At 49.1% G+C, this 60948-nt stretch overlaps 2 protein-coding genes across 5 annotated transcripts; one reads left to right on the forward strand and one right to left on the reverse strand.

Moving 5' to 3' along the window:
- Window positions 1-30548: 30548 nt before the first annotated feature.
- Window positions 30549-42732, forward strand: GTF3A (general transcription factor IIIA). The gene is made up of 10 exons (XM_053223889.1): window positions 30549-30654; window positions 30756-30955; window positions 33173-33273; window positions 37089-37185; window positions 37578-37666; window positions 38975-39048; window positions 40268-40348; window positions 40867-41096; window positions 42179-42238; window positions 42470-42732. Exons 1-10 carry the CDS (start codon window positions 30549-30551, stop codon window positions 42632-42634), a joined length of 1203 nt encoding a protein of 400 aa, XP_053079864.1. The 3' UTR covers window positions 42635-42732.
- MTIF3 (mitochondrial translational initiation factor 3) lies at window positions 42064-59923 on the reverse strand. 4 transcript variants are annotated; one of them, XM_015083733.3, is made up of 7 exons: window positions 59797-59899; window positions 51623-51698; window positions 50418-50518; window positions 46915-47375; window positions 43884-44038; window positions 42625-42935; window positions 42064-42527 (listed from the first exon to the last, which is right to left on the reverse strand). In XM_015083733.3, exons 3-6 carry the CDS (start codon window positions 50477-50479, stop codon window positions 42717-42719), a joined length of 897 nt encoding a protein of 298 aa, XP_014939219.1. In that variant the 5' UTR covers window positions 50480-50518; window positions 51623-51698; window positions 59797-59899; the 3' UTR covers window positions 42064-42527; window positions 42625-42716. The 4 variants fall into 4 exon arrangements, with proteins under 4 accessions (XP_014939219.1, XP_014939218.1, XP_014939221.1 ...); XM_015083732.3 differs by having other exon boundaries at window positions 50418-50530; XM_015083735.3 differs by lacking the exon at window positions 50418-50518.
- Window positions 59924-60948: the final 1025 nt, after the last annotated feature.

Here is a 60948-nt window from a genome sequence, read left to right on the forward strand (position 1 = left end):
CATAATTCCATCAACCAATCTCCCGCTGGCGGACATTTGGGTCATTTTTAGATTGCTGCTGTTACAAACAGTGCATATACATTTTCGTTTTTTTGGCCGGTCTGCTCTTGGGATAGATTCGTAGAAGGGACATTGCTGGGTCAAAGGTAAACGCGTGTCATTTTTTCCCCACACATTTCCCGAGCCCCTCCCGCCATGAGTGTAGGAGAAGCTGTTTCCTCACAGCCTTGTTAGCATTGCATAGTGGCAAATGAACTTCTGCTAACCTGCTGGCCGAGAGATCATATCTCAGCACCACTCAACTTTGAGGTTCTCTGCGTACGAGGGAGGTTGGGGGCCGCTGGATGACTGAGAGCCTCTTGAGGCTCTTGGGAAACGAGTTCTAATTTCCCCTCCATTTTCCCACAGACTTGTTGGCCTCTAAACCCTCTGGGATATGGGTGTAAATGTTTTTCCTTTTGTCTTCTTACTTTATGACAGGGTTTCATGCGACGTAAAAAGTATTTTGTTACTGCTGTTATTTTGTATAAGCAAATTTACCAATCCTCTAGTACTTCTGGGTTTAAATCAGAGTGAGGGAACTTTCTCCCCTTTCTGGTTTATGGATGTGAGATGTCTCCGTCACAGTTGGCTAAGTTCTCATATGCAGTTGGATCCGTGTCTGAATTTTCTTTCCTACTTCTTTGGTCTGCCCACCTATTCTTGGCCCCAAGTTAAAACTGTTTTATGATAGAGGCTTTATCATATACCCTACTATATGGTCAGGCTACCCTTGTCTTCTCCCTAGTGTGGATCTTTTCCAGCGTTTTCCCAGTTATTACTGCCTGTGTACAACCATATTTTTAAAAGTTTTAACAAGGATTTGCATTATTGCAATACACGGATCTTGGTTAGACCCTCACTCAAACAAAAAAATTATTAAAAAAAAAAGGTTTGTATCAAAACCAGGGGAACGCCCATGCTGTGCATTTAAGTTAAGGAGTGTGTGTGTGTGTGTGTGTGTGTGTGTGTGTGAGTGTGTGTGTGTGTATGTGTTTGATAATGGTACTGAGAAGCTATTTTTTTTTTTTTTAGTTCTTTTCCTGTGATGACAGATTAAATCATGATTTACATTGGCTTCCAAGTAATCCTGGTGGTGGTGGGAAGGGAGATACATGAATTAAGATGGCCATAAACTGATGCTTATTGAAGCTGAGTGATGGGTACTTGGAGCTCACTTTATCATTCTATTAACGTTTATGTTTGTTTAAAATTTCCCATTAAAAAAGCTTTAAAAAGAGAAAGGGGTTTTAAGTTCTGAATTTTTTGAAGCGTGGAAGAGTGTAAGACTTTTTTAGGGGCGCCTGGGTGGCTCAGTCGGTTAAGCATCCAACTCTTGGTTTTGGCTCGGGTCGTGATCTCATGGTTCGTGAGTTCGAGCCCCACATGGGGCTCTGGGCTGACAGTGCGGAGCCTGCTTAGGATTCTCTCTCCCTCTCTCTGCCCCTCCCCTGCTCATGCTCGCTCTCTCTCTGTCTCTGTCTCTCTCAACATAAATAAATAAACTTAAAAAATATATATGACTTACAAAAATCAGATTTAGCAAAGAGTGGGCACTTTGTCTAAGGAAATTTGCGGTCAGAAGTGGGTACGACAGAAGTCGCAAGAAGAGAGGAAATGCTTTGTAGTGGGCAGAGTACTAACATGGCCCAGGGTCAGGTACATTTGCTAGTCGTTCTTGCCATTAAACATTTACCTGTAACTGAACTACATCCTCTCCTGGGACTTAAAGGTCCAATACAGGCCTGCCAGATGCACACACTCAATGAGCTCCCGAAAAGCTGGGTCTAAATATTCTGTTAGCCTAGCATGTGGCCCAGACGTTTGCTTTGGGTGGTCCTTGAAGTTTGTAAGTGTTTCAAAAGGACAGAACAAATAAGATGTCATAAGTGTCACTTTTATGGAACTCCTTTTACTTTTCAGTGACATATTTTTTCAAAACAAAGAGCTATCATAGGCTGTAGACCGTATACCTCCTAATTTATCCTTTCCACACTTCAGCACTTAGGTGATTTTTGTTCAATGGGTTTTTTTAATGCTTATTTATTTTTGAGAGAGAGAGACAGAGTGCAAGCAGGGAAGGGGCACAAAGAGAGGGAGACGCAGACTCTGAAGCAGGCTCCAGGCTCCGAGCTGTCAGCACAGAGCCCGACATGGGGCTTGAACTCAAGAACTGTGAGATCATGACCTGAGCCGAAGTCGGACGCTCAGCCGACTGAGCCACCCAGGCGCCCCAATTTTTGTTCAATGCTTAAAACCAGCATTTAATCCCACTGATTGGTACCCTCTGTCCATTGCATAGTCTGAGGACTGGGAGATTGAGGTCTTAGCTCGCCAGAAGTTAGCACTCGGCCAGTCCTTTTCAAAACTTAAGAGATTGTGTGAGGAAAAAAAAAATACAGATGGAACTGGATAGCTGGAATTAGGGAGGAGGGAAATAAATACATTCCCTTTGATTCCTTTTTAAATGTAATCCTGGCTACATATATTACCTGTTAAACAGGAATAGATATAACTACTTTGAGAAATAGCTCTGTATTGCCTGATAGTAAAGACAGAGATACGATGACCCACAAACCCAGCTCCGGAAACACACTTTGAAGATGCAATATAAATGCAACGAAAAGGATAAATACATACTTGAATATTGATGCATTGGATAAACACGCAGCAATGAGGATGAATAAGCCACGGCTACACTCGGTAACACGGATCAATAGTACAAAAGTGATGTTGGGGGAGGAAGCGAGACAAACAAGAATATAGTTGAATTATTTCTGGACCGAGTTGCTGGCGGATCACGCAGAGATGTTACAGTAGGGAAAACAGTGATCAGAATACCGAAAAATAGAAATGTGTTAAACTCTATAAGTAACTACAAAGGATGTGATCATCATAGAAGACAGGATAGTGGTTGTCTTGTGGGGAGGGGGAGAGAAACCAGAAAGGACACATAGACACATCTGGGGTTCTGGAAAGGTCCAACTGATCATCCTGGTTGGTAAATGCATGGCTCTGCAATGTAAAGAGACTTATTAAACTGAACATTTATTTATATGCACCTTTGTGGATATGGTTTGCCTCTCTCAATTAAAAAGTTAAAATAGGCAGTAGGGGCGCCTGGGTGGCTCAGTCGGTGAAGCGTCCCACTTCGGTTCAGGTCATGATCTCACATTTCACAAGTTCGAGCCCCGCATCGGGCTCTGGGCTGACAGCTCGGAGCCTGGAGCCTGCTTCGGATTCTGTGTCTCCCTCTCTCTCTGCCCCTCCCCTGCTTGCACTCTGTCTCTCTCTCTCTCTCAAAAATAAACATTAAAAAATTAAAAAAAAAATAGAAGATGAAAAAGCCAGCTACAAAGTGGGAGAAAATATTTACAAACCCTAGATCTAAACAAAAGACTACTATCTATAATACATAAAGAGCCCCTACTACTCACCAGTGAAAAAAGCAAACAATCTCCTTGAAATGTGGGCAAAAGACATTGCACTGAGGGCGTACAGATGGCAAACAGGCCCATGGGAAGATGCTCAACGTCATTAGCAGTTAGGGAAGTGCAAAGTATAATCGCAGTGAGATCCCACGCTGCATTTGCCGGGATGGTAAAAACGAAACGCAGTGCCAACACCCAATGCCGATGAAGTTGCAGAGAAACTGGATCATTCACCCACTGCTGGCGGGAACGTAGAATAGTACCACCACTCTGGAAACAGTTTGGCTTAAGAACTAAACGTGTAACTCACCTGTGACCCAGCACTTGCACTCCTGGAAATCTATCCCGGTGCAATAAAGACTTAACGTTCACGCAATACCCCGTACGCCAACGTCTATCTGTGATAGTCCCGAACTGCAACCGACTTGGATGTCCTTCAATAAGCGAACAGGCAAACCAGGTACATCCGTATCGTGGAATTCTACTCGGCAATAAAAAAGGAATACACCACGGAGACACACAGCAACTTGGATGGAGCCCCAGAGATTCATCTTTTTTGGTCAATGACCTACCCGGCTTTTTGCCATTTCCCCGGGCTCACTGGACTTCTCCAGTCCTTCCTTCTCTGTACGTCATGTGTCTCTGATTTCAGGCTTATTTTAAGGCTTTGGCTGTCGGGAGCCTGAGGAGAAGTTTGAGGAAACGTGCTACCGTTCCGTCCACCGTCTTAAAAATGGAGATTTAGAGCAATGAGCCATGTTTACAGTGAAATGCTCTCGAGTCTTTTTCGTGCGCAGTGCTGAAACTATTTGGTCTCGGGACCCCTTTAGATCCCTATAGGTTACTGAGGACCCCAAAGAAGTTTTCTCTATATTGGGTTCTGCTTACTCATATTTACCATATTCAAACAAAAACCAAGGCATTTAAAAAATATTGTATTAATGCGCTTAAAAATAACAGGCATCAATCCCTTACAATTTAGCGTAAGTATCTTTTACCGAAAAGAGTTCCATTTTCTGAAACAACCTAACATTTAGTGAAAAGAGTAGCTCTGCTTTCCATTTTTTTTCCATTTTCCATTTTTCCATTTTTCCAAGTCTCCTTAAATGTCTCGCTTTCTAGTTTGCAAATCTCTTTTAACAGCTGGGTTCTCGTGTCTGCGTCAATCTCTTCTAATCTGTTGGTTGGGTTGATATACGTAAGGAAACCCAACCTCCCACTGCCACGCCGTTGGAAAAGGGGGGACACCCGGAGGACTCCCTGGAAGTGAGGGCTCCCCCAAGGATCTGTGGACCTCACTTTGAGAACCACGGATCTAGTGGCTTTCCTCACGTCTCATTTATGTTCTTCTTTCCTCCAAGTTGCAAGAGCGCACGAAAAGCTTGACTTTTCGTCCAGGTCTTTAGAGGGCTCTGTCCTCTTAGGCAGCGCAGGGGATAGCACACCGAAAATATGGTAATGAAGGAAAATGGCACCTCCTTAAGGCTTTTTTGGTGGGGAGAGGGGGTGATGTCTGTTTTTTCTTAAAAAGAATACTCTGAAGACGAGGTCTGAGTGAGCCCAGGAGGCCCCAGCATTTGGCCGAACTGAACAATGCCACGAAACCAGCCCGAGCCCCCGACGGTGCACAGGTGACCCAGTCCTGGGAAAACGGGGCGTTTTAAGCAGCTATGTAAAAGCAGCGTCTATCTTAGCTTTCCTTTTAACGAGATTAGTCTTGCTTTTCCCCTCCTCTTTATTTCACTGTCGGCAGGCCACCTCTTGGCTCTCATGGTAATGTGATTAGCTGGCCTGTGGCCCACACCCGGACCACTGTCACAAAGATCTCTGCTTACTTGAGTGCACCTCTTTCCCGAATGCAACATCTTGTGTTTATAGTCACAGGGGTATTGTTAACTCTTGGATTCCAATAGAATGGGATATTTACGACCTCCTCTTACCTCCCCCACCCCCATAAAAGTCGATTCAGGGAGACATTTCGGGAAGAAACAGACAGAAGACAGATGTGTTTCCTTCCCCAGATGCTGAAGAGCCTCAACTGTTCTGCATACGTAATGACTTTTTATGGCTCCTTGCAAATGCCTCTTCTGACTTTTAAAAAGGTGCCAAAGTCAAAGTCAGATATAGGTGGTTACTGAGAACATTTTAGCCATCTCACCGGACGCTCCAGCTGGCTAGAACCCCTCTGGCTGAGGATGTATAATAAGCGTGCGTGCCTTTCACATTTTTCCAAGGTTAACTGTGATTTCTTCGCGTTTATATTTAAGACTGGGCACGTCCCAGACGAAACGGTACGGCGTCTTATTCGGCCACCAGCTCTCTTTCGTAAACGTATCATGGGTTCCGTAGTTGTTTTAAAAGCAGTTTATGTAAGTAAAGCAAAAAGGAAAGGAAATTAATGAAGAATGTGGACCCTCACGTTTGTTTGCTTTCACAAATATGTTATTATCGTGGTTCTGATTTTGTATGGCGCTTTACAAGTTGTAACTCTCTTTGACGTACGGTCAGCTCACGCGATCTTTGCAACAGCACTGTTTTGAAGACGCTTCTTTTCTTTTAATGCAAATCGTTAAATCCGATCATCTCTGAAGGGAGAGTGTGGTTTTAGTGATTTTGGTAATTTGGGTTGAACTGAACGGAAAATGTCCAGGAGCGGGAGAATTTTTTCCGTCCGGAGCGCTGCATTTTTTATCAGCTCTTTGCTGTGTTCCTCTCACCTTCGAGACGGTCCGCTCATAGTTTAAAGCACTTTGATCCCAGCGCACAGGGTCTTCAATAAGCACTTCTGGCTTGATTTCAGAGGGATACATACAAGAGTTTTGGGTGCTCCAAGATCTGTTCCTACTAGCATTTCTCCTTCAGAGCCGAATCAATCAAATCCATCATGGATAAAAAAAAAAAAAAAATGGCAAGAGAGAGCAGAGTCCATGAGTAGGTTTCACCAAGAACACGTATCATTCTGCTACAAGATGCAGTTCAAATATCCTGTCCTCGGTGAAAGTCCTCGATATCCCCCAGTCCAAAAATGCTCTTTTCTGGGCTCTTCAATTACGTGTGCTCACTGGTAGGCTGACAAATGTCTAACAACCAGATCTTGGCAGCAGTGGGGGGGGGGGGGGGGGGGGGGAGGGGGGGGATGGGCAGAGAATGAGCCCTGATTTGTAGTGTTTGTGATTCTCGTGGAATAAACACTCTGGCTGACTTCAAACCACCACTGAGACGTCACCGAACCCAGAGTTGATAAGATGGGCTGTTGCCCACCCAGGCCCTTGTTCCAGCACATTTCGGCGTGTCCTTGTGTTTCTTCTGCTTAAATTATGAGTTAGATGCCCACAAGTTTGTCTCTCCGGGGAGATTTATAGTTAGGGAGAAGGCGAAGAGAGTGCCCTATGTTTTTACATGATCCATTGTGCCTGGCACAGTGCCCCACAATAAAAACTCCCTGTAAATTGTCCCTTAATTGCGTCTTTTCTGTTTTTAGTGTTGCTGTTGTTATTGTGAGTTCATATGTATCGACTTTAAATTTACTCTTAGGAGACCTTCATTCGTGTTATCTCATTTGCTGCCGACGAATATAAGGATGTGTGAGAGACTACGAAAAGCGGTATGGTCGTTTCTCAAAAAATTAGAGACAGATTAACGCTGACCTGTATACTTAGAAGTTGTTAAGTGATAAATTCTATGTTATGTGGGTTTCTTTTTTTTAACCACCTTTAAAAATTTTTTAAATAGAATTACCCTATGATCCAGGAATTGTACTTCAGGGTATATCCCAGAAGAATCGAAAACATGGACTTGAACGGATATTTATACACCCATGTTCATAGCAGCATTATTCATAATAGCCAAAAAGTGGACATAAGTCAGTTGTCCGTTGGCAGATGAATGAATAGACAAAATGTGGCACATATCCAATGGAATATTTATTATTTGGCCTTAAAAAGAGCATTCTGACACACGGACCTCATGGATGAACCTTGAGGGCATTATGCTCAGTAAAATAAGCCGGTCACAAAACAGCAAATTCTGTATGATTCCACCTCTATAAGTACCTGTATACTTTTTAAATGTTTATGTATTTTTGGGAGAGAGAGAGAGACAGAGCGAGAGTAGGGGAGGAGCAGAGAGAGAGGGAGACACAGAATCCACAGCAGGCTCCAGGATCCGAGCTGTCAGCCCAGAGCCCAATGCAGGGCTCGAACCCACAAACCGTGAGATCGTGACCTGAGCCGAAGTCAGACCCTTAGCTGATTGAGCCACCCAGGCGCAATCTATATAGGTGTCTAAAGTAGTCAGAAAGGAGAATGGTGATTGCCGGGGGCTGGAAGGAGGAGAGAACGGGGGACTTCGTGTTCACTAGACGCGGGGTTTCAGTTTTGCAAGATGAGAACGTTCTGGAGGTGGTTGGTGGTGATTGCTGCCCACGATGTCTGGAGCCCAGCGCGTGGTGTGAATTTCCTAATCTCTCCTTCTCTTGCTCTTTCCCACTCCACAGAACATCTCTCCCCCCCGCCCCCCTCGTCTTCCGCGGCCGTCACTCTCCTCCGTTCCTTGTTATGTGTGTGCGCACGCAATCCCCGGCAAATACTTCTCAGTCACCAGGGTGATAAAATGCATCATCTCAACTACAGTGATCGATGGCTTCCTTCTGCAAAAACCCATATTTTGTGGGTCCCGTTTTCAAGGAGTCGGGGGTAACCCCTGTAACTGTCTCTGGTGAAATCCATTGCCCTCCTGGCTTGGACTCCCAAGGACAGCGGACACAGGATGAGTCAGAGGGGGTGCGGGGAGGGCCACATCTCTTTCGGGCCCCCACCTGCCTGCGAGGGATCTCGGGGGAGTGCTTTTGAAGCACCCCTGAGGCAGAGTGGGCAGTTCAGCGAACCGGAAGCCGGGAGATGTGGGTTATCATTTCGGCTCAACCACAGAATTGTGTGGCTCCCGGCAAATCATTTCCCCTACATTCATTCAACATTTAAGAAAACCTTCCGTATCTGAACTTATTTATCTATAAACCGGGAATCATACAGGTTCTCTAGTTTGGTTGTCTTTTTTTTTTTGTATAAAGTGCAAATGTATGGGGTTGTGCATTAAAAGCACAAAGTGTGATATATGCCCACATATGTAGAGAGTGTGAGAGCCCTATAGTATATCTTGTAGACACATCGATGTGAAGTATTATATTTCTTTGCACCTTAAACTGGTGATCTCGTGGCGGCTAGAGACCTATAGGTACTTTACCATGCTGATCCAAATGTAGAAACACTTATTGTTAGCATTAGCATGAAAAATGCGTGTCAAATATTTATTAAACTTCCATTTTTGTTGTGTGCTGGTCCTTGTAGTCCGGGTGGTTATTTGTCTTTGAAAACAGGGTGGCTCAGTCGGCTAAGCGTCTGACTCTTGATTTGGGCTCGGGCCATGATCTACCTACTCCTAATGTCTTAGGAAAGGCTCTCAATTCCAGGTCCTGGAGGTGATGTCTCATCTAACATCTCCCACATTTCTGAGTTCCGAAAAGTTACAGAAATCTCCGGTGACCATTCAAGTTTTCTCCCCCATTTTTATCCATCCAGGCCGTTGTGGGTATAATACATCGTCTTATCCTCAGAGATGAAGTCTGGCTAAAATGTAGATGGGAACATTTCAGTAAGAATTTTCTTCCAACTACTTTAGCCATTTGATCTATAATTATTGAGGGCGTATGTTCAGAGGACAGGTTTCTACCTCAGGTTAAGGATTATCGAGTCAGCAACTTCTTTCTTTCTTTCTTTCTTTCTTTCTTTCTTTCTTTCTTTCTTTCTAATGTTTATTTGCTTTTTAGAGAGAGAGAGGGCGAGCAGGGGAGAGGCAGAAAGAGCGGGGGACAGAGGATCCAAAGCAGGCTCTGTGCTGTCGGCAGAGATCCTGATTCGGGCTTGAACTCAGGAACCATGAGATCACGACCTGGGCAGAAGTCCAACGCTTGACCAACTGAGCCTCCCAGCCGATGAGTCAGCAACTTGTCGTTAAACAAATGATGTTTTAGGATTCACAGCTAGTCCCCCCAAGGTGCTGTTAGTAGACTGTTTCACTCAGTTCCACAGCTGGGGAAGGAGTTCCAGCTTCCCCCTCCTCCTCCTTACCCACCAGCCTCCGAAGGGAACTTGACTTCTGGTGTTTAAAGACAAACATACTGGGCGCCTGGGTGGCTCAGTTGGTTAAGCATCTGACTTCGACTCAGGTCATGATCTCGCGGTGGTCGGTTAGTTCGAGCCCCGCATCAAGCCCTGTGCTGACAGCTCAGAGCCTGGAGCCTGCTTTGGATTCCGTCTGTCTGTCGGTCTGTCTCTCTCTCTCTCTCTCTCTCTCTCTGTCCCTCCCCAACTCGTGCTCTCTCTCTGAAAAATAGATAAACATTAAAAAATAATAAAATAAACACATAAAATGATAAAAATAAAAATGAAAAAATAAAGACAAAATACCAACTGGGGCCCAACACTAGACAACTGCATAAGCTCACGAGTCCTTGTTCAACTAGCTAGTTTTCCGTTCTTGGCCAGTTGTAGAACGCCGCCCCCGCCTGGGCTGGGGCTGCAGGAAATCCGAGAAAGAATGGAAGCCATAGTTTGTTTCAGATGATGCATGCCCACACACCCTCTCCTACGGGTCTCTCACAGCCTCTCCAGGAACAGGAGGGAAGTGACTGCTATGTTCGGGTTCCCATCAAACAGATGGTACAGAGGGGGCAGACCCAAGTGGGTCAAGACAGGGAGGCCCAGGGAGATGTGCGCCCTACAGAACCCCTCACTGCCTGTCCCCTGCACCCTGCACGCTGGCCACTAACAATAGGACACGAGTTGAGAGCTAGATGTACTAGGAAAAAAGGGGACATTTAAACCTCATCAATTAAGCCCAACGAGGAACGCTTCTTCCTTCTAAAACGAAAATGCTTTTGTCGTCAAAAGACCTTTTCGTGAAAGCGGTTATGTCAATACGCCATCTGGGCACAAAGAAACGAGTTCATCCGAATGTACGTAAATGCTATTCGTGTTACAGTTATTCAAACTGCAGGTGACAGTTGTGTTCAGCCAGTACTGCCTGCATTCCAACCTCTCTGGGTGCCTCTTGGAAACCAGATCATTCTATCTCAACATTGCCGTTTCCCCTAATAAAAAAAGGAAGTTTTGAGGCTGCCTACTTTTCTCCGGGTTCTTGGGTCAAGTAGAGTTTGTTCTTATTTTCATTTTGTCCCACCTGTTACGAAATATCACTTCTGGGTAGAAGGTGCTTATAGCATAGAATTACTTACTAGCACGAGTATCTCAATATATTTTTCCCATCGTGCCTTTCAAAGGGCAGAGTTTAGTGCTCAAAACTCTACGATGGCTTCCAAATCAATAATTTGTTTCTTTGAACTTTTTTCTCCCAAGAAGGTCAGGGTGAGGGTTCTTCTGAGAAGAGAATAGTTTCAAAGTCTAGAATACTTCCTTACCGGACTGGGGGTAGGAAGGGAGACTGGGAGCAGATCTAAAACGGTCCCAGATGGGAGGAGGGCAGGGATGTAGCCTCCGCTGGGATCCCCAGAATCCTTGTTTGTTTCAACAAAAAAGCAGGGGCGGGGGGGGGGGGTGGAGAAATGCTTTTGTCTTGTTATCTTTTTAAGCGAATGGACCCTTTTCGAAAGGCATTTAAGGTCATCACTGAGAATTAGATATTGTGAACAATGAAAAGCAACAAATTCCACACTTGACCGATGAAAGCATTAAAAAAAAACAAAAACAAAAGAAGGACATGTTTGGTGATTTGATAAAGCCTTACAAAACGTAGAAGTCATTTGTGTGACTTCCGTCATATGTAGAAGACATATCCTCAGACATGTCCCCCGACACTGGAATTTGGGGTTTTACGATCTGCCTGTAATTGAAGTTTTGGGTTCAGGTTTTAAGGGAAAGAAAATTAAACACTTTAAAAGCCAACACCTTGTTTCTCAAGACATAACCCGGGGCAGATTTTTATGGCTGCTCTAGGCTCTTAGTCACTGGCTGGCACTCTCTTCCTAATTCTCAAACTGCTTCTAACACTTCCTCTTTATGGTGGGGGGCTGGGCTTCCGGCAGGGCGCCAGTGCGGACCTGCCTGGGCCCATGTCCCTGCAGAAGGGTTGGCTGCAGCCCTCGGGGAGGGGGGGGCCCAGGGCCTCCAGGTGGGGGGCTGACGCTGAGGGGCGGGGTGAGCCCAGGCCTAGCTGCTGGCCAGATTACAAACTGAGGGAAGCGAGAACGAAAAATACAATCACTGTGTCTGAAAACAATAACTAACCTTCCTTAAGTCACAGCCGTCTTCGCGCAGGACATTCCCTGGTGCACCAGGACGGCTGGTGCACGCTCGCAGGAACCTTCCAGCTATCAAACCGGTTATTGAACATAACCGTTACTGGGAACTAAATTACGTACAGACAAAGGACAAACAACACTCAAAGATCATCACTTCCTGGTTGGCTTTTACTACATTTTACTATCATCTGCGTCCCCCAGGTTGTTTGGGTCGCTGTGGCTGTACCGTAGACACCTTCTGAGGGTGTATAAGTGGGTATCTTCCCACCCGCTCGTTCAGTGACGTCACGGCACCGTCGATCGAAATCAGCCACGACGGGAGCGTTTTCGCCATAGAAGTCGGCTAAATGCTGTAAATCAGAGCTTGGTTTATTGTTTCTTTGATCGTCTAGGCTTAAGAAGCTGACGGAGAAAGCGCCAATGACGCGGATTAAACTTAAAAGTGTGTCAATGGGTTAGCCGCGCAGCTGCGGATAGCTGAAAAATTAAAAATCTGTTCTTCCGGTATTCGAAAACGTTACCTGATGCAGCAGTCACACGCATCCTTGGTAAATGACTGATGCTCTGACAGAGTCTTTGTTGTTTTACTCCCGTCTTACCCTTAAAACCTATCAACCAACATGTGTGTTGGAACCGCATTTGTTCGGTGGCGACTACAGTTTGGCCCCGGGTATAAGAGTTCAAGAAACATCCACTGAAAGCTTTCTGTGAGAACCCACCGGCTCTGTGGAATTTCCGATGGGGAGTGCTGTGTGTTTCCTTATTTGTACGTTGGGGTTGTGTACCACACGTCTTCTACATCGGTACCGTTTGTGATAAAGCCATATGTTGAACATAGGACGCACACCCATGCACGCACACACACACACACACACACACACACATGCACACTGGTGCATTGTGACTCCAGACTCCCAGGACAGTGGCTTGAGAAATTTTTGGACAGCAGCCCACTTTGACAAGCGAAAGAACGCGGCCTGCCCACTTCAAACAGTTTCCGCACGGTATAGAAAAAGATCTCCTCGAGTGCAGTCAGCAGAATTATGCGCATTTTTGATTTAGCAATCGGGACATGGGTGGTTTACATTTGACCCTCAGTGCATTGACGTGTGTGCGTGTAACTACTGGGAAAGTAGAGAAGGATGCTGAAATACGCCCACCCCACACAGCCCGGCTCATCAAACAACCCACAACAAGCCAAGCTGACGGTAAGGAGGCGAAACCAACAGTGGGTTATAATTTAAGAGCAAGAAAAGCGCTGCACTTGTAAAGCCTGACCAACTCAAGACGGTGCTGATAACAAAGCCTGCGTCCCCCAAACTGCAGGAATCCCAGCTATGTGGCACATGCTAATCCCTGCTGGGCAGCCAGAGCCCTGGGGAGGAGCCGAGGGGACCTGTCAGTATATTCCAGTCCTGTGCTAATTTTGGTTCGTGAATGACAAACGATGCTCGCTCCTCGTGACCCGTGGCTTAGATCACAAATAATTAGGCGTTAGTCATCTATAAAAATGTAAGTGTCTTGGGGCGCCTGGGTGGCTCTGTCGATTAGCCACCCGACTTCGACTCAGGTCATGATCTCGCGGTCCGTGAGTTCGAGCCCCGCGTCGGGCTCTGGACGGACAGCTCGGGGCCTGGAGCCTGCTTCCGATTCTGTGTCTCCCTCTCTCTCTCTGTCCCTCTCCCGCTCATGCTCTGTCTCTGTCTCTCTCAAAAATGAATAAACGTTAAAAAAAAAAAAAAACCCAAACTGTAAGTGCCTGTCATTTACAAGTGAGAAAGGAAGGGAGAAAGGAACTGACTGGTCACCTCAGTTCCTGGCTTAGCACAAGGGCCACGTGACAAGGTGAGCCCAGACGTCCCGCATCCTAGGGAGCCCTGTGGCGTCCGAGATCATGCTCTGTCCACCAAGGGCGACTCAGACTTTGGAGTCCTCCTGCTCTGTTAGGATCCTTGCTGGTAGTTACTGGCAGGGCGTGGGGATCTCTGTGGAAACATCAACTCTGTCAGGCCATCAGAGAGTCAGCTGGTTCTGGGGCCAAGTCCGAGAGGCCACCCTCTTCCCCAGGCAGGCGGAAGGGGACCCTCCCTCCGGTCACCACAAAGGCCCGGGTCCGTGCCAGGCGCTTGGGCAGACAGGCCCCTATCAGATGAGGGCCCAGCAGACGGTTATCTCCTCTTGGGAAATTCTGGGTCTGCTTCATTCATGGTGCGTTTTAAAGAGCTTATCTTTCTGTTTATTTGTTCTCCTGATGGAAGGAGCATCAGCCCAGTGACAGACGGCACCCGGAACTGACCCAGCGGCCCAATCTCCTCAGCCTCGGTCCCGGGTTGATTTGGGGGTTAAAGGTTATACTTTTTGAGAAAGGTAGTAAAACATTAATGGTGAGTAAAGTTCTTTCTCTTTCGCCCCGTAAGTTAACTGGGTGATCCTGTTTGCTCTATAAAGTGAACCATATTTGCCAAGGGTGATGTGAACTCTGAAGCAGAAATGACCTTGATTTCCTCCCGCCGCTGGGCTGCTGGGTCGAGGTGAGCGCCGCAAGGTGTTATCCGGCAGCCGGAAACAGCCCTGTCATGCCCAGGACCACTCTCATCACGTCCCTCGGGTAGGACGTTTGTGAGCGCCACTGGATTTGAGACCAGAGGACCTAACACGTCAGCAAGGCACTGACTTCCCAGAGCCCATCCCTCGCTGCCAACGGGCTGATGCGTGTACATCATGCACAGTGGTGGTGCCCGCTGAGGTTGAAGGCTGACTCGCTTTCATCATTTGGAGGCTCTGGCGCTGTTCCCGTTGTCTGGCCCCTGGACTCTCGGGTGCCCTTGGACTGCGCCTCGGGTTCTACATCGTGGTTCGTCGTCTTCCCACTGGAACGGAAACTCCGTGAGAGCGGGACGTTGGCCTGTTTTGTTCATCACGGCCATCCCAGCGCTTAGAGCGCGCCTGGCACAGAGCGGGCGCTCGGTGAGGACTTGGCAAATGACCAGATGAATCCTCTCACCCGTTTCACACTTGTTGCCCCCCTGTCTTTGCGGCACTCACCACTCCCCCGCCCCTTTCCCAGGCAGCCACGGGTGTTCCGGGGCACTCGTGAAACAATGAGACGGCAGGATGAGACCAGCAGAGCAGGGAGCTAACACATGGGCTGGGCTGGCACGCCTTGGCAGGAAGTCCTCGGGCTCAGAGGCCCTCGAGGGCCAAGGGCTGAGGTCAGGCAGGCGCCTGCGTGTCTGCTGGGCAAAGATCAGGTCGGTTCGGGGTGGCGGCTGGATGAGCTCAGATGAGCAGAAAATCCATCCCAGGTTGCCCTGAGGACATGGGGAAAAGTGCCGGTTTTAAGGATCGCGCCGAATTCTGTCTTCGCTGACTTCAAGAGCGCGGCCGAAGTCATTTCTAGAAGATCATCCCCCCTCTGGTCGGGGGCTGTTCCATAGCGCCTGGAAATGTCTCTCACCATGCTGAGGCTCTTACGGTGCTGCTGTGTGTGGTCCTGAGTCTTGGCTTTCCTAAACACAGCCCAGAAGCTGTCTTTTTCCCAACGCTGGGCAGGCTGCCGAGACATCGCCCAAATTGGCGGAAGCACGTAAGCAAGTTGAGGCAGACCCTCATCGGTCATCGCATTAAAAAAAAAAAGTCTCTCTCTCTCTGTCTCTCTGTCTCTCTCTGTCTCATTGAGCATCCAAGATGGGAGCATCCCCCCGAGCTCGGGCAGGAGGCTGGTTGCTTCCACGGGGCCTGAGGTTTGAAGGCGGAAAAGCACACGTGCGTCCGCAGTCACAGCTGATGACCGGGCGAGGAAGCCCTTTGTCGCCGTCCTGGCCTGTTCGCAACAGCCCTGGAGACGCAGGTGAGACTTGCAGCCGCGGGTGGCCGGGCTCAGGAAGCACCTGCTTGGCCGCCCACACTCCGAAAGCCCGTCCCGGCTGCCGGATGTTGCGCTCCACGCGCTCTCAGAAGGCAGCCACGCGTCGCTGCTGTTTGCAACGTGACAAAAGGCCCGCATGAGATGACCGGGGCGTCCGGAAGAGGCAACAGGAATCCAGGCAGCCTGCAAACGGACACCCGTGCCGTGCAGCCTCTGACAGATTAGGCTTATCCTTGGCACAGAGGGGTGGCTGCAGGGCGTTTGGCAGGAATCGGACTAACCTCTTATTTCCTAACAATATCAAAATCAAAACCGCATGGCTGAGGCAGATAGCCAACCTTTCAGGACCGCGATGACGCGATTTGGCTGTTGACTCTAATCAAGGCACAAACTAGTGATCAACTTTGGATTCGATGATGTGCCTGTAAAGATAACCAAGGAGCCGTCACAAGTGACGGTCAAAGGCTTTTCGGACAATAGCTGGCATTACAGCATGCCAATTACGTTTTTATCAGGTAGTTAAGATAATTACCTGTGGTCACTGTGCTAGCGGGACAAGTACAGATTGCTGCAAACATCTGCTGACCGCGTTAAAACGCTGCCTGCCCGCCTGGGAGGGATCAAGGGTACACGACTATGCAGGTGTATTCCCACCAGCTGATGTCATAAAATCCAGTGGTTTTTCACCAGGAGCGTGTGTGTCTTTTCTCCACCACCAGGCGGCTCTGTACCATTTCTCCTTAGGAGCAACGCGGGCTCCAGGGCAAAGTCAGGGGGGCAAAGAGGGTGAGCCCTGGGCGGTGAGGGCGGGGTGGGGGTGGGGGTGGGCGGGTACCATTATCAAAGCTGGACACGCAACTCGAGCCAGTGAGTGACCCCAGCCCCCCTCCTGGGCGAGTGAAGCCCCATCAGAAATCCCTCACTCCAGTCCCCGATGCCCTGGGCTTCCCTCCATGTGCTGGATCCGTGTTGATTCCATGTGGCGTCAGCCTCCAGACCGGAGGTGCACTGCCTGAAATCCTCCCCCCATGTACAACGGTGGTGAAACTTTATATATAATTTTGAATATACAACTTACTCCCTTTGGCTGTTTGTATGAAGATGGTCCTTTCCCCAACCCCTCCCCCCAACTTGACGTGATTCACAACGTGCTTTCCATTAGGAATGTTAGCCTACCCCCTCACTCCTCCACCCAACCCCCCCTCCCCGTTCCTAGACGGTGCCCACTGGTACTCGTCTTTTTTTTAAGGAGGTCTGGATTTATCTCATGATCGCCCAAGTATTTCCTTTCTCTCTCAGCCTAAGAGCCTCCAAAATGGTTTCACTGCCTGTGACCGTTCTGAGTACTTACCCTGCATTAACCCACCTAATTTTCCCTTTGGCTTCTTGACTCTGCCGAATCAGTCACCAGCCAAATTTCTTGCCTCGCAGCGTCCCAAATTTTGCGGCCGCAATCTTGTCTCTTGTTCTGTTGTCCTTCTGGGGTAATGTGCTTTTGGGGAAGATGTCCGTTCAGTCTGTTTATTAGGGTTTCAGAAGCGAGCGGGAAATGCTCACACTTCGTCTACCCTCTTTATTAAGAAGCCCAAAGTGAGCCCCCTCTGCATGTAGGGGCTCATGTACTCATCACCATAACCCTGTACTGTTAATGCTCCCACTTCTCAGATGAGGAAACTGAGGCATAGAAAAGTTGAATAACTTCCTCAAGGCCACACAGCTAGAAGTGGAAATGGAGCCCGAATCAATTCCAGGCTGACTTTACAGCATTTCTGTCTACCTGTGGAAGAAACAGAAGAACTGACTGATGGTCTGTTTAAGAAGCAGTCAGGGGGCGCCTGGGTGGCTCAGTCGGTTGAGCGTCGAACTTCGGCTACGGTCATGATCTCACGGTCCGTGAGTTCGAGCCCCGCGTCGGGCTCTGGGCTGACGGCTCGGAGCCTGGAGCCTGTTTCAGATTTTGCACCCCATTGGTGAGGGAGGGATGCGAACACCGTGTGATGGCCGAGCACGTGACACTTGACCCCGGACAGGGTGGGTGACAGTAGTCTGTTAGTCACATACGCTCACTGCTCGGGAGAGGCGAACACAGCCTGCCACGAAGGGCCATACAAAGCTTGTGTCAGGGGCAGAGTGAACCAGTAGAGACAGCCTGTGCGGTAACAAGGGGCGGGGTGCCCCCCGCTTCCCATGGGAGGGTATGATTGGTTTGTTTAAGTCACGGGCTGGCAAGGAGGTGAAGTCAGGTTGAGAAATGGGTAAAATGTGGCTGGTCTGGCCGGCAGGGGATCTCGTCGAGGTGGGGGGGGGGTGCCCTTCTTGGTTGGTGGGGGGAACATGCCTGGTCAGAGTAGGGAAACTTGCGGTTAGAGCTTTGGGGCCCCATGAGGCTCTAAGATGTCAAGGCAGCATATGAAATTTTAGGTCTTACAACACACACGTGCACACACACACACACACACACACACACACAGAGTCGTCGCTTTAGGCAATTTCCCCTTGCCCCCTGCTCCATCAGAAGTGTGGAGTTACAGCCAATGAAGGAGGAAACATAAGGTCTCTGGATTAATGGGGATCTAGCACAGAGGAGGGTAAGGGAGACTGAGAGAAAATCTGTCTAATGAACAGGGAGATTCCCAGTCTTGTCCTCCACAAAGCCTCTGGGATTCTAGCAGCCGGAAGCACCCTGTCTGCAGATATCTGGGGCACGTGACCAGCCTGAGCACAGAGCCTTCCAAACACCGGGCTTCCCCAGTTCCCCGTCATCATCCAGGCGCACAGGGATTCAACTGGCTTTGAGTTGAATCGGAGAGGGCAGCCAAGGATCGCCAGGCAGCTGAAGAAACTCCGTAATGTAAGACAAAGACCGACACAAGCAGAAAAAAGTAGAGTGGAGAAGACAGGATCTAGACAGGGAGATGAATATCCTCAAATAGGTAAGAGAAGATACCTTATGCCTGAAATAAGAACAGGATGCTATTTTTTAATAAACCCAGAGGACACATTAAAAAAATCTTAAGGGCACCTGGGTGGCTCGGTCGGTTGGGCGTTCGACTCCGGCTCAGGTCATGATCTCACAGCTCGTGAGTTCGAGCCCCGCGTGGGGCTCTGTGCCGACAGCTCGGAGCCTGGAGCCTGCTTCGGATTCTGTGTCTCCCCCTCTCCTCCCCTCCCCCACTCTCAAAAATAAATAAACATTATGAAAAATTAAAAAACATAGCAGCAGAAAGTATAAACACATAAAAATAGTGTAGAAAAATTTAAAAACCCGGTAGATAGTTTAGAAGATAGAGGTGGGGAAATCTTCCAGGAAAGAGAGCAAAAAGAAAAAGAAATGAAAAATAGGAAAGAAAAGGTGAGAACACGAAGGCACTCAAGGGCATCATTTAAGAAACAATTAGAGACGAAGACTTCTGACTGCAGATCATGGGTTTCCAGAATATGTGAGCCCACTCCGCCTGGTCCAGTGGTAAAACAGGCCACAGCAAGACACAGCGCTACATATCCCTAGAAAATTCCAGAACACTAGGGGGAAGAAGAAGATCCTAAAAGTTTTGGAGCCCTTGGGGATTACAAAATCCACGCCTAAAGGATATATATGTATATGTTTATTGCCTGATGCAGGATTTGAACTCATGAACCGTGAGATCATGACCTGAGCCGAAAGCAAGAGTCGAGGCTTAACCAACCGAACCACCCATTAATAAGTTCTATAGAAGAGTAACCTAGTATTGTCAGTTTATAACCGTTTAGGAGAACGGAAGAAGTGTGTGTGCACGTGTGCGTGTAGGTGTTAATCTTCATATTCGGTTTGGGAAAATCAAGAGAAAAGGAAACAGCGCTGTAAGACCATGATTTAGAGATGTCATGTAAATGAACACACCAAAAAAAAAAAAAAAAAAAAGCAAAAAAAAAAAAGCTAAGATGAATGTAACATAGTTGCTTCTGGAATACCAGAAATTGAAGGGAGCCTGGGGGTGGGGTAGGGTTCTCCATGCCATTCAGAGGCATGTTGCTTTGTTAAATGCAAGAAGCCTTGTTAAACGATTAGCTCTCGGTTCCCCAGAAACAGACCCTGAGACTCGGACTTGTCCCAGAAACAGACCCTGAGACTCGGACTTGTGCGCAGGATTTAACAAGGAGACACTCCCAGGGGAACCAGCAGGGCAGGGGAAAGTCAGGGCCAGACTCAGCCTGACCCTGCGGCAGGCAAGATCCCTGAGCTGGTCTGTCCCGAACCGCTGGCTGGGGGCCAGGGTCTCCCACGGGCCCACGGTGGGGGAGGCTCCTGAGGCCCCAGGGCGCTCCCCTGGGGAGTCCTGGCGGCCAGCACCCAGAAGGATGGTGTCAGGCCTCAGAAATGTAAAAGGACCTGGGTGGTGGCCTTTAGATAGCTAGAGGTCCTAAAAATAGAGTTCAAAACTCTCCAAGTTGTATCTCCAGCCAGACTTTTCCAGACTTCGCTGGGATGGGCAATAAACCCACTTGTTCAATTATAGGGGCTCTGGAGGGTGCTGAGACAGCCTTCCAGGGAATATTTGCCGTTGTTGTTTTTTCGGGTACCCCGATACCTCAGTGTGTACTTTTAAGCCCGGGGTGGGGTTCTTCCTCGAACCCCTGAAATCACTCCACGGAGACGGCTATGCCTTCCCAGCTGGTCTCAGCACCATGAGCGGGCCGCCGCTGAAGAAATTTACCCTTATTATTTTTATTTTTATTCTTTCTTTTCTTTATTTTTATTTTTAAAAGATGTATTTATTTGGGGGAGAGCGCAGGTGGGGGAGGGGCGGAGAGAGGGGGACAGAGGATCCGCTGCTAACAGCAGCGGGGCTCGAACTCGCGAACCGCGAGATCATGACCTGAGGTGCAGCCGGACGTGCAACCACCTGAGCCACCCAGGCGCCCCAGTTTATCCTTACTATTTATTGTCGTCTCCCTGAAGCAGTTTAAATAGAAACAACAGTGCTTACGTAATTCGTCGTCCAATTATAATATTCAAACAGCACTTTTTGGCAAAGACAACCAGCCACCAAAGGTTCTTAATGTCTCAAGGTGATTTGAAAGAAAAAAAAAAAGTTCTTCCACTTTCTCCAGAGGACACTGAGGCCCTTTCTTCCGGATTTACATACTTTCGTTGCTTGCTATATAGAAGCTTAATAAAAAGTATGTGTGTGATGATGATGGGATTGAAACTCACGGAGAGCCTTTTTTCCCGCAACCCGGCTGTAAGCAAGGGGAAATCTCACGCCGATGTTTTTGTGCCTTTTACCACTAAAATGGCACTGGCCCAGGTGGCCCGACTGTGGCTGCCACGGCATCTCACACAGAGATCCCCAATAAATATCTGAAAGAACCAACCTGAAGCCATTACGAGCAGGCTCACTCCCATGATCACAGATACTATAAACACGTGAGGCTCTGTGGCGATTATTCGGTGCCAGATGGTAAATCTGGGTAGGAGGGAAGTAAGCAAGCCACGCGTCTATGGTCAAGATTTATTGTCACACGCGATCGCACAGGAGAACGTGCTCCCTTCTGAGACGACGGTGCTTCCTTTCCTGGGCTGCCCGCCCTTTGGGATGTTGGAGGACACCACTGAGCTGGAGGCAAGCCATTCGAAATAGTCGCTGACTCCAGGACTTAAAACGATGGCGACGACAACAACAAAAAACAAGGGAAAGATCGAAAATTCTAAACCAAGTTGCTGGCTCTGTTTAGTGTCAGCTGCCCTAAACATCACTTGCGAAAAATCTTTTTCTATTCAACCTCTGGAGCAAGAAATTCTTTTTTTTTTTTTTTTAAGTTTTTTTAGTTATTTTGAGAGAGAGAGAGAAAGAGAGAGCATGAAGCGGCGGGGGTGGGGCTGCGTGGGAGCAGAGAGAGAGAATCTCAAGCAGTCTCCGTGCTGTCAGCCAAGAGCCCGATGTGGGGCTCAAACTCACGAACCGTGAGTTCATGACCCGAGCCGAAACCAAGCGTTGGACGCTTAGGCGTCTGAGCCACCCAGGCGCCCCCAGAACAGGAATTCTTAACGTGGGCTCCAACTCCGTGACTCCATGAGATTGTTGGACAATTTTTTTCTGCTCAGATGTGTATTTACTTGGGAGAGGACCCTGGGGACGACCTCCCGGTGGTAGTGGTGGGCAGGAAGGCGACAAAGGGAGAGTTTTTGGTGAGCAGTGGAATATGTTTTTTGTACATTTGGTGGAGGAAATACCCGTATAAATCAGCTCCCTTAACCTCATCTCCAGTGGGGGAAAGAATGACAAAAGGCTGGAAAAGCCAAGCAGAACCATCATTTCATCCATTCTAGCTGCAAACAGATGAAGGCATTTCTCTTTATATAGGAGCAGGGACCTAGGCAGGAGAGGCGACAGCTGTCCCTACCTGTGCTCAAATCCCTATGCCTCCCGAACGCAGGGGACAGATAAGTGAGATCGTGCATGTAGAGTGCTATAGAATTGGGCCAAAAATTGACCTCAGTGATTGAGAAGAAGAGGGGGGAATGGTATTTCAAAGTCAACGTACAGGACACAGGGAGCCCATGAAGCACATGAGGGAAAGGTAGAAGATGAAAACGTCATCAGCATGCTAGAAAAGCGATAGTTTCATCTTTTAAAAGTTCAAGGCAAAAATTAATGTTTCCTATGAACTGCTTTCGGGACCAAGAGACGTTCCACCGAGCGAAATGTCACAACACGTCCCGCTGTTGTTTCTGCTGCTTCTTGGCATTAGTGGGAAACACACTGACTTAGCTCGGAAGTACCTGTTGGCATCTACGACGTGCCAGGCCGCGTGCCGGATGGCAAGAAATAAGGCTGGGAGGCTTCTCTTGCAAGGCTTGAGGCGTTGGGACTCTGTCCTGAAGCTAAGGGACACCGCGGCAATCCCTGGCACGCGGGAAGGACCCGTTGGCAGTCATGCGGAGGAAGGATTGGAAAGAGTGAGCCTGGGTGCAGGGCGCACCTGGAGATCGGGTGAGACGATGGTGGGCTGGACCTCGAGGCTGGCCGTGGCGGTGAAGGGAGCGTGAGGAATTCTGCCCCTAATGTAAACCCCAAACCCCTGAATGTGTGCCTCCTCACCTCTGCCACAGGTGTGTCTGGTGGGGCAGGGCACAGAGCTGGTGGAAGGATTTATCAAACGCAAAAACCTTGCATTGGGCTGTGGGTGGAAACCACACTGCTCAAGCACCTGTCCCCGTGGGTAATCAGAGGGCAATTAGGCGTCTCTTGTCAGATGGAATCTGGCCACTCCAGACTAAAAAGGATTTGAAGTGAGAGGCAGTGATTAAGCCTGGCCTGTGGCGGTACCCCGGTGGGCCAGTCACAGCTGCGGGAACACTGATGGTCAGACAGAAGCTGGAGGAGGGCGAATTAGAGAAGCCAGCTTGGAACGGCATGGTGAGCACCCAACCAGGGAGGAGAAGGTACTGGGTTTAAGCCCTGAACACTGGATCGCTCCGGGGGGACACGCAAAGAACGGGTGCCGAGAGAGGGCAAGGAATCTGTTGCCACAGCACAGCTGGGAGCAAGGACGAAGCTACAGGTGACAGCCCGGGGGGACCTCTTTGAACTGGCCAATTAGACAATCAGTGACTCCTCAAGGCTCCTTGGGAGATGGCCAGTAGGGCGAGAACGTGGCCGAGGGGTGGAATCTCTCTTGCTCAATCCGAAGGCAAAGCGGAGGGACCTTTACCTAACCATTGACTTCCAGCTCACTTTGGGTTGACCTTGGCCAATGTAATGGTGGCCAGCCATCCATTCATTTTTTCTTTGAGCCAATATTTGAGAACCCAGTGTCAGGTTACGGACGTGTAGCGCTTCGTGGTGTTCACACGGATCGCAGGAATGATGGCGATAAGAGCTAACATTCCCTCCGAGCCATGAGTTTGGCCACATGCTTTATATGCGTTTTCTTGTTTAATCCTCACAACCTGTGAGGTAGGTACTGTGGTCCTTAACTGACTGGTGAAGAAACTGAGGTACGGAGAGGTTAATTAACCTGCCGAGTTCTCCTTACAACGGCCCCGTGAGGGAGGTAGGGCAGGGTCTCCTCTGTGTTATAGATGAGGCAAATTCTTCTTTGGGAAGAGTTTTCCAAAGTCAGACTTGAGTGGTTAGTGGTGATTGGGGCCCAACCCAAAGGTCTTTCTCACCACAAGCCTAGAAAAAGAAGAAAGAGAATGTGGTTCTACTTCTTTAAGTTAAAGGTATGTTTCAGGCAGGATGTTCTGGTTCCTTGCCTGAGCCAAAGGGCAGTGGCTCTAGCTAACCACCTTGGCCGTGCTGGACGGGTCCAAGAGAACTCAACCCTGGAGATAAGGGTAAAACTGGGATAAAAAGAACCACACGTTGAAGGTCTTCCAGAGCGGGACACATTTGGGCTATTTTGCCCAGCTATCACCACAACTACATCGATTCTTGTCACACCGTGCATCTGGCTTGGTTAAGAAGAGACTTGTACAATGGCTGGATGCCGTGTCAAGGTCCCCTCTCCGGTCAGGACCCTCTTTGTTCAGATGCTCTCTCCTTGTGTCAGTTCGGGACCACCAAGCCTAGAGTAGTCTTGTGCAGTGCAAGATTCCGACTCTATGTGTCGGTTATACTGCATCACAAATTACCCCCAGACTCAATGGATTAAACCAACACATATTGATTACCTTACAATTTCTGTGGGTCGGGAATCTAGGCATAGCTTTACTAGGTTGCCTGCTGCGGGGGCCTCTCCCAGGGTTAGGGTCTCATCTGAAGGTCTGACCAGAGAAGGATCTGCTTCTATGCCCATATGGTTGTTGGCAAGATTCAGTTCCTCTTCAGTCCTGTTGGACTGAGGGCTTCAGCTCCTACTCGGCTGTTGGCCAGAGGTCACCCTCAACTGTTTGCCGTAGGCTTCTCCAACATGGCAGTGTGTTTCGTCAAAGTGTACAGGCCAAGAAAAGGAGGAGAGCCTGCTGGGAAGACGGGAGTCCCAATATTTTGTAACCTCATCCTATCCCATCACCTTTGTTTTATTCTTTGAGTTAGAAGCAACCCACAAGGTCCAGTCCGCACTCGAGGAGAAGGGTAATTACCCAAGGACATGAATACCAGGAAGCAGTGATTATTGGGGGCTATCACAGAGGCCTGCCAACCACAGGTGTATCTTGAGGGTGAAAGGCAGAAGTCAGCAGCAAATGGGGGAAAAAATTAAAGACTGCTATTTTTGGATGACCTATTATGTGCTGAGCCCTGTGCTGAGCACCACACGAGAATTAACTGCCTCACATAATTCTCACAACAACCCCGTGGCATATATATATAATTATTCCCATTGTACAGAGCACACAAAGTCCAGAGGGATTCAACAACTATCTTAAGGTCAAAGAGGAAATGGTAGAGCCAGGATTCAAAGTTGGATCTGCCAAACTACAAAGCCCATCCATCACGGAGTTTCCTTTTTGCCTGTGCATTCAGATGTCTCCTACTTGTCTCCTTGTCTCTGGTCTCATGGCCACCCCCTTGAGCCCGGACCTCCCGCTCTGTTGACAATAATACACCATAGGGTGTGCCTTTCTGACTCCAGGACTCTCCCTTCTAATCCTACTCTCTTTTGCTTTAGTACCATATTTGTTAGTGGTAGAAGGTCTGAGTATTGTTGCAGGAACTGAAGGAGAACTAGGGAGATCTGGAGGAGTTTGGGGGAAGAAAGCTCTGAGCAGAATTCTCTCCCCGTGGTTGGGGCGTGGCCCAATTTGATCCCCAAATACTCTTCTTCTGATGGGATCGTAGCTGACCATGGCAACTAGAAGGATCAGGGCCTTCGTTGGCCGTAACTGAAGATGGGAAGGTAAAATCAACGTTGATGGGCCATTTGATAAGTGCAGGGGGTGAGAGAAGGGAAGAAGCCATGGGTTCAGTCAGCTGGGGGGATGGCAGTCCCATTCCTTGGGACCAGAAGACCCTGGAGGAGGGGCGGGGGAAGAGGAGAGAAGTTGTGAATATGCTGAGTTTGAGGGTCTGTGGGTGTTAGACGGTTTTAAGGGTCTACTGTTCATTTTGCTGGGTATGATAATAGAATGAAGATATAATTACAAAATTATAATAAGCAGGGTGCCTGGGTGGCTCAGTCGGTTAAGTGACTGACTTTTGATTTTGGCTCAGGTCGTGATCTCACGGTTGTGAGACTGAGCCCCACGTGGGGATCTGTGCTAACCCTGTGGAGCCTGCTTGGGCTTCTCTCTCTTACCCTCTCTCTCTGCCCCTCCCCTGCTCTCTCTCTCTCTCTCAAAATAAATGAATACACTTAAAAAAATACTCCAGCAGACTCTTAAATACAGAGAACAAACTGAGGGATGCTGGAGGGGTTGTGGGTGGGGGGGATGGGCTAAATGGGTAAGGGGCATTAGGGAGGATGCTTTTTGGGATGAGCACTGGGTGTTATACATAGGGCCCGAATCACTGGAATCTACTCCTGAGATCATTATAGCACTATATGCTAACTAACTTGGATGTAACTTAAAAAATAAACACACACATAAAAATAAAAAAATAAAGAGAAAGTAAAAAAAATACTCTAGCCAAAAAAAAAAAAGCAGGGGGGTGGTTGGGGCTGGGGGCAGTTAGCATGGCAACAAATGAGGTCCATTGGGGTTCTCTGTACTCTTCACTCTATTTTTATGTAGGCTTGTAATTTTGATGATGATGAAGAAAATGATGATGGTGGTGATGGTCAGGGAAAGAGGAGGAAAGGCACAGACTCTTCCTTTAACTTGGCTGTGAAGGGAAAAAGTGAAATCATGCAATGGTTAGGAGAGGCATAAGGACATAAAGGAATTTTGTTCGGTTGGTTGGTTTTGTTGTTTTAAAAAAAATTTTTTTTTAGTGTTTTATTTAATTTTAAGGGAGAGAGAGAGAGAGAGAGAGAGAGAGACAGAGTGTGGGCAGGGGAGGGGCAGAGAGAGCCAGAGACACAGAATTGGACGCAGGCTCCAGGCTCCGAGCTGTCAGCCCAGAGCCCGACACGGGGCTCGAACCCACAAACCGCAAGATCATGACCTGAGCCGAAGTCGGACACCTAACCGACTGAGCCACCCAGGAGCCCTGGTTTTGGTTTCAAAGACGAGATACTGGAGCATGTTGATTGGCGGAGGGAAAGCACTCGTGAAGAGAATGTACAACTCAGCCATTGCCGCAAAATTGCTACCTAATAACTCATCCCACGACCCAATGGCTCGCAATCATTTACGGCCAAGATGCATAGACCGGCGGAGGGCCAGCTGATGTAGGCTGATCCACGCTGGGTTCAGCTGGGATGACTCAGCTTTGTTCCTCACGTCTCCCTTCTCCCTTGTCAGGCTCAAGCAGAAACGTCCTTTGTGGCAATGGCAGAAGCCTGAGACAGCCACACACATGTTCTCTTGTGGCCCAAGCTTGGAACCCGCACGCTGTCACTCTCAGAAGGCCAAAGCAAGTCTCCCAGCTGAGCTTAGCGTCGAGGAGAGAGAAAATGTCTCCAGTCCCCTTCATGGGAGGAGCAAAGCCACGTGGCAAAGAGTGGCGAAAAAGCTGGGGCCAGTGAATGCAATCATCTAGCTAAAACAGGTATATCAGAATTCTGTCTCTGTTACCCTTTTGGCTTGACCTACAAGAGGCATAGTCTCATCCCTTCCAGGCTGACGCCGTTTGGGCTTGGGGAAGAGAGCCTGAACGTCAGGTGGGCCTGAGCTTCTCTTTCGGGAATGAGTAGCCGTGGGGAGAGAAGGGGCCAGACCACGTAAGGTCGGGGCTGCTTGGGTTGCGCCAAAGCCTTTGGAAAACCCCAGTTACAGGGGCAGAAACTCAGAGTCTCATCGAAGAGCTGATCTGCAGAGAAGAGTGAAGAGGCATGCAGCCCAGAGACGTGGGGCTGTGAGGGCATGAAGCCTCGGAGAGAAAGGGGGCAGGAAAAAACATGCACACACGGGCACACTTATACATAGGTGCACACGCAGGCACCCACGTCCACGGGAAACCAGTAGTTTCCCGGAGTAGTCTAACAGATGCCCGGAGAGAGGCTAAGGAGGACAGCAGACCCAAGGAGCGACAGACTGAGAAACAGACTGCAGATGACTGTGATTCTTAGGCCTTTTTCTGCAGTCAGTGCAGAGAGATTCCCTCGAACGCTTTCCCTAAATCTCTTTTCACGTAGATTAGTTTGAGTGGGATTATGCTCCTTGTGCACAAAGATTCCTTGGTGAAGACGTTCATGCCGGACCTTTAAGATCTCACTTTGGGGCGCCTGAATGGCTCCGTCGGTTGAGCGTCCAGCTTCAGCTCAGGTCATGATCTTAAGGTTCCTGGGTTCGAGCCCCGCGTCGGGCTCTGGGCTGACAGCTCAGAGCCTGGAGCCTGCTTCGGATTCTGTGTCTCCTTCTCTCTCTGCCTCTCCCCTACCCATGCTCTGTCTATTTCAAAAATAAATAAGCATTAAAAAAATTAAAAAAAATGATTTCATACAATGGTTCATGGCTGTGCCCATTTAACTAACAAATAATGTTAGCACCCAGGGCACACAAGTCACCTTGCCACTGGATATTCAAAATATGATTCGGACTCTGCCCTTATGGAGATTAAATCAAGATGGGGTAACAGGAAATTATATGCCTGAATAGTTAAAGATAACCCAGCACATTCGAGAACCGTCTACTCAGTGCTACAGAAGGAAAGGGTTGTAGAAGTTCAAAGGCAGAAAATATGGGTGGGGGCTTGAGTTATTAAATAAGGCTTATCTAGAGGAAGTAGGATCTTATCTGGGCTGAGAATTGTGTCCAAGGGAGGAAGGAGCCTGCCGGGGGGGCGGGGGGCTGAGCTCAGGGCCCCCATTTCCCACCTGAGTGCTGTTACTTGAACTACAGGCATAATAGCTAAGAGGACTCAAAATGCTTTGCAATTACCAGTCTTGCACACTGAAACCCATAAAATCTTAGATGTTTTAGGGAGGTGATGCTGGCAGCCTCATGAGAAGGGGTTTAAGGTGCCTAGGTCCAGAGCACAGAAAAGCTAGACAGAGCATGAGAAGGGGAATGGACAGGACAGGTGTATAAGTCAGCCAGGCCAGTGATGGGCGGAGAAAGGAGGACGACCTGGGACTCTGATTTCACAAGCGTGGGTGGAGACCCCAGCTGTCATCATTTCCAAAAGCTCCTGGGTGACTCTAACGTGCAGCCAGGGTTGAGAACCACTGTTCTAAAAAACATATTTTTTTATGTTTATTTATTTTTGAAAGAGAGAGAGAGAAAGGGGTGGGGGGCAGAGAGAGAGAGAGGAAGAGACAGAATCCGAAGCAGCTCCAGGCTCTGAGCTGTCAGCACAGAGCCCGACACGGGGCTCGAATGCGTGAACCGTGAGATCATGACTGGAGCCGAAGTCAGACACGTAACTGACTAAGCCACTCAGGCACCCCGAGAACCACTGTTCTAAGATTTCATGAGTGGGAGACAGAATTCTACTACTGTTTCCTGGGAGAGAGAGAGGGAAGGAGGTGTAAACAGAAGGAGATGGTAAGATTGTTTGCTTGGTGTTAAAATAAAAAAAAAAAAGGTGCATTTGTCACTTAGAAATGTGGGACCTTGGAAAAAACGCATTGGGGAGCAAACTGCAGAGAGCCCAAGCTGGAGCAAAGGATCTGTTCACAGGAAAGAAAGAGACAGAAGAAACAAAGGCATGGCCTGGATCCTGGCAGCTGCTTAACATGCAGTGTGTTGGGAGAACTGAAAGTTGGTGGTAAACGGGGCTAGCACAGGGGCATGTGACAAATGCAACTGTCGGTTCATATAATGCCATTCATTCCCCAAACGGCGGTAATTAACAGTCCACTTGAAAGGCGAGAAAAGATTCAAAGAGCTCAGGGAGGTACCCTGCCACGCCCATGCACAGTAGGAGCAGAAAGCCAGATCCAACACAAAGGAAACCATTTGAGACTCTGGGAGTTGTCAGACCGAGGGATGTGTGTGACCCTGTCCCATGGAGCGGGGCTAGAGCGGCAATCAAGAAAAGCAACAGGTGCACCCACTTCCCGGACGCCCTGGTACAGTCCTCATGACGTTCTGAGACAGGCGTTATGATCATCATCTTCACTGTACAGATGACGCGACTGAGCTCAGGAGCGAGTACGATGTGAGGATCCCAGATCAGGGCTGGGCGGCAAGCCCCGGGCTTGTTTTCAAAACTGCGCTTCTCTGCAGAGACCTGTTCATCACCTTCTGATAAGGACCCGCTTAACGATTTGGAATGATGCAAGATGTGAACAAGCCACACCCGGTGGATCATCAGACAATCCATCCTGTCATTGTTACCCTCATCCAAGGACATCCTTAAACAAGTGATCCTGCTAAAACCAAGACACCTCCATTCACTCAAGCCTCTGAAACGGCGCTTCTCAAATTTGAACGTGCACCACACGCCCTGGAGATTGCGCTGATTCAAGTAGGTCTGTGGTTCTGATTTCTCATGATGCTGCCCGTCCGCAAACCACACTCGGAGCAGCAAGGTCTCAGGGCACTGGTTCCCCAAATTTCCTGCACACCGGAATCCCTAGGGAGTTTCCAAAAATTGTGGCTCAGTTGGTCCGGGGTATGTTCTGGGCTCACAATTTGTAAGAGATTCTAAACGTGCCGACAACTTTTGGAACTTTTGGAAAGCATGCCAGGAAATCTATCCATAAAAAAGACAAACTAATAATGTAATTTAAGTTATGCTTTATAGAGAGTGGTGGCGGGCGGAAAACAGGTCACAAATCAGGGGCGCTGGGGAAGCGGGCCCCTTAGAGCCCATCAGGGAAAAGCGCCTCTCGCTGGGGAAGAGGAAGCCGCGGCCGCAGGCACCGCGAGCAAGCTCCACCCAAAGTGGGTGGGCGCGGCCGGCGAGCGGCTCCCTGGAGCATGCGCAAATGCGGCGCCGGCGCGGGGCGGGGCCTGTTGTGCGCGCGCGCGCCGGCGCTCCAGTTCCGCCTCTCCGGGGTCGTGCTCCCGGAAGTCCGGCGGCGTCGCGCGTGGGAGCCTCCGGGAGTGGAAGGAGCGGGGTCCGGCGGCGGCCGCGCGCAGCCGTTCGTCGCCCGTGGCTCGGCACGTGGCTGAGCGCCCGCTGAGGCGTCCTGGAGCCGCAGGCCTCGGTCGCCGAGGCGGTGTCATCCCTGACCATCGCCGACGCCTTCACCGCGGCGGGCGAGAGCCCCGCCCCGCCGCCCTCCGCGCTCAGTAGGAGGTTCATCTGTTCCTTCCCCGATTGCGACGCCAATTACAACAAGGCGTGGAAGCTAGACGCGCACCTGTGCAAGCACACGGGGGAGGTAACGGGGCCGCCGGCCCGGCCACGGAGGGGTGTGGCGTCCGGGCCCGGGGACTCGGGATGGGGTGGCCCGCCAGCTGGGCTGTGTCCCAGAGGCCCCGGGGCAGCGTGTGGCTGCACAAGCCTGTGCGAGACCTATGCAGTCTTGGCAGCCTGGATCACAGAGGCGAACCAGCTCTGCCTTAGGTTAGGGAGCAGCCGAGGAGAGATAGACAAGTTCTGAGAACCAAAGACAGCCTTGCCATGGGCTCCAAGCACCCTGAGCCGCTGCTTCTCCTTTGATCTTGAGGCTTGGTCCGTCACCGTCTCCTGATAATCTGTAAATAGGTGCAGAGGAAGGATTCATTTACTCGCATGCTTTCTACGCCCTCGACCCCCAGCAGACACCTGCCTTAATCCCTGGCCTCCTGGAACTGGAGTTGGAACGGGGGGGGGGGGGGGCGGGGGGCTAACGTCTTAGTACTGGCGGTTGTGCAAGCAGCATGCGTTCATTCCTTCACAATTCAGTACCTTTTTAGCTCTGATGGGAGTAGTCGACAAAACAAAAGGCTCCTGCTGTCACCGACCTTGTCCTTGAATGGGGACAAAGGAGTAAGTAGGGATGAGACGCAGTAAATTGAGGGCTCCTGGAGGATGGTCAGGAAAGGTCTCTTTTGACCTGAATGAGAAGGAAGGGATCCAACCGGGAAGACACAAGGGAAGACAGTCCCGGTGGAAAGAAACTGCAAAAGGACCTGTGATTGTGATCGAGTTGGGGGCCGTATAAGAGGAGGTCGGAGAAGCAGGTGTGGTGGGATCATTTGTAGGCCAGGGTGCAAATAGGGTTTGGAGTTTGGGTTTTCTTTTGAGGGCAGTAGGAAGCCTTTGGAAGATGGCAGTTGGGGAAAGGGAAGCTCATGGAGGCCAGGGAACCTGCCCAGTTTCCCAGTGTCAGTTCCCAGCTGACACTGCCTCAGCTATAAAGCCCTTTACTTCTTAATCCAGGGACCCGCAGCCCCCGCCTTTGCTCCCAAACCTACCTAACTTCCGGGCCGTGCCTTCGTGTGACCTCATGGCTCCCTACCCTCTCTGCCATTGGAAGGTTGACCATTTCCTCCAGCTCTTTTCTACGCGGACCGTTTGCCCTGCACCTTTCTGTCCCGGACTTTACCCGTGCCACCAGCTGTCCTGGCAGTCTTGCCCAGTGACTGGCTCCCCTCGGAGCAGCCGTTGTGTTCCTCTTCCTGTCCTTTCTCTTGCCCATTCCGCCCCTCAGCTTCTGGGTTCTGAAACCAGTATGTCCAGGGAGAGAAGCACGTGGTCACTTCTATGTCCCTCTCTGAGAAACCCTGGGGCAGCGTGAGCCTCCTGTCCCCTCTGTGGATTGCCCCCAGAGCCATGGCCCAGGGGAAGGACAGATTGTGACCTCGGGGCATGGGAGCGGTAGCCCTGCACCCCCCTCCCTCAGCTGCGCCTCTCTCAATGAATTGCACTTTCTTTAAAACAAAAACGACGACAACAAAAATAATGGCAGATATTGTGCAAAATTCTGTGGATCTTCCCCTGGTAGTTCAGTTCTTCTGTCTTCCAGTCTACTTGCTTTGTTACTAGCACTGACATTTGAGGCCTCGGTACCTCCCCCCTGGACTGCCATGGGGCTATGTTTTTCATAGGTAAATAAACCACACTGGTTATTTGGGGGATGTGTTTCGACTTTTCCTGTAGGTTCAGAATGGAGACCCCCTCCTCCCACCTCCTGGGTCCCAAGCGGTGGTCGCAGTGAGGCTGCGAGCGTTTTCCTATGGGTGTGTCAGGCCTTCTCTTAGCACAGACCCTGGGATTGTCCGGGATGAGAGGGAACCCGCACCTTCCTCTGCCGTAGGCTTTCAGCGGATAAAAGCATGCAGTGGTGGCGATCTGTGCACATCGGCCAATGCTAACAGCACACAAGTCATCTGTAAGGGGCTTGCTCTGGACGCTTGCTGTCGGGTTGGGAGCACGTGAACGGTGCTGTTACCGTGAAGGCCACCCGCTAAGTTCGCGTGTGACTGACAGGGCAGGATCTGCTGCACCGACTTCGGGAGGCAGTTGTGGCCTTTGTGTAACTCAGTGGAAACCATCCCTGGAGGCAGAGTCCCTGCCTGGCTAAAATGTCCCCTGCACGTTTTAGGTCTTTAAATGGTACCAGAGATACTGACTGGGGCAGGAGTGACATATTTTTTTCTTTCCTTCCTGCTAGAGACCGTTTGTTTGTGACCGTGAAGGGTGTGGCAAAGCCTTCGTCAGGGACTACCATCTGACCCGCCACGTCCTGATTCACACTGGGGAAAAGCCATTTGTGTAAGTAGAGAACAGTCTTACGGCCTTTAAAGAGGTTGCTTTTGGCATACAGACCTGGTAAGAAAGTAGATTGTTAACTCGTGAGGCCAGGGATGTGCAGTGTCCTTCATTTGCACTTCCTGGTACAAGAGGAGCCTGGGTTTCGAACGTGTGGAAGAGAGGAGGGGTGTGTGGGTCACTCGTGAGAACTTCAGGAATGAGTCTGTCTGAAGTCCTCTTAAGTTGGCATCCTCTCTCCTCCCTTTAACGTGTGTACTAAGTGGGACACCCTCCTCGAGAAACACTCCGCTCAGACTAGATGGGGTCATGGTTCCCTGGCAGATTCTTGGCCCTGCATTGAACAGGGTCTTTATGAACCAATACGCTGCTGGGAGAAGAGACAGAAGCATAAAGGAGTAGAGCTTTTAATAGCTGATCTTGTATTTCTTCAGATCGAGCCGCTTCACCTCTCCCATACCAGGCTTAATTGTATTTTCCTTGGAGTTGCTGATTATCTCTGAAAAGGGTGGAGGTGTTGCTTGTCTTTTAAATCGGCTTCTTTAAAGTAGCGGGTCTCAAATATAGGGAGCGTGAGAATCACCTGGAGAGCTTGTTAAGAAAAAACACAGAGTGTTGGATCCCACCCCGGAATTTCTGATTCAGTAGACATGGGGTGGGGCCTGAGACTTCGCATTTCTAGCAAAGGCTCAGGTGATGTTGATGCCGTTGGTCTGGCATCCACACTTTGAGAACCACTGGACAAAATGTTCCGTGAAAACACGGAGTTTTCACTGGAAAAAGAGTAACGACTTTATAGATTCCCAGAGCTACATCCAGGAGACCACGTCGAAAAATAGCTGTTTGGCACGTCCTGCAGATGTTAGAATTTGGTATCCCAAGTGTGTTCTATGAGACAGCTCCTTGAGCAGTGAGGTTTTCTAATGATCTGAGTTCACTTCTTCCAGTTTTAAGAGGATGACGAATGTGAAGTGTCTCACGTCTCACTAAGGTCCAAACAGTCTGAGGAAGGGGAGCTGTCAGCTGTTGGCACGGGATCGTCTTCACTGCCCTTGTCCATGTGGAGAGCCACCTCCATCTGACCAGTGTGCTGGCCAGCGGGAACGGGACAAAGTCCTGAGGGGGCAGACGTGTTCAGTTCAAGCACACGGCGTATCACCGAAACAGATGACCCTAAGTGAAGCTTAACGTATTTCAGAATGTGGTTCGACCAGCCCAGCAAAGAGTAACGAAGCGTGGTCTGGAAAATGGGGCCGGGAGAGTCTTTGGCCTAGAAGTTTCCCTTCGGGGAATTTATTCTACAGATACACTTGTGGCTGAATTAAATGCCGCTATGAGGTTCTGTGCACAGCATTGGAATCAACCCGTGTGCTCATCAGGAGGGACTGAAAAGTGTATCAACACGGTAGAATCCTAGACAGCCGGAAAAACAAATGCAGGTACCGTCTGTGAAGCCGTGAGTGAGTGTCCAACGGCATATTCATCAAAAGACCACAGTTCAGAAGAGTGGACAGAGGGCTGCCTTTTTGTGCATAAAAAGGAGGGAGAAGAACGCGGGAAGAATCTGCATTTATATCTGCTTCTATCTGTATAAAGCCGAACAGGTCGCCTGTCCTGGCTGGGAGTAGTGGGGAGTCCCGGGGGGGAGGAGGCAAGGGTGAGGGGTGGAAGGAAACCTGCAGCTGTGTCCCTTTTCATGCTTCCTGGTTTCTGAATTAAGCTACTGTATGCTCCTTAAAAAACTGGATCTTCAAGAAGAACTGGGGCTGGACAGATTCCCAGGGTGAATTGGAAAGGGAGGGTTCCCTCTGGAACAGGGCAGCTCGGTGTTACTCCCTTCCGGCTCTCTCTCTGGCCTCTTAATTCCACGTGGCCCAAGTCTCTTGAAGTGCAGCCTGAGCTCTGCTTCCTTCGGCCTTCCTGTCCCTCGTTCTTGCTGGTGGCATCCCTGTCCACCCGATGGCCCTCAGCGAAGGCGAGGCAGCTTCCCTGGACGCCCCGTCCTCGCGGCTGTCCTCTGCAGCTGGCGGGTCGTCAGGTTCTGTCCCTTCTGGTCAGACCCCTGCCCCTCCCCCCGTGGCCGCGGTCATATTTCAGGCTTTGACTCCGACCTGAATGGTGTTGTCTCTGCTCTAGACGGCTTCCCTTCTTAAAGCTGTGCAGGGTTTAAGTGTTGCTTTCATAACGAAGTCCAGGGTCTTAGCATATTGTGCAAATGACCTTTGCGATCTGGCCTTTTTGTGATCTTGCCCCATCTGCTTGACTCTCAGACATAAAACCCGGTCCGTGCACCACCCTGCAACTTTGTCCGCGTCTTCTGTGCCCCTGCGCCTGCTCTTTGCTCCCGGTCGGGACATTTCTGGGCCCTGTCCTCTTGCCCCACACTGGTGTTGGGTTAAATGCCTGTGTCAGGATTGAAGTCAAGAGTGACAGAAAACCCAGCACAACAGAGACGCAAACACCGTCTCTGTTTCTCTTGTGTAACAGAAACGCTGACATGGACAGTTGGGGGTGTTCCACAGTCAGTAGGACCTGGGCTCCTTGGAACTTGTCACTGCCGTCCTCATCTTGGGGCTTCGACGTCGCGGTCCAAGGTGACCTTTGGAGTTCCAGCCATCATAGGCGTTCCAGCCACCAGGATGGGCGAAGGCGCAAAAGAGGCGTGCCCCCTTTTAGACACTTTGTGGTCGTTGAGCCGGATGGGCCAGAAACAGCCGTGTGGCCACCCGATTGCAGGGCAGGCTGGAAAAAGTTCTATTTCTGTTGACCGTGTACCCAGCTAAAAGTCAGCCTTCCGTCCCTGGGGTCAAAACCACCACCCGTTGGTGTCCGTCGTGTTCTCTGCCGCAGCCTCCCGCACGCTTCCAGTGGGATCTCCCGCTGCCCCCGCTCACGGTCAGCCCCCTGTAGACGGCACAGCGCCCGGCAGTGTCACCCCGTGTTTACTGGTCCGTGATGGCTGAGATTAGGGCCGTCCTAGAAGTCCTGCTTCGTCCCTCAGGCTGAGGACTCACAAGAAGAGCACACGTTTAAAACACAACTTCACAAAGAATTTGGATAATTCAAGGGCAAGATATAGAAACACTCATTAAGGGGAACTAGGATGGCTTGGTGATATGCCAGAGGGCATTATGGTTGGTGGTTTTGCTCTAAATACCCATTTCTACCTCTGAACAGAAGCTAAAAGTCGTGTTTTTGAGGGGTTTTTTTTTTTCCCTTTGGAAATGCAATTTACTTTGACATTTCAAGCAAAATGAAGGTTTTGAGATTCTAAATTAAAAAACAATTTCGCTTAAACATGGAGTTAAGCCTGAGCAGGTTTGGGTTTTGGAAGTAATGTCTTGCACCTTCTGTGTGCCCGGCTCATAAAGGACGTGTGATGAACGTGCTTGGTTTCAGAAGCCTGGGTGAAGACGCATCTCGTTCCCTGGTAATCCCGTCAGAGTGAGGCTGACGCTTCAGCTTTAATGCTTTGGAGTTGGTTAAAGTCTGTTTTATACTGTACTTTGGACAGTAGTTTCTTTAAATTTTTTTAATGTTTGTTTATTTTTGAGAGAGAGACCGAGCACAAGTGGGGGGCGGGGAGAGGGAGACACAGAATCCAAGGGAGGCTCCAGGCTCCGGGCTGTTGGTGCAGAGCCCGACATGGGGCCCGAACCCATGAACCATGAGATCGTGACCTGAGCCGAAGTCAGATGCTCAACCGACAGCCACCCAGGCCCCCTGGACAGTACTTCTATAAAGGAGGAGGATGTATACATCTTAAAACTTCTCTTCCCTCGGTTTGTTAATATTTTGATTTATGCAATTTCTTACAGTTGTACAGCTAGTGGCTGTGATCAGAAATTCAACACAAAATCAAACTTGAAGAAACATTTTGAACGCAAACATGAAAATCAGCAAAAACAATATGTAGTAAGTATGAATGATTTTCTATGCTTAAACTCTCTGCATATTTTTAGGCTTATTGTCTAACGTTCCTAAAGGGCTCATCAACCAGATTTTGTCTGGCAGATACCTGAATTTAGCCCAACTACTAGCTATCATAATAATGGCTTATTTTGAAAGCATCCTTTTTTTTTTTTTTTTTGGCTAATGAAGTTTATTATGGTAGACTGCCCCAAATGAAACCGTTTTGCTGTTTCCAGTGTGTTAAATCTTTAAAGCTTCCTGGCATGGGATTTGACGGTAACTCGGGGGGAGCAGGCAGCAAGTATAAAATCTTCACGGTGTGTTTCTCCTGAGGGAATTCTCTTGTGAACCACTCTTTGATTTTTTCCAAAGTCTAACGAACCTTTATCAAACAGTGCACTTTTGAAGGGTGTGAGAAGGCCTTTAAGAAACACCAGCAGCTCAGGACCCATCAGTGCCAGCACACCAGTGAGCCACTGTTCAAGTAGGTTCTCCACATGGGTGAGGTCTCTTGCATTTCAGGTGGCAGGATGATTGACACACAGGGGCGCCTGGGGGCTCAGTCCGACTCTTGGTTTCAGCTCGGATCATGATCTCACGGTTCAGGAGTCTGAGCCCTGGGACAGGCTCCGTGCCGAGAGCGCAGAGCCTGCTGGGGATTCTCTCTCTCTCTCTCTCTCTCTCTCTCTCTCTCTCTCTCTCTCCCTCCCTCCCTCCCTCCCTCCCTCCCTCCCCCTCTCTCCCTCCCTCTCCCCCTCCCTCTCTCCCTCTCTCCCCCTCCCTCTCCCCCCCTCCCCCCTCTCTCTGTCTCCCCCTCTCTCTCCCCGCCCCTCCTCAGCTCATGCATGTGCTCTCGCTCTTTCTCAAAATAGATAAAAAGTAAAAAAAAAAAAAAAAAAGATTGAAATGCACAGGTGGGATACAAGCGTTCTAAAGCCACGTCTTAACATTTTTCTGTGCAGCGAACGCCCACGTCTATATCGGGGGCACGTCAAAAGTTTAATTTGGCTTTTATTTGCTAAAAGAAATAGCTAACGTGTTCCAGAATAATTTGTGAGATCAGTACAGTTGTGGTTAAGCTTGAAGGGAGCGCTGAGAAGTGGCTTTATTCAGTCGTATGAAATGTCACGGTGCAGACACGAAGCGGTCCCTTCCGACAGAGCCACAGCGATCGGGCCTGTCGGCCTTGCATGCGAGGGGCCTTCAGGAGGGACAGGAACGGCGACGGGACACACGGGGGTGGACTCGGGGAGGGTGCGAAGGAGCACCCGGTGAGGTCTTGAGGAGCACGGGCTGGCGGTGCTCCTGGCCCACGCGGGGCCGGTGGGCGGCCACCGAGGGCTGTTGCACGGAGCTGGGACGTGCCTCTGCACCGGTCACCAGACGGGTGCACCTGACGCTGCCTGCTCGCCACGCCGGCCCTCGGCCGCGGTGTTAAAACTCGCAGAGACCATGCCCAGTGCCTTAGGGGTTCACCCAACCCGTGTTTTTGTAGCCAGGAAAACAGTGTATCTTTTCAGAAGCATAAAGATGAAAACTATTTAATTTGATCACATCCTTAAAAAAAAAAAAAAAAAAGGTGCTGGCACTTGTCTCTAAGTTTATTTTGTCTCCAGGCTGGCCAGTCACCTGAATTTCACCTGTGATTCGGTCTCAGTTTTAAATCTCCTTTTTATGATTGGTTTGGTCGTGGGGAGAGACTCTGGAGCGGAAAAGGACGAAGTTCACGTCGACCCTGAGGGGCTGCCCCCCAGAAACGGATTGGCTCACGCCTCGTGTGTCGTTCGCCCAGGTGTGCCCATGAGGGATGTGGGAAACACTTCGCCTCCCGCAGCAGGCTGAAGAGACACGGGAAGGTCCACGAGGGTGCGTACGGGGGCCCCTGTGGCACCAGCTTTGAGTAGACACTAACCGCGACGCGTGCCGGCTGGCCTAACGCTTTGAGCGGAAAGCGCCTTCTCTTCTGTTCCACGGCCACGCTGAGAAACTCGGCACTGTCCAGGCGGGGGCGGCACGCCACAGCTCGAGGTGTTAGGCACTCGACCGGAGGCCCGCCTGTCGCCTGTTCACGCACCGCTCTTGTCGCCGTTGGCAGTGAACGCTTCATGCCCGGCGCGAGTGCCTGGCGGTGCGTTACACTTCTGAGAGTGGCGCTCCAGCCGAGGTTGGCTTCGCCACCACCATTTACACGTCTTCACGACCTGTGTCATTCTTTTCCTTACTGGCACTCGCAGGGCTTGGGTAACAGTTCGAGGTTCCGGAGGAATCAGGTCGTAACTTCTTTCAGAAAGACTGGATTACGTTACCTGAATCTGTTCTCTGTTTCCACGAGGGATGCTTTTGTATCTGTATTCCGATTTTCTGAGTATAGAATATGTTTTTGGGTGGTTGTTTTTTTTAAAACGAGAGAGTAGTAGGTGAAGCCTGAGAGGTGGCCTCGCTCCTTTTGGTTTCACTCTGGTATCTCGTGGGTGAAACACGGGCTGGCTGTTACCCGGACTGATTCTTCCAGCTGCGGTGCTTTACACAATGTCCGCTGTCGTCCGCAGCGTTTCCTCCAGGGTCTTATTTCCTCCCTTAGTCGCAGCCCGAGTCTTTTCTGCAGTGCAGAAGCCACCAGGTGGTAAGACTTGAGGCGGCCAGGGATGGGCACACAACCACCGAGACTCAGTGTTGGTGGTCTGGCGAACGCAGAGGACCCCAGAGCTCTGAGGAAAACAAGAGGCAAGCACAGAGCAGGGAGGGAAGGGACCGTGAGCCAGCGGCCGGGGAGTGACGGCAGCCGGGAGCCCACGCGCGGTCTACCCAGCTCACTGACCACAGCGGGAGAGGGCACGGCATCCTTCCGTGGAGTCTGCTGAGGTGAAACCCTACGTGCAGTGAACGCCTTGCTGTGCGATCGTAGGGTTTTACTGTAAAACACGCCTTAGTTTTTATTCCCACCTCCAACGGCTGACGGAACAGAATGGTATTGGGAGGTAGGAGGGCAACTGTATAGGCTTGTAAGTTTCCTTTCCGATGACGAGCGGTGTTCACGCTGAATATTCACAGAAGGCGATGCGCCCGTCTGCTTTTTCCTACACAGGCTACGTGTGCAAAAAAGAATGTTCCTTCGTGGCAAAAACGTGGACAGAGCTTCTAAAACACAGGAGGGAAGCCCATAGAGGTGAGGCAGATGTGCGTGGCGCAGTGTGACATTTGCCCCTACGGTTTTGGAGCGTGAAGTGCTAGGCATGTGCCTTAAGACAAAGGCGTTCCCGTGACGTTTGTGAAGCTGGTACCTCGGTGGCCTGGCAGACGCACGGGAGCCGGGGTCCTGGGTCGGGGAGGAGCCGCCGTGCAGTTAGCGGCCGGAAAGTCTCCGGCGGGGGGGCGGTCTGGGAGGCGGTGCCTTCTGTACTGGAGGCCGAGGAAGGACACGGGTCTACTTCATCTTGTCCCCTGCCCACGGCCACCAGGCTGAGAACCCCTGCTCCCTGGTAAGGGAATGGAGTGACTCCACGTGATACCCGCACGTGGGAGCATCGAGACCGGCTTCCAAGCAACAGACACTGCAGCCGGTGTTCGGATTTATGATCATCGTGACCTTTTTGGCCCCAAATACCTGCCTTACAAGCTCAGCGTTCATTTTCCCCGAGTGGCGATACCTGGGGAAATGGGTTAAGTGTGTGTCTGCTCCACCAGAGGCCATAAGATGTGAAGTCTGCCAGAAAACCTTTAAACGCAAGGATTACCTGAAGCAACATATGAAGACTCACGCCCCGGAGAGGGAGGTGTGCCGGTGTCCCAGGGAAGGCTGTGGTAGGACCTACACGACGGTCTTTAACCTCCAGAGCCACATTCTCTCTTTTCACGAGGAAAGGCGCCCATTCACCTGTGAGCACGCCGGCTGTGGCAAAACGTTCGCAATGAAAGTAAGTACTCTCCCTCACAAACGCGGTCCTCTAGACGGGTGGCCTCCCGGCGGGGTTCCTGGGAGCCCTGGGTCCCAAGACGGTGTCCCGGGGCCTGCCGATGGGGAAAGCTGGGTGACCCGGACCTTCCCCTCTCGCCTCAGCAGGGGTGGTTCTGAAGTCCGCACAACAACCGGATTCACCCGTGCCAGTGGTTCTCAAAAGTGTGGCCCTTGACCGGGAGCTTCCGCATCACCGGAGAACTTGCTAGAAATGCATATCCTTACCACCCCCCCACCCCCCGCCCCCGAATCAGAAACTGGGGATGGGACCTGGTAATTTGTGTTTTAACAAACCTCCCAGGTGATTCTTACGTACCTACGTTTGAGAACCAGTGGCCTGTGGTACCACATGCCTATTAGGTGTCCTTTTAGACTCACCATCTAGGGATTGAGAAGTGGGCATCAGGACATGAGGGACCGTAGGACTGGAGTCTAGTCTAGATCTGGGTGAGATGTGAACAGGTGAGCACGTGACACTCACTGGAGGGCCTGTGCGGTTCGGCAGGCTCTCTGGACGGTACTCTTCCAAGCGTGTGCCGTGCGCCATGGTTAAGACGGAACACCCAAGTGAGGCAGGCCCAGCGTGGGTGCAAACCGACAGGAGCTCGGAGCTGATCGCAGTCAGCATCATTATCAAGGGCAGGGAGACCGGTCAGGTGTTCCGTTGGTGTTTGGGAATGCTGCTGCCTAGATTCAGTTACAGGAAGCTTCTTCAGCCTGGAATAGCTCATCCAGAACTGGCTCTCCCCCTCCTCCCCCTCAGGAAGCAACTCAGAAGCCATGTCGGGGGGGGGGGGGGGGGCGGCGAGACTGTCTAAATTCCGAACCTGAGTCCTCGGGAAAGGTAGTGATGAGGTGTAGGATGTGAGGAAGAATTCTGCTCTGGTGGGAGAATCTTTAAGTAGAGGTCAAATCCCTCAACGGTATGTAACAGAAAGAAGGTCGACAGTTTATTTAAAGAACTCGTGAAGTTCTCATATTAATAGGCACCCAAATGGCAGCGTTTCAAAAACATAACTTTTTCTTTTCCCTTCATCGTAGCAAAGTCTCACTAGGCACGCTGTTGTGCATGACCCTGACAAGAAGAAAATGAACCTCAAAGTAAGTTAACTGGGGCCCGCTGTGGGTTTTAAACCCAAAGTGCCCCAGCCGGATGCAGTCTCGGGTACTTTCGGCTCGTCACTGCTGTGTGAACTACTCTACTGGGAACGCGATCGCTGGGCTTCACTTTCTTCTAAGGGGGTGCTGGGTGCCTGTTGGGGGGTACAGCTATTAGGTTAGTTGGATAGTTTGATTCTGCGTTCTCATTGTCTCGCTTTCTTATTTCCAAAGGTAAAACCGTCTCGTGAAAAACGGAGTTTGGCCTCTCGTCTCAGTGGATACATTCCTCCTAAAAAGAAACAAGGACAAAGCTCATCTCTGCCTACAAACGGAGAGTCACTGAACTGTACTGAAGGCAGGGTGCTCTCAACGGTCGCGATACTTACCCTCAACTGAACACCAGATTGCTTTGCTTAAAGGACCACAGACCAGCCAGCTCAGTTCTTTCCTCCCAGAAGCACATTTTCCTTTATTAAAATCACGGATGCACAACATCTGATTCTCTGTTGTTTCCATTTTCTTTGTTCAAAGGGTCCTCTTTCTGGGCTCCTTGGGTTTCTCCATGTGCATTCTCTTCCTTTTTGCTTAAATGACGAAGAACACACATTACAGCTTTCCCTCCCCTAACAGGTTGTGGGCGGGTTGAGAAGGTAGCTATTCCGGGCATAGTGTGGAGTATTTGATTACATATCTCCTCCTAGAAGGGGAGAACGGCCAAAGATTAATTTAAAACCAATGTCTTCGACTCTTTCTAGTGCTAATGCTCTAATACCCATACAAATCTGCATTCTTGATTGAGTTGCCGTTACTTAAGTCATCAGCTCAATCAAAGTGTGCCTTTCTGGTTAAGCAGTCATTGAAACCTGTACCATAACCAGGCAGTTTTACAAACTCCATGGAACTATACTCCCGCACTAAAAGTCGATAGTTTAAAATCCCCGCTGTCAATGGCCCTGAGGGGCTGTGTTTGGCTCCAACTACCCTCTCGGAAAAGAGAAGTACAGAGCGGTGGGTTTGGGCATGGGCAGAGGACCTCCTTATCCCCACAACTGTCAGTCCTGTGCGGTTCCTAACACCCGCTCACAGAGTCATTTGGGAAACACACCCAGTTCAGAGATCCAGGATCAGCTGGGCTGGGTCCTAGGTCTCGGTGATTCTAACATGAACAAGGGTGGAAACCACTGGACCCATGCTGCCGTTTAGCTGCTGAGTTCTCGGACTCTAAAAGTGAAGTAGATACTCTGTAGACTGACCCTGGGAGTGTAAACTGATAACTTTTCACAAAGACCATTTAACTTTATATGGAAGAATTCTCAGAGGCGTTCATAAATCGTAAATAGACTTTAAAAAAATGAATATGTTTTTCTACTTAAATGTTAGATACCGTACAATTTGTCAAAGAGAAGAGTATACATTACTCTTTCACTAGATCACGAAGTGCAGTGTTTTCACATGACGATACTTCCGCTTCAGTGGAAAAAGTATATGGAGCGTATGTTTGCGTTTTGAAAAGCGAATTGGGAAGCTACTGCCGTCACGGGAGAATTCGCCAGCTACTCTGCCTTTACGTTACCCAGACTTTCTACGATTGTTCTTTTAGATCAGCAAACAGAATGAGCAGTTTCTCAGACCTGCTTTCACTTACCATTTTATTTTCTGGCTCTACGTTCTTCCCTTTCTTTATAGTAATTTGAACTCTGTATTTTTTCTCAATCCATTGCTGAATCTGTTTACTCTTTGTGTCCAAATCATGTCGTCCAATATTTGAAGAAAAAGTTAGCTCCTTTGTCAGGGTAGGGCCTAGTTTAAAACAGAGACTTTTTTAGGACTGTTGACTGGTCCCTTTGGGGGACCTGAGCTGGGTCATGCACGCTTCGTGAGATCTGCGGTTGCCACAGGGGCCCGGACGCTCCTCTTCCTGACTTAGTCTGACAGACCGGTGAACACTTTTTAAACAAGGAAAATAGACATAAAGGTACCAGTTTTTACCTGTCAAGTATCTAGATATGAAATGCTTCCAATTATTAGTACCCTCGTTTGATGACAGTACAAAAGAATGGTCCTTTAAAAGGAACAAGTTTAGCTTTATGATAAACTTAATTGGCCTTATTTTTCTTTCTGACTGGAGCAGTGTTTAGGAAGTACTCCTTTTTCAAAAATTTTTTAAAAATGTTTATTTTTGAGAGAGAGAGAGAGAGAGAGACAGAGCATGAGCCGGGGAGGGGCAGAGAGAGAGGAAGACAAAGAATCCGAAGCAGGCTCCAGGCTCCGAGCTGTCAGCACAGAGCCCGATGTGGGGCTTGAAACCCCAAACCATGAGATCATGACCTGAGCTGAAGTCGGACGCTTATCCGACTGAGCCACTCAGGCGCCCCTGGGAAGTACTCTTCTCATCTGACTCCTTTAGTGGTGCCCTTCTAGTGACAATGGGGTCACCCGGACTGCATCAGACGAGAGCGAGCTCTCTATGTCCTGTATCCAGCAATGGAAATCCTGACTTAGAAAATTACAGGGAAGGAACAGATTCCTTAGTAAAAGCTTTGGAAGATTCAGAGTTTTCATACGGGGGAAAAGTTAGGTTTTAATCCACACAACAATCTCCCTGGGAGCACTAACCGCATGTGAAAAAATACAACTTTAAAATAGAAGAAAAGACCGGGTATGTTTGTGACCTCAGGCTAAAAGGATTTTGTTAAGGGACGGCTGGGTGACTCAGTTGGTTGAGCATCTGACTTCGGCTCAGGTCATGACCTCACGGTGTGGGAGTTCGAGCCCCGCATCGGGCTCTGTGCTCCAGCCTGGAGCCTGGACCCTGCTTCAGATTCTGTGTCTCCCTCTCTCTCTGCCCCTCTCCTGCTCATGCTCTGTTTATCTCCCTAAAAAATAAACGTTAAAAAAAAGAACGATTTTGTTAAGGAAAAAAATTGATAATTTCCTATGTCAAAGACACTATGGTGTAATTTTGAAAAGGGCAAAAAAAAAAAAAGAAATCTAACTGGGATAAGGTTTTTTTGCATCACACAGAGAATCTTATAAATTGGCGGGGGTGGGAGGGGGGACCACGCAAGTAGAGGAAGAGGGCATGTAAACAGGCAGTTCACAGAAGAGGCAACTCCAATGGTGAAATGAAACCCAAAGAAATAATAAGATCGGGTTTCTCACCCACTGGCAGGACAAAAATTAGATGAGAGTACCAAGTATGGGTGAGGATGTAGAGAAAGAAATTTTATATATTGCTGACAATTTGCCCCATAGACTCTGGAGACACTGACAGACATGCCCTTTGGTCTGGAAACGAGCCAGCTCTGGTCTGGAAATGAAAGGCTGGAAACGAGCCCAGTGCCCATGGAAAGGCCCTGACCAATCCACGGTATCTGGTACATTCTGAGGATTCCATTGAGTAATTATAAAAAATTAGCTACAGCTGTTACATAAACCTAGCTCTTGAAGACAGCATGACACAATTTTCATGTGTACAGAATCATGCCATATACCACGGATTTGTACGTCACTGAAGTAACAACACAGACTCACATTCATGTCCACGGCGGCAGGGAGGGAGGACGGCACAGGAAAAGGGAGCACGGAGACTTTGACTTTCCTGTAATGTTTTGTTTCGTTTAACAACCTTTAGTACAACAACGTTAACGCTTGTTCATTTTGGATGGTGGGTAACAGGTGTGTATAGTTTTCTGTATGCTTTCTAATTCCCAAAAGTAATTTTCCTAATAGACCTCCTTTTAGGAACACCTCCTTGCTTCCTTCAAGCTCCCGCAGCTGGTCCTACGTCGCCACCGGAACAAAATTAATGCCTTTACCACCTTAGAGCTTCAACTATCTCTGCAAAGAGCACCCCCGCCAAAGCTCTCCAAGCTTCTCGGTGCTGTTCTGCGTTTTTTCTGCGATGCAATGTGATGCCCTTACCATCCCGGTTGGCCTCTTCGGAAGACTTTTTGTTTCCCAGCCAACATCCTTGTTGAATGTGGTGCCACAGAACCGAGCCACAGAGAACCGTGTGATTTTCCTAAGACACACAACCTCGCTGTGGCAGCTCTGGGACCCGTCTCCTGCCCCCTGCCCCAGAGTGTTTTCCATAAAACAAGCTTTCGTAACCGTCAGCACTTATTAGGACTCATGAAAAATTTTCACTTGATGTCTCGTTCCTGGCTCCATAAGGCATAAAAGACAAGGCCGTGGTAAGGTGATCGGTAAATGTGTAAATGAGCCTTACTCCCAACAGGATGTGGAAGATGCTCTATGAATCCCTTCGGAGATCAGAAAGGGCTTCCGGCCAACTGGCCAGGCGCCTCCAGGTTAGAGATGAGGGGGAAAGAGGGGAACAGGGCCCCCATCCCACTGCTTCCGAGGCTCATTTCATTCCGGCCGCCAGAGATGCTGCCACCCCCGGGCCAGGCCAAGAGGAAAAGGGGTCCCGTCGTTCTGGGGTGCCTCCCTATTTCCCCCTCATTTTACACGAGGAAGCGATGCCGACCACAGGGCATCGAGGGAAAAAGACGGGAGGAGGAATGGAAATGAAGCGAGAGCTGGAGAAAGATGCGGGAGATGTGGGGAGGCCGTGAACTACCCCGCTGCTCACACCCTCGCTGTCACCAGGCACCTCGGCAGACGCCCTCTGCGGTCCCTGGGGCTCAGGGCATGGGCAGCAGGTCACCTACCGGGTTTCGGGTGGGCCTTTCCCAGCTCCCGGAGTCGCAGGCGCTCCTCGTGGATCTGTGCCCCCGTCAGGAGCTGGTACTGCGGGGGCTCCGCGCCGCTGTCCCTTGTCACGAGCCTCAGGTCCCGCTCGTTCATGAGCCTGATCACGTCTGCTCGGTGCATGTTGCCCAAGTCGTTGCCCGCCTCATCCAGCACGTGAATAACCCGCTCGTGAATTTTTCTTCCGATGTTGCTAAGAGCTGGTTCATTCTTCTTTTTCTTCTTCCTCTCGTCCTGGGTGTCTGCAACAGTACCGAAAGCTTTTGCGTGAATCGGGCAGGACAGTCTCGGGCCAGAAGCTCGGAAGGACGGCCGTGCTGGTGCGGTCTGGTGCAGGGTGTATGTACCAGGACATCTAATGCAATTATTTCCAGTCTTCACGGTATGCAACGTTAGCCTCTTTAGAAGAAGAGTGGCCATCCTAAAAAGTAGGGAGAAAGGTTTGTTACCGTGCCATCATTTCATCCCCGTGGTCTGATACGGTGCACGGAGGGTGTGCGTGTGAGGGGCTGCAGGCCTGTGTCATCTGCAAACATTGTGGACCCGTGCACAGGAAATTTCCACCAATGACATGGACTGTCAGGTGACTGTAGTCACACTAGGTCACGGTGGTCCTGGCTCCAGTGCAAGTTACTGTCAGAACAAGCCATATTTGCACAGTGCTTTCCTTTTCCATCGTTTCCTCCCCCAGTGCTGCCGCATTTGATCTATTTCCCGAGGATCTATTTCCCGAGCTGCCTCATTTGATCTAGTTCCCAAGCACTACAGTGCTGACTCTGAGAGCGAGTATCATCCTACAGGTTTATTTAGAAGGCAGTACATAACATCCTCGGCGATTCACAAATACCAAGTCATAAACTGTGAATGCAGTCAGCTGTTGAGAACTTATCAGTGTATCTGGAGGTATCCAGAACACAAAAGCGCTATTCTGGGAAAGCTGGGAGCACTCTGGGAGGACTCTCAGAGAGGAAATATCCCGACAGGAATCAAAGTGCCGCCCTCATAAACCAAACGGATGACTCACGAGGTAATAAGGCGTGATGACCAAGCGTTAACTAAGCGTTAGGCACACGGGGTGAAGCTGGTTTACTGCATGGGAATAACCGCTGCTCTTATTAACGGCATTTTGGCTTTTCACTTGCTTCTCTCGCCCACTAAGTGTCTCTCTCCTTCCATTTGCACGTTAGGCCAAGGCCAGAGGTGCGGGCTGGAGGGATGAGAGGACCCACGCACATCCTCTGGGGTTTGCTGAGCAACACAAGAACTCAGGGAGGGGGCCCTGTCCACGACAAAAGAGGAAAGGACGAGGTGCCTTCAGCAGTGCTCCTCAAAGAACGGTCCCCCGTCACCTGCAATGAGAGTCACCTGGAGTGTTCCCTAGAACCGGAAACCGCCTCTGGTCGCTAGCTTGGATCTCACTGGGCTGTACGACCACCGATCCTGCCCCCATCACCCCCGCCTCACGCCTCTGGTGGCAAGTGATACGACCAAAAAAAAAAAAAAAGACACGGTAAATCGAGTGAAAGTGAAGGGATGCACGCAATCTCACCGTCCTAGCTGGATAACACCCGCCACGGGCTGCCCTGGCTCCAGCCTCTCCCCTGACTCCCCAACTTGTAGAGTTGCCTGCCCTCCCCCCCCCCCCCCCCCGACCTGTCCGCTAAGATACCGGACATCACCCACAGGGAACACCACCGCCCCCGCGCTCTCGCTCCTCCCTCGGTCTTCCCTAGCTCATAGAAAGGCCACGTGCCCTTCCGGCTGCTCAAGGCCCCAGACAGCAAAGGCATCCTTCCCTCGCCTTTTTCTCTCAGCGATTCGTCGGTCCGGCTCTGTTCACCCTCTACAAACCTCCGGGATCCAACCACCCCCCCTTCCCTGTTGCTATCACCCCGCTCCGAAGACAGCATCCTCTCTCACCTGGTGTACGGGTCCTGGCCCCCCTCCGGCACTCGGCTTCTGCCCTTCCCCCCTGTAACTGATCACCCGCGTGACGCCCAGGGGTCCTTTTACAAGGTACACGGCAGATGACGCCCCTCCTCTGCTCATCACCCTCCACCAGTTTCCATCTCACTCCGGGGGAGAAAGCCAAGCCCCTGAAGGGGCCGACAGCGGCCCCCAGCCACCTCTGCCCGAAGCACCTGTCCCGCCTCCGCGGCGCGGTTCCAGCCTCGATGGCCTGTGAACACAGTCTTCCTCCGGGCGCACGTAACGCGGGTAGATCCGCTGCGCAGCCGGCTGTGTGCTTCGTGAACCCGGGGGCTCGGCCCCAGGGTTACTGCTCAGCGAGGCCTCCCCGCCCGCTCTGTAGAATACCGCACCCTCCATCGCTTTCAAAGCCATTGCCTTGCCTTTACAGACGTCCCCTGCCGGACATACTATCTGGTTATTTGCACACATGTTCACAACCAGTCCCATTCGGTTCGCGGCTGCGTTCCGAACGCTAGAGCCCAGAGCCCAGCGCAGCCTGGACGTGCTCAGTGAATGTCTGAGACAAGGGGAACAGCCGGGAGGAACCTCTGCGCGTCACTCCCTAGCACTGTACAGGGACGCTGGGGTCCCCCGGCTTCGCATTCTGGCTGGCACTTCACGTGTCCGCTGACCTTAGTGAGATCTACGGCCAACGCTCCAGCCCCGGTGAATGGGATGAATTCCCTTTCGGTCATTACCTGGTTGGGGACTAACACCACCCCCCCCCCCCCCCACCGCCCCGCCTTCTTGTGCTAAAGGCTCTAAGACAGGAGCAAACTGGATTTTAAATAGCTGCCATAGCACTGTTTCACCAAAAAGCCAGGTATTTGTTGCTGGAGGAAGCCCCCAAACCCAAAAAGCAGGACAGTCTGAAGAGACCAGATGACCTTTTTTCCATTTATCGTCAGGAAAACAGCGGCAGCACCAAATTTCACAGTGAGTTAGGGCAGCCCTGGCAATAACACATGAAAGCTGACGTGTCCTGTGTAATGAATCCTCAACACATTAAAACAGATAATATTAATTCCAAATGTAGGATTTTTGACAACAAGTAAGCAAATAACAGACAAGGCATAGGAAAAAGATGAAAAGAAATTTATGAAGACCCTGGCTGTCTGTGGTCGAAGACCCAAGTGATTTTGTCCCCCTATCCTTCTTGCCATTTTTTTCCTCAATCTTTTACAGGGAATAAGTATTTCTATTTTTGTATTTAGTTTTAATTTTATTTTAAGTAAGCTCCACGCCCAATGGGGGCTTGAACTCACGACCCTGAGATCAAGAGTCACATGCTCTACCCACTGAGCCAGCCAGGAGCCCCTGGAAGAAGTATTTTTTATACTAGTACATTTATTTACAAAATAAAGACGATTTCAGAATAATGATGGGGAATTGTTTTTAAAGCTTTAAAAACACTTTCCAAGAAGAGGAAAAGGTAGAGAAATAGAGAAATACCGTAACCACGTTTTTCTTTAAGTTCTTTACCATTACTTACATTTTAGAGAGTTTCAAATTTCCTGGATTTACACAGCAATTAAGCTCCAATACGAGCTCCATTTTGGCTTTACGTCAGCAAAGCTGAACAGGTACACATTCCTTCAAAATAAGCTTTTCATAGATTAAAAACATAAATATGCAGTTAAGAAAAAAAAGCTGTGAGATTACTCAATCTGAACCGCAAATCCCACCTTAGGTTCAAATAATTAAAAAACTTGTCATTAGGAAAAGTTTCAAACATGTCCCGGAAGAATAGTATAATCAAACCCTAAGCATCCCTCACGCAGCCTCATAATTAATAGAATGTGGCCAAACCCACTTCCTCTCGGCCTGGGCTATTCCCCTCCCCCCACCGCCCTTGCCAGCTACCCATGAACTACTTCAAGGTAAATCCTATCTTGCCAACAAATACTTCAATATGTCATTCAATATGTCGTCTCTAGGAGGTTAGGACTCTTTTATCTGTTTTTAAAATTTATTTTAGAGAGAAGGGCGCCCGGGTGGCTCAGTTGGTTGAATGCCCGACTTCAGCTCAGGTCATGATCTCACGGTTCGTGGGTTCGAGCCCCGAGTCGGGGTCTGTGCTGACAGCATGGAGCCTGGGGCCTGCTTCGGATTCTGTGTCTCCCTTTCTTTGTCCCTCCCCTGCTCGTGCTCTATGAGTGGCTCTCTCTCTAAAATAAACATAAAAAAACATTATTTTAGAGAGACCGAGAGCTCTTGAGTGGCGGGGGAGGGGTGGGGAGGGGAGAGAATATCTTAAGCAGACTCCATGCTCAGGGCAGAGCCTGATGTGGGGCTCAATCCTATGACCCTGGGATCATGACTTGAGCCGAAGTCAAGAGTGGGATGCTTAACTGACTGAGCCACCCAGGCGTCCCTCTTTTATCTTTCTAATAATCATGATAACGCTACCCCAACTAATAATCATTCCTTTAAATATCCAGTTTTCTGATTGCCCCAATAATACTTTAATATCGTTTGTTGACATTTCATTCACAGGTTGGTAGCATGGACAGACTCCCACTGGCCAAATGTGTGGTAATTTCAACATTAAAGAATAATGGCTGAAAGTTATTTCAACACACTGAATACGCAAAAATCTACCAAAAAGAAAGATCGTTTGCCAGAGCCCTGCGTGACTATTACCCTGACTCCTCACTGTGAAAATTGGTCAAGAAAAAGAACGAAGCATCATCCTACCTCTTTAGGAAGAACTATAATCAGTAATCATCCCCAGTTGGTGAAGGAAAAGCTCTTCGTTAGAGGAGAATGCCAGCTAATAAATGGAGAAGAGAAGTAATTTACAAACCACCATTTTGCCACCTTCAATCAAATCACGGATTCAGGCAAGGATGGAGGCAAAATCATGAGGTAAAAAGCTAATGAGGAAACGAGGTATTCATATGGTGCTGAAGGGCGGCGCAAAGATTACCTGCAAATCGAAATGGGGAAAACACACTTTGGCCGTCACCCTGCCTGACCTAAGGTCAGACTCAGCATCCCGCCGGTGGGAAGAAGCCAACATCCTAGGGCATGCCTCCTTGTGCAGTGTGGCACCTGTTCGGTGCTTTCTGCAAAGCAGTCCTGCTGGAAAAGGTCTAACAGGAACCTGGTCTAGCCTCTACACTTAGCTTCCAGTTTCCAAGGAATACAAGGGCCAGACTCAGAGAGGAACAAATCAGATGACAGCACAAGGAAACAATCGGACAGATCCAGACTGTAGGACAAGACAACTGGCTCGGTGTCTTTAAAAAAAAAGTCAGTGTTATGGGCAATAAAAAGGGGGGGGGGGCTAATCTTGATTTAAAAAGACAGAGGAGACATAATGATAAAATACAGTGTGTTTGAAAAAAGCAACTGAAAAGGTATGTTGAGATATAGGGGACAAACTCTCACCGCTGTTGTTTAACATATTGTTGGAAGTTCTGGCATCAGCAATCAGACAACAAAAGGAAATCAAAGGCATCAAAATTGGCAAAGACGAAGTCAAGCTTTCACTTTTTGCAGATGACATGATATTATACACGGAAAACCCGACAGACTCCACCAAAAGTCTGCTAGAACTGATACATGAATTCAGCAAAGTCACAGGATACAAAATTAATGTACAGAAATCAGTTGCATTTTTATACACCAATAATGAAGCGACAGAAAGACAAATAAAGAGACTGATCCCATTCACAATTGCACCAAGAATCATAAAATACCTAGGAATAAACCTAACCAAAGATGTAAAAGATCTGTGTGCTGAAAACCATAGAAAGCTTATGAAGGAAATTGAGGAAGATACAAAGAAATGGAAAAACATTCTGTGCTCATGGATTGAAAGAATAACTATTGTTAAAATGTCAATACTACCCAAAGCAATCTACACATTCAATGCAATCCCAATCAAAATTGCACCAGCATTCCTCTCGAAACTAGAACAAGCAATCCTAAAATTCATATGGAACCACAAAAGGCCCCGAATAGCCAAAGTAATATTGAAGAAGAAAACCAAAGCAGGAGGCATCACAATCCCAGACTTTAGCCTCTACTACAAAGCTGTAATCATCAAGACAGCATGGTACTGGCACAAAAACAGACACATAGACCAATGGAATAGAACAGAGATTCCAGAATTGGACCCACAAATGTAGGGCCAACTAACCTTTGACAAAGCAGGAAAGAATATCCCCAACAGAAAAAAGACAGTCTCTTTAACAAATGGTGCTGGGAGAACTGGACAGCCACATGCAGAAGGATGAAACTAGACCCTTTCTTACACCATTCACAAAAATAAACTCAAAATGGATAAAGGACCTGAATGTGAGACAGGAAACCATCAAAACCCTAGAGGAGAAAGCAGGAAAAAACCTCTCTGACCTCAGCCGCAGCAATTTCTTACTGGACACATCTCCAAAGGCAAGGGAGTTAAAAGCAAAAATGAACTACTGGGACTTTGTGAAGATAAAAAGCTTCTGCACTGCAAAGGAAACAATCAACAAAACTAAAAGGCAACCGACAGAATGGGAAAAGATATTTGCAGATGACATATCGGATAAAGGGCTAATATACAAACTCTATAAAGAACTCCCCAAACTCCACACCCGAAAAACAAATAATCCAGTGAAGAAATGGGCAGAAGACATGAATAGACACTTCTCCAAAGAAGACATCCAGATGGCACATGAAAAGATGCTCAACGTCACCCATTATCAGGGAAATACAAATCAAAACCATACTGAGATACCACCTCACGCCAGTCAGAGTGGCTAAAATGAACAAATCAGGAGACTATAGATGCTGGCGAGGATGTGGAGAAACGGGAACCCTCTCGCACTGTTGGTGGGAATGCAAACTGGTGCAGCCGCTCTGGAAAACAGCGTGGAGGTTCCTCAAAAAATTCAAAATAGATCTACCTTATGACCCAGCAATAGCACTGCTAGGAATTCACCCAAGGGATATAGGAGTGCTGATGCATAGGGGCACGTGTACCCCAATATTTATAGCAGTGCTTTCAACAATAGCCAAATTATGGAAAGAGCCTAAATGTCCATCAACTGACGAATGGATAAAGAAATTGTGGTTTATATATACAATGGAATACTACTTGGCAATGAGAAAGAATGAAATCTGGCCATCTGTAGCAACATGGATAGAACTGGAGAGTGTTATGCTAAGTGAAATAAGTCAGGCAGAGAAAGACAGATACCATATGTATTCACTCATGTGGATCCTGAGAAACTCAACAGAAGATCGGGGGGAGGGGAAGGGGGGAAAAAACGTTAGAGAGGGAAGGAGGCAAACCATAAGAGACTCTTAAACACGGAGAACAAACTGAGGGTTGATGGGGGGTGGGGAGAGGGGAAAGTGGGTGATGGGCATGGAGGAGGGCACCTGTTGGGATGAGCACTGGGTGTTGTGTGGAAACTAATCTGACAATAAGTTATAAAAGAGAAAAGAGAGATACAGGGGACAAGCTGGATATGGACGAGATTCCTGATGGACCAGATGCTACCAGAGAAGTCCTGTGCGTGGTCTCAGGGACAATGCCATTCTTGGGAGGGGACTTGGTTGTTTGTGGGGTAGAGGACTGGGACATCTGCCACTTACTCTGACAGGATGTGGCGGAAAATACACGTGCAGTATGGCAACACTTGCTGAATCTACATCATGGTTACACGGGTGTTCTGTTACCAGTCTTACAACCTCTCTGTATAATTTTGTTCATAATTAAAAAGTTTTTAGGGGCACCTGGGTGGCTCAGTCGGTTAAGTGTCCGACTTCAGCTCAGGTCATGATCTCACAGCTTGTGAGTTCGAGCCCCGCGTCGGGCTCTGTGCTGACAGCTTAGAGCCTAGAGCCTGCTTTGGATTCTGTGTCTCCCTCTCTCTCTGCCCCTCCCCCGCTAATTCTCTCTTTCTCTCTCAAATAAATAAACATTAAAAAATTTTGAAGAAAGTTTTTAGAAGAGAAGCAACTGTCCACGGGAAGGAAAAAGTCCACTAGTCATGCAATTATGACTGTTCCAGTCTAAACAGGCTACAGATTTCACCATAACTTAATAAGCTGGCACTCTGGCTTTACGCACCTTTAAAAAATGTTCTCTTCATTAGTTTCAGTGCTGTATCTAAACGAAGCCTATGTCTAGAGACTTCACAGATTTAAAAGTCTGAAGTTTTTAATAATGCAGATCGCCTTTATTTCCCCATCTAGTTTTCATCAAAGCAGACTGAAAGTGTCCCACCGTCGTAAATGGAGATGGTTTCAGTCTGAGTTAGAACTTGTACGATGCTAACTAAAAGTTAACATGTTTTGGAGCAGTGTTTCTCAGAAACCAGAGGCCTACCAGCATCATCTGGGGATGCTTTTTCAACACACGAGGTGCTTCCTTTTTCCTCTCTTGTTAAGAACCCCTGGGTCAGGGGCACCTGGGTGGCTCAGTCAGTTAAGCAGCCAACTTCAGCTCAGGTCGTGATCTCACGGCTCGTGAGTTCGAGCCCCACGTCGGGCTCTGTGCTGACAGCTCGGAGCCTGGAGCCTGCTTCGGATTCTGTGTCTCCCTTTCTCTGCCCTTCCTCCGCAAAAAACAAACACACACCCGCTGGGTCAGGACCCCCTCAAAACAAGATGCCATAAGGAAATAAGTAATAAAACATTATTATTTTTTTTTTGAAGTTTATTTTTTTATTTTCAGAGAGACAGAGAGTGCAAGCAGGGGAGGGGCAGAGAGAGGGGGAGAGACAGAGAATCCGAAACCAGGCTCTGTACTGTGAGCACAGAGCCCCACGCGGGGCTCCAACTGATGAACCTTGAGATCACAACCCGAGCTGAAATCAGGAGTTGGACACTGAACACACTGAGCCATCCAGGCGCCCCAAGAATAAAACACGATAATGTTAAGTGGGTTCAAATAGTTTAAGCTATAGGATGTCTGGGGTTATGAGAACAAAGGTTAAGAACCCTTTCAAGGTGGACGTAAAATAGGAAGCCTTGCTCTCTCATAAGATTTCTCTGATTCAATGTCTCCGATACTCTGTCAAACAAACAGTAGGCTGAATGAGCCAGTGGTCTAAATCGAAATAGAAATGCTTACATTCTCATGACAATATCGGTGCATTTAGTTGCTTTCTGCCACAGCTATCCCTTCTGAGACATCCAAAACTATTTTAAAAGCCAATTATCTTAGGGGCGCCTGGGTGGCGCAGTCAGTTAAGCGTCCGACTTCAGCCAGGTCACGATCTCGCGGTCGGTGAGTTCGAGCCCCGCGTCGGGCTCTGGGCTGATGGCTCAGAGCCTGGAGCCTGTTTCCAATTCTGTGTCTCCCTCTCTCTCTGCCCCTCGCCCGTTCATGCTCTGTCTCCCTCTGTCCCAAAAATAAATAAAAAACGTTGAAAAAAAAAATTAAAAAAAGAAAAATAAAAGCCAATTATCTTAAAGTCGTTTACTTAAATCACACAATTTTATAGTATGGGTATCCATTTCTGGTCTCATGGTAACTCAGACCTTACTAAGATCATCCTAAACTGGGGGGATCTGCATCTAGTTGTAGTTTTTAATTCGGTAGCTAACTCTACCTCTAGGGGGGAAAAAAACAACCATATAATTTTTTTTTTTTTTTATTCCTTATTTACTTGAGACTGGATCGCCCAAAATGTATCCTGCAAGCACTGGAGGATAAACTGACAAGTGCCCTCAAACCCCTTCACCCCTACTAATTTAGGTCCTCTCTCCACTGCTTGGATCTCTTCAACACCATCACTAACCTGCCTGGGACCATGGGAGAAAACTGACAGCTGCATTATTCCAAATGCACACAACGTGGAGTAGCTTTAGTGTTTGACCCACATCTTCCATAAGAAATTGAAATGATTTTAGATATTAAGCCGTAAAGCGGGACATGATGAAATAAACACGTGGCTACTTCCATACGCTGTGTATTTCTGGTGAGCTTAGGGCTGCGTTATCTTTTCACATTGGTCTGCAGTTGTTTAAAATGAACACTATTCTTTGAGGACTAGTTTCTTCCCATTTTTATCATGAAAATGTTTAAACATACAGAAAAGCTGAAAGACTATACAGTGAACACCCAATACCCATTCATCTAGATGCTACATGTTGCTGTCCTTGTTTTATTTATCTATTTATTCCTTCTTCCATCCCTTTGTGTTTGGATACATTTCAAAGTAGATTGCAGACATCGGTACACTTCATCCTCAAATACTTCTGCATGCATACCATGAACTAGGGTTCACTATTTGTTTACAATTCCTTTCACGTTGGGGCAAAATTTACATACAATGACATGTACAAACCTTAACTGTATCTTTTAATTGGTTTTGACAAGTACCAACATCTCTGGAACCAAAACTCCTGCCAACGTGTAGAATATTACCATCACCCCAGAAAGTTCTCTCATGCTTCTTCCAAGTCAGTCTCCGTCCCCAGCCAGGGGCAAAGACTGTCCTCATATTTTTCCACCAGTCTGCCCTAAGATTTCATATAAATGGAACCACACAGTATGTACTCTTTGTTGAAAGGCATCTCAGCATGTTTTGGGGACTCAGCTGTGTTGTTGCAAGTATCATCAGTTTGTTCCTTTTTATTTCACAGGATTGTTCCAGTGTATGAATATACTCCAGATTTTAAACCCAGTTTTCTGTTGAGGAACATTTAGACCGTTCCTAGTTTGGGGCTATTATGAGGAAGGTTGCTAGTCATATACAAGAAAAAAAAAAAAGTGGCCAAGTCATTACTGCTCTGAAGGACAGCTGCATTCCCCTTGATAGATTATTTTGCATTACTTTTGGTGGTATCTCTTCAGGAGGTACTGTCATGAACCTTCTCGGAAAATGATTTAAATATGTGGTTATGATATGTGGATACGATACAGGTTATGATCCTGTCCTGTAAGAGATTAAATTGCTTGCACCCTCACTGATATTTTGCTGATATTCACAAGCTCGTATTTACTGATGTTATTTCCAGAGAGGTTGGATCAAAGTTACATAGAGTCTAGTGAACTATTTGTGAAATTAACTTCGCCAATCCCTAGGGCTTTAAGAAGCCTCTCACACCTCTCACAGGAGTGTCACAAAGTCCTTGCTTCTGCCTGTCGACCTGCCAACTATCCATCTGCCCCATTCCAACGGGTTTGAGTTGTACAGCTTTAATCCCAGAGGACTGAAGCATGGTCACTGAGCTTGCCCGCTGCTGTCCCTTGGCTCTGGTTTTGCTCTTCCATAAGGAGAACAAAGTACTCTCCATACTCAGGTTGGTTTTGTAAGAGCTAGAACGTTGATTTGCAACACTGGAAAAAGCCAACACATGTCTCTGGCCAATTTCTTAACCACATTTCTTTAGCTACGACATTTTTCATTTATTTTATATATTTTAGTTATTTTACTGCAATAGCTTAATAACCAACCATCCAGGAAACTTTTTTTTTTTAAGCCTTAAAATCCAGAGCTACAGACTCAATATTAACGTCGGACTTATTCCTGTACATGAATCTTCTACACGGTCATTTCCTCTTCCACAACCGTCATCTCAGGGACCAGCATCACAGTCCACCCAGAGCCACATCGTTTCCGTTTTTGCTCTCCCTCACTCTCCTAGCTAACCCAACACCAAGTCTCACAAATTTTACTTCCTAACACCACTCAAAATCCATCCACTTCTCTCCATAGCCACTGCCACCAATCTAGTTCAAGACATCTTGAACTTGGACCTCTCTTGTCTGGATTCCCACCAGTCTCCTAACTACACACTTGAACCCTGCAATCCCTTCCCGTCTCTGCTTTGCTCTCACCACACCCCATGCCCTCACCTCAAAACCGCCCCAAATTACAGGTCAACATCGTTCATGAGGCCAAAGGCTCTTGCCACGTCTCTAGCATCGTTCTATACCAAACTTCTTCCTTGTCTAAACAACACTGGCGGTGCAGGGTTGAAATGCTCTTCCCTTAAGCTTAGGAAACGCCAGATCATTGCTCAGTGCTCCCTTTCTCTGGGCATTCTTCGGATTACCTTCCAAACTACGCCCATCAGCCACTACTCTCCCTGCTCCCTCATCTGTTTGTGGAGCTCAACATCAAGTGCTTGTACAGTATAGTTTATCTGTCCTTTATGACCCTTATCGCAATTACAATTTTGTGATTTTCTTACTGCTGTTTCTCTCCTTTACTAGACGGCAAGTTCTCGAAGGCTGGGAACGAATCTCAGTTATCTTTTACTGTATCGTCCGCGGCACAAGAAACAGTCGTTGACTTTACAGACTCCCCTCCACTCCCTGTACTTAGACGGAGGCCTTCCACGAACGTAGAACTGAGGCTTTTCAAGTCGGAAAGCTATTTACTTCTTTCAAGAGTCTTAAGCCACGGAGCCTATTAAACAGTAAGTAGGGAAAACCAAGATCCCTCAATCGCTCAGTAACCCTCCCCGCCACGGCCTCCTCCGGAGGCTACGGGTTCTAGAAAAGGCATGTGGCCCAAGCCAGGGACTACAGTACAGGACGCGGAGCGCTTCCGCAGAACGGACCGCGGTCAAGTGTTTCGGCTGCGGCCACGCCCACGCCGGGAAGCGGGGGGGCGGGAGGGGTCTCTCGGCGCGCCTCTGCCAGAGAAGGGGCGTGGGGACGTGGGACGTGGGACGTGCGTGCGTGCGGGCCGAGCGCAGGCAGCGTACTGGTCCCAAAGACGGCCCTAGAGGCGGGCCGGATCCCCGGCCCCGCGGCAGGGCCTGCGGCGCTCCGCTCGGCGGCTAGGGCGGCACTGACCTTCCAGGGACACGGCCGAGCGCCAGGCCGCTCCCTCCGCAGGTCTGTGCCTGAGCCCAAACCCTTCTGCCACAGGTCCCCTCACCCACTCGGCGCCCCTGGCCTTTAGCTGTACCTGTGCCGGGCCGACGATTGTAGGTCTGGCAGAAGAAGCCGGGGAACGGCCCTCGCGGGGAGGCCCTCTTCGCCCTCCGTAGTGGGCGGGGCTTCGGCCCGCGTCTTTTAAAGGAAAGGTGACTGACGTAGGGAGGAGCGCCTTCCAGCCGGCGGGCAGAGGTCCTCCGACAGAAAGTGCAGAGGGCGAGGGGCGGTTCCTGCGCCTCCTCTCTTAATTTAACGTTGACTAAAATATTTCGTCAGTGTTCTTGTAGTTACCGTGATTTAAGGAGCACTGCCCCCGGTTTGCAGGTGAGCAAACAGATCCGGGAAATAAAAGATCGTCTTAGGTTCCCGAGCGCTGGGTCCCAGGAGACATCCGGAGATGGGGCCGGGCGTGTGAGATTGAATGGATGTAACTGGGAGAGCTTCCGGCAGGCCGTCGGTTTTACGAAGGCGAAAACGGGCCGGTGGTGGTGAAGTGGTTCGTCCAGAGTTCGTGGGGCGGTCCCAAAACTCGGGTGCAGTCGGGTGCTCCCGGGTGTCACCTGCTTGTCCGCGAGGCTGCTCTGTGGGTGTCAATTTCCTGCCCTCTCACCTCGTCTTCGATCGGAAATTCCTCAGCGCCCAGTGGAAATCTGCCGTCGTGACTTAGTGAAGCTACATCGTTAGGGAATTTACCGTATTGCGAGCAAACCACGTTTAGAGGATGTTATAGCCCCGCCAACACATTGCTCTATTCTCGTTAAATGACTTCTTGAATCCGATTTTACCTGCTTTATTGCAGATCAAAACACGAGTTCAGCTTTAAGTAGCTCCTTGAGAGCAGAGGCCCAAGTTTCTGTCCCAGTGTCTGGCATCTTACGTGCTATTTTGTTGAAATAGTGAAGTGGGAAACCCAGAAACAGCGTGTAGGTGGCCCGAAGTCCACGGTTAGTATTTGCATGTTGGCCATTTCCAAGTTACACCAGAAGAGTTAGAGATTCATGTTACTCTACCAAAATTATTCCGTAATACCAAGATATGAATTTGTTTAGTGTAGATACGGGGATAGAGTGACTATGAGATACCGTGGGTAGGTGCTCAACAATTATGCATATGCCCATTTATAGAATTTACCTGCCAGGCACCGTTCTAAGCATTTTACTTCTCTCAAATCACTTAATCCTCA

Source organism: Acinonyx jubatus, chromosome A1 (genome assembly GCF_027475565.1).
Source record: "Acinonyx jubatus isolate Ajub_Pintada_27869175 chromosome A1, VMU_Ajub_asm_v1.0, whole genome shotgun sequence".
Taxonomy (NCBI): Eukaryota; Metazoa; Chordata; class Mammalia; order Carnivora; family Felidae; genus Acinonyx; species Acinonyx jubatus.

Bases quoted from the DNA above. Each gene is read 5' to 3' on its own strand.
- GTF3A (XM_053223889.1), top strand. From the start codon at position 30,549: ATGCGCAAATGCGGCGCCGGCGCGGGGCGGGGCCTGTTGTGCGCGCGC. The intron at 39,049-40,267 runs GTGCGTACGGGG...TTTCCTACACAG, and splicing joins ACACGGGAAGGTCCACGAGG to GCTACGTGTGCAAAAAAGAA. The intron at 40,349-40,866 runs GTGAGGCAGATG...CTGCTCCACCAG, and splicing joins CAGGAGGGAAGCCCATAGAG to AGGCCATAAGATGTGAAGTC.
- MTIF3 (XM_015083733.3), bottom strand. From the start codon at position 50,479: ATGGAGCTCGTATTGGAGCTTAATTGCTGTGTAAATCCAGGAAATTTG. The intron at 47,376-50,417 runs GTAAGTAATGGT...CCTACTTTTTAG, and splicing joins AATTTGAAACTCTCTAAAAT to GATGGCCACTCTTCTTCTAA. The intron at 42,936-43,883 runs GTAAGTGAAAGC...CTCCCCTTCTAG, and splicing joins TAGAGCCAGAAAATAAAATG to GAGGAGATATGTAATCAAAT.